Here is a 60,948-nt window from a genome sequence, read left to right as displayed (position 1 = left end):
ATAATGCCCCAGCTGGCAACTTGGCGTACATGGGAATCGATACCACTCTCGTTCACAAACTACAGCTCATACAGAACATTGCGGTTAGACTAATTTTCAACCTAAAGAAATATGACTCAATCTCAGCCTTCTTCAAACAACTGCACTGGCTACCCATCTCCTCGCGGATCCTCTTTAAAATATCTTGCATCACATAATCCACGGAAACTCAGCCGACCCCCCTTATCCAGCTATTCTCAATGACCTGGTCCACTTCTAGGAGAATCATAGACAGAATGCAACTAAGTCTGCCTTCTACAAAAAATCTCCACTACAGGCGAATGTTCCACTTTATGTTTACCTTCATGGGCATAAAAGTTTGGAACGTCATAACAGAAATGATCAGAAAAGATACCAATCGCACGTCATTCTGGAAAAGCTGAAAACCTTCTTATTCAACTGCTGAAATCAACTCGTCTCTCTCTCTCTGAATTGAACCCAACCTCATCTTATTCTGGATGTATCAGACTACCCGTCAACAGAGTCTTTACTCTCCCCTCTTTTTCCTCCCCTCAAACAAGACCTCTACTCTAAACTCCCCACCTGTCCCTTTAACCCTCTCTGTAAGTTGCCTAGAGCCTGATTAGGTATTGAGCAACACACAAATAGAAGTTTAGGTTAGATAAACCAGGATATTCAATGCTGGTGCCCGGGGACATGGTCCAACATTGAATATCCAGGAATAGCATCACCACTGGCTAAAAAAAAATGCACATCACCACTGACTGAATATTGACCTTTATGGGTACCACCAATAACTGACAGAGAAGCCAAGCTATAATTATTGCTTTGGGACAGTGGCATGCTCTTGTTCATCTGTAAAATCCATCCTTTGAAATCCCTTGACTGTGGCATCTAATGGTTTCATTTTATTATTATTCTTTCCGTACCAACTGAACGCTTGGATCTCTTCTCAATTCCAACCACCCCACCCCACTATCTTTCAAGTCAGAGCATACAGAGAGATGGGGGCAAGACTTTTGGGTGCTTCAATATGGGCACTGTCATATGGACACAGTCATTTTGGGTGCCTGTGACTTTTAGGCATTACCATTGGGCACTGGGGCTTTTAGCCACCCAAATGGTGACAACTAAAAGTCCTTTCCCTACTTCTTTTCTCCATGCACTACATTGACCTAAATTCAGGGGAGAGCAAGGCCCGCACCTGCTCACTGCTGTGGAGTCCTTGGAGCAGAAAGGAGAGCTGCAATAACTCAGCAACAGCTACATGAAGAGTCTGCATAGACTACAGCATAGAATGAGACCAAATAAAATGAATATTTTTTAAACTGAATAATAGTTTTGTATCCAAACACTAAAGAAGGGTCCATTATTCCAACCTGGTCTTGCTTCTCATTTTACTGAATATTTTTAGTGTTCTGTAAGAGGAAGCATATCTCGTGCCAAATTCATTCATATCCCAAGGTAAACTCTGTGTCAGCATTTTCTAAGTACTTGCTCAGCCAAAAGGGTTTCTGAAAGTAGTTTTTCTTTAACTGACTTCCCCTTCATAAAATCTGAGGCAAATGTGTGTTAGCCCTAGGAGGGCTTGACATTCTTAACATTAGTACAGTGAGTTTTCTTTGTTCCTTGAGTAGCAAAATATACCCCCTCTTTTACAAAGCTGTGCTAGTGGCTGCCATTGCAGTATCTGCCTTGAAGCCCATAGGGATTTAAAGGGCTTCGGGGCTTTTGCCTTATGACTTTGTAAAAGAGGGGGATAATAAAATAAAATAAACCCATCAAAGAAGGTTTTGAGAATCCTACATTGACTCATATGTATCCTATACCTGGGAACCTTGTATTAAATTTTCAGAGTTGGATCTAAGCTTGTGAAGGGGCATAATCAAAAGAAACAACTAAGTTTCATTTGGACATAGAGCGCTAGTCACCCAAAGTCAGCAGCACCAAAATGTCCATTCTCATAAAGTACGTCCAAATATATTTTTTTTTGTTTGGAAAATCGTCTCTGTAAGTCCAGGCGTTTGAATATCCAAACTACCAGTACGTCTATATTTATATCATATTCTCGTCCAAATATTCGTCCAAGTCCCAAACACCCAGAACAAGACCTTTTGAACGTGGGAGGGGCCAGCAATGTGATGGACTGGCCACCCAGACATAGGAAGAGAGCACAGGGCACTGCTGTGAACTTCACAAAAAAGATGCCACATAAACATCTCACCAGAACTCCCTTATGGTTAGCCCCCCAAAACCTACTATTCCCACCTGTCTAAAACCCTAATAGCCCTTATGGCTGCATGTGGCACCTATTTGACAATACAATAGGGTTGGGGAGGGGGGTTTGGTGGACTCACTTTTTTCACCATGAATGCAGTAGTTAGAGTGGGTTATGGGCCTGGGTCCTCCTCTCTATGGTTCATTAGCCCACCGCCCAGACTACTTAAGCTACCTCTGCATCTCTACTAGGCTTTTCTATGCCAGGTGTTGATGTTCTGGAAGCAGGTATGTACATTTTTATTTTTATTTGTATGGCGGTGTGGGGGGGGGGGGGTTAGTGATCACTGGGGAAGTGTGTGGAAGTCTTTGTGTCTGCAGTGGTTATCTGGTCACTTTGGATACCTTCTGGGCACTTAGACCTGTGTTTAGATTGCCTAAGACAAAAGGTATAAGTTCCATCTAGGCAGTCTCATCAATCTTTTGATTATCTCTGCAGTACGACTAAGTCTAGGTCAGCCCATATCCTGCCCTAACCACTCCTTCGAAAACACCCCTTTCAGCTCTGGGCGTACAGTGAGATTCAGAGACCTATAACAAACTTCATCCTCCTAGAAAACAATAAAACTCTATCCTTAACTAATCTAGAAATAAACTCGATCTCATACCCAATTCAACCTACACTAAAACTTCTGGGAGTAATAATTGACAGAGGCTGTACCATGCAACCACAAATCAACAAAGTAATAAAAGCATCGTTCGTGACCATGAGAAATCTAAGACAAATCCGAAAATTCTTCGACAGGAAACAATTCCTACTTTTGGTACAATCTCTTATCCTTGGACTACTGCAACATACTATACCTCCCACGCCCAGCGACCATGATAAAACAATTACAAACAATGCAAAATACAGCCCTGAGACTCGTCTACTCACTAAAAAAATATGACCATATCACAGAGGCTTACCATAACTCACACTGGCTTCCAATACAAGCAAAAGTACACTTCAAATTCTACTGCCTACTTTTCAAGGCTATTAACGGAGAAAGTCCAACCTATTGGAATAACCGACTAACTCAGTCCTCTTCAACCAGACACAGGAGAACCCACTCACTATTCACACACCCATCATTCAAAAATGTCAAATAAAAAAAAAATACATGACAACCTAATAGCCTCCAAAGCAGCTAAACTGGACAGACAAATCACCATTCTGTTATCATCAACCACAAACTACAAAACCTTCAAGAAAGATATTAAAACCATACTCTTCAAAAAATACATAAAACCCATCTAACACGACCAATCCCTACCCAATCCCCTCCAACCCTCTCTATACCCTTAATATCCCCCAATGCGCTTCTAACTACCCAACAAAGTCTAAAATGCTTCTAATTTACCCAACACTTATCACCTTAAGATCTCGACTTCTCTTTGGTAATTCTTATTACCCAACATCTTTCACCTAAGATCTCGACAACTCCTTGGTACTTCTTAAGTAAATATTATGACATCGCTTACGATCTCAACTTCTAATAATAAGTAAATATGACATCACCTTAAGATCTCGACTTCTCTTTGGTAATTCTTATTACATCTATCACCTAAGATCTCGACAACTTCTTGGTACTTCTTAAGTAAATATTATGACTTCGCTTATGCTATTCCTTCAAACTTGGTAACTTTGATTTAATCCACCTTGAACCGCAAGGCATTGGCAGAATAGAAATCACTAATGTAATGTAATATGTCTAAAAACCCGTTTCGACTGGCACTTGGACGACCTGGGTGGGTTTTTAGGCGTATTTTTCTTTCGATTATGAGCCCCATAGAGTCCTGCCTGCAGCAGCCAGCCATTTTTAATCCACTGACAGCCTCTGGGCAGAATTAAGCCCAGATATTTAATGCCAGGCTATGTCCAGCATGCATTCTGTCTGTGGGTCAGTGTGGTCATCCAAACATTAACCAGACAGTGGCCAATATTCAAACTGGCCTCCAGTTAGCTCAGCAGATAAACCAGTTCCGCCCCCGATTTGCTTGTCACTAACTGGGCAGTACTGCAGCAGTCAAAGATGATATTCAGTGACACTGCCTGGTTAAGTGTCTCTGATTATCGGTGGCTGGTCTCTGCAGCATAGTTTAAGTGGGTAGGAGTCTTTCCTGTCTCATACTGAATATCAACTCCATAATTTTCCTTTGAAATTTGCCTACAAGGTGTTTAGATGCAGCACACATCGGACTCTCAGGGCGTCTCTAAAACGCCAGTCGCCATTATGTTTTTTTCAATGAGTTGGGTGTTACTTTGCCTGAAAGGGAAGCTATTTATTCATTATGAATGCCCTTTTATCGAATCTGGAGTTTTTCTTTACAAAGAAAGTCTTTGCACGAGGATTAACTAAGTGTTTCTGCTCCTGAAGAAGTCCATGAAACGGAGACCCATCGAGTTGAGACAATTACTCGGGAGTTCGCTCAAATCCAGATAAGTTCTTTATTAATTTAGATTGAGCCAAGACTATTGGAGATATCGATTGTGATTTTGGGACTATTTTTTCCATCTCCCCATTTCATTTCATGTGATTGCAAATTGATTTATATGAACTTTTAAATATGAGAAAAAGAGACTTTGATAAATATTTTTTACTATGCAATTTTCATATTTATTTTTATTTTTTATCACTTTCAAAATTACACTTTTTGCATTTTAGCACTCGCACTTTGGGCTCCTTTTACAAGGGTGCGCTAGCATTTTTAGCGCACGCACCGGATTAGCGCGCACTACCTGAAAAACTACCACCTGCTCAAGAGGAGGCGGTAGCAGCTAGCGCACATGGCATTTTAGTGCGCGCTAAAACCGCTAGCGTGCCTTTGTAAAAGGAGCCCTTTATTTATATCAATTGATATCCTGTTGAGGAGTGGGGCCTTTTGGAGTCGCTCATCCCTATATTTTTCCCTCTCAGGGTTTATCACCTGCACCATTAATTATAGAAGAGACTAATGATGTATGCGGCAAAACTCATTTAGGTTTATTTTAAAACCTGGTGCTGGTCATCTATGAGTTTTTGTCCGGGGCCAGGAAAGGCTATCAATACTACAGGCTCATACTGAAGTGTCTCATATTTATTTACTTATATTGATTTTTTGAATCTTTCAGTAGTTTTCATTTTTATTAAGTTTTCATTTTTTTAAAAAATCAAGCAATACAACAACAAACCAACAACTACAAACAAGAGGAAATAGCAGTAACAGTCAGGTCGATCGAGTTATTCCTTCACGAAGACCCACAGAAACCACCCCCCCCCCCCACCAGAAAACCCATCCACCCTCCCACCCCCGCACTCCAGTGTCAAAAGTTCAATAAAGAACTTCTAGTTTTATGGGACAATCCTTCCCAAACGGGAGCCCATATTCTCCTAAATTTCCTCCACGGCCAAGGACCGCCCCTCCGAACATCCAGATATTCAAATTTCAATAAAGTAAACAATTCATTTCTCCACATAGTAAGGGTAGGTGCTTCAGCTTGGCGCCACAACAGAAGGATACATTTCCGGGCCAGTAAGGAGGCCTTTTGCAATAACGTTACCCTCTCTAGACAAGCCCAAATGAACCACCTGAGAAAAGAGCAGAATGTCCACCCTCGAAGGAATCTGCTTACGCAGAGCAGACTGCAGGTACAGTGCTACAAAAGACCAGAATGTTTGAATGCAGTCACAAGACTAAAACAAATGAAGCAAGCCTGCAGGGGTGGACTGGCACTTAGGACACCAAGTATGAGAGGCATAGCCAGAGACATAGACCTGAAATGGTGATACATGCAGCCGCAAAAGAAACTTGAAGTGCTGCTCCTGCAGCACAACAGAACGAGTCATCCGAGAAAGATGTTTCATAAGAAGACGAACTCTCCAGGTCCCGTAACCTGTTCAGACAGGGAGAGATCCTGGTTCCACACAGCTGCTACCACCTCAGGGTCCCAAGGTGTGGCGAAGCAGCCCAAACTGACTTGATGAAAAGATAAACTAATCTGAGTCCGGCGGGACAAGGTCAAGGTCTCACTCACTACATCTGCCCTGTCCTCGTTCAAAGTAGCAGCATCCAAAGAGCAGAGATAATGAGACACTTGGCGGTAGAAAAGCCAATCTCGGGCCTCCAAAAGACTCTCTGCCTGATTGTGTCAGTTTTTATTATCTTATTAAAAAAAAAAAAAAAAGGACATGAACTCTAAAAATCCTGAATATACTTTTAGCAGGATTTAGGACAACAATCTTCAGTCATGTCATTTTGCACAGGTAACATGATTGTGTCAGTTTTTATTATCTTATTTAAAAAAAAGGACACGAGTTCTAAAAACCTGAATATACTTTTAGCAGGATATAGGACAACAATCTTCAGTCATGTCATTTTGCACAGGTAACATTACTGTGTACGTGCCTATGCAAATTGTGCTCCCTCTGTACAAAGTCTACCTCTGGAACTGAAATCTGCAAAGTCATTCCATTAGTCAGCTGTTTATTTGTTTTTGCTTAGTATTTCATGCCTTTCTCTGGGTGTGAATCCTGCTGAGTCAGCACTGTAAATTTGTTTTAAGAAACTGGGGCCCCTTGAATGGGAGGATACAGAGTTATTCTGCAAGTTGGTAACTCAAAAGAAGTTTTTAAATATACATTTGAGATCCTGGACACTCTGTCCCTTATTAATTGAGTTTCAGAATTTTAGTCCTCCATTGTGATCAGAAAATAAATATAATTATTTATCTATTGAATGAATACACTACTTTCACCTGAATTGGTCACATTTAAACTCTTTGGGCCCAATATTAAAAGGATTTACCAGATGTTCCTAACTTTGGGGCACTTTTACTAAAACTGAGCGCACACTAAGGGCCAGTTCTGTATAGGATACCTACATTAGGCACTGCTAGGTGCCCCATTCAAGGATGCCTAGTGATGCCTAACTTTGGTGTCCACGCCCAACTTTTTTTTTTATTGGTTTAATTGGCATTGTAATTGACCACCAGTATACCTTATATTTACATGCATTACAAATTTATGATTAAATAATATTGTCTTTTTTTTTTCTGGGCCATAGTCTGCCCAGTACTGTCCTTCGGTTCTAACTACTGAAGATGTTGTCAGTGCTCACTCCAGGCTATCTAAACCTTCTTGTTTGTAGGATTCAGACTGTGAAAGTCTGCCCAGCACCATCCTCATGTTCCAAATTGCTGGGGTTCCCGTCAAAGCCCTCCCCTGCCCACCCTAAACCGAATTGCCATATATGGGGCACGGATCTTGCAAGTCTGCCCAGTACCAGCCTTAGTTCTTCAATTTTGAGTATTAACATTTTTGTCTCATTCCACTCGTGCTATGATTAATAACAGCCTCTTCACAGGTAAAATCCCCTCCTCTATGAAGTCAGGTTTTGTAAAACCTGTTCTGCAGAATCCCTCACTCAATTGCACAATTACCAATTAAAGACCTGTGTCTAATCTGGCCTTCTTTTCTAAATTGACTGAACCTGTCATCCTAGAATAGCTGACCAAGCACATTAATACAGCAAATGCTCTACACCCCCATCAGTCAGGCTTTTGTCAGGAACATTCTACAGGGACCATCATTACTTCCCTTCTTAATGATCTTCACACTTCCCTTGACAGAGGTAACTTTACTCACCTGTCTCTACCTTAGCACAGCTTTACAGCTTTCAATCTTGTTAGTCATTCCCTTCTTCTACACCAGGGGTGTCAGTCCCTCCTTGAGGGCTGCAATCCAGTCGGGTTTTCAGGATTTCCTCAATGAATATGCATGAGATCTATTAGCATACAATGAAAACAGTGCATGCAAATAGATCTCATGTATATTCATTGGGGAAATCCTGAAAACCCAACTGGATTGCAGCCCTCTAGGAGGGACTTTGACACCCTTGTTCTACACCGACTGGCCTCTCTTGGTATTTCTGGTCCAGTTTTACAGTGGTTTTCTTCATACCTGGTTGACCATTCTTTTTCTGTGGCCCTTTCCTGCTCATGTTCCTTTACCCTGCTCTTGAAGTGCAGTATTCCCCAAGGTTCTTTCCTCTTACCAATTTTATTCAGTATTTTTCTTAATCCTCTTGCCTCCTTAATTTAATCCACTTCCATTAAGTTATATATATATATATATATATATATATATATGTGTGTGTATTGTGACCGGGCCTGTCCCTGAGTAGATGGGAAACCAGGCTCAGACCACAGATAGATTTATTAATGCGCCTTTTATATGGCTGGATGAACAAAAACCCGGAGGTCGGATTTCTTAGGAACTGGAACCAGGTTTATTCAAGTTTTCAAAAAAAAAACATGTTGGAACATATAGCACGTTCTTCACATTTTCCTTCACTAAGCATAACAGGGGCTTCAGTCCTTGTGCCCTGCCTGGAGCTTCCCAGTCCATAAAAATAAAGCAGGTTAACATCCCAAACCTCCCAACAGAAATAAAGCAAAGGTTTGGCTTTCAAATTCTCCCACACAAAAATGTGTCCAGGGTTAATGACCGTAGCCAAGCCCACCCTGGGCTAACTCTCAGGAGCTTCTTACCCCTCCAAGTCCTCTAGAGCAGTGTTCTTCAACCTTTTTACACCCGTGGACCGGCAGAAATAAAAGAATTATTTTGTGGACCGGCAAACTACTAGGACTAAAATTTTAAAACCCCGTTTACGCCCCATCTCCGCGAGCTCGGTCCCCGCAAACCATCTGATTCCATCTGCACAAGCCGCAATTATGATTTTATATTGAACATATTTTATTAAAGTATAAAAAGAAACAATATTCTGAACAATTGTGATTTTATAAATACAAATATACAGAGCACGGACCAACAAAACCCCTGTCTCCCCTCCCCTTCACATATATCCCCTCTACTATCAAGAAAACTGAACAAGCCAAGTTATTATAGAATGCTACATAGAAATATCATGCTAACAGAATACTGCAGTCCCCAGTTATGTCTCTAGCAGGATATATAATTCAAATCTGATATATTCTAATGACAAAATAGAAATAAAATTATTTTTTTCTACCTTTTGTTGTCTCTGGTTTCTGCTTTCATCTTCTTTTCACTCTTTTCCTTCCAGCATCTGCCCGTTCCATCCAATGTCTGCCCTCTCCCCCTTCCATATGTATCTGACTTCTTTCTATGCCCCTCTTCCTTGTCCATCCTCCTCTCTCCTTTTTACATCATTCATTCCAGCTTCACTGCCTTCTTCATTTTTATCTCTCCTACACCAGATCTAGCATCTTTATCCCTCTCTCATTTCTCTGCTGACCCCCTTTCCAGCATCAATGTCTCTCTACTTTCTCATTCCTCTCCCCTTTCTCTCATCTGATCTCTCCATTCCACCCTGACCCCCTTCCCCTCCTGTAATCTCCCTGCCAGCTGTTTCCTTCCTTTTTTTCCTTCTCCCTTCCCTCCTCCCTCTATCCAACAGTAACTCTCTTCCCATCTCTTTCACTCCTCCCCTCCCAGCATCTCTCCTTCTTCTCCCTTCCCTCTATCCAACATTAACTCTCTTCCCATACCTTTCCCTCCTCCCCTCCCAGCAGCATCTCTCCTTCTAACTCCCTTCAAGTCCAGTAACAGCTCTTCCTTTTCCAGACCTTCCCAGCCTCCTACAGTGGCTTCCTCCCCTTCCAGCAGCTCTCGGTACTTGCCTGCAGGAAGTTTCCAGTAAATCACTTCCCTGGCAAATTGGAGAGCTGGTGGGAGGGGAGACAGCCACTGTGAAGGCTCTCCAGGATCTTGTTCGCACACGCTGACCATCTCCCTCCACCTGCACCTGAATCTGCAGCTCTCTCCGGTCTAATCGCAACTTCCCCGCGACCCTCTTCAGCAACTAGGCAGGGGTGGCGATCAAGACACGCTGCCGACGTCGGGACCTTCACTCTCTGAGTCCCGCCTATTTTGTTTCAACTTCCTGTTTCCGAACAGGCGAGACTCATAGAGGGAAGGCCCCGACGTTGGCAGCCTATCTTGATCGCCTGAGGCTGGGAGGAACATTAGTCGGGAGAAACCGCAGTCAGCAGGAAATTTAACTGCCGTCTTGATCTCGCCGGCCCTGCGCGGACCGGCAGAAATTTTCTGCGGACCGACACCGGTCCGCGGACCGGCGGTTGAAGAACTGTGCTCTAGAGGTAAGGCAACTAAACAGTTCTATCAATTACTTTTCAATTGGCAGCAGTGCCCTGAGCCTGCTTCAAACACTGCTAGTGTCCAGGGCTTCAATTAGCCTAGACTGGCTTATTGAGGAAAGGGGCAAGACATCTCTCATCTCATATTCCCCTAAGTCCATGTCTTCCCCGGGCTCACTCTCCCCAGGAAGGCTGTTCATTTCCCAGTCCATGGATCCATAACCCTGGCCGGTGCTCCACCCTGTGTCCTCGGGCTGCTTCTCCCAACCCCCGTCTTGCCTGGGTGTTAGCTCCTTGCCAACCGGTCCTTTCCACCGCCCCTCTCTTGGTGCACCCTCCCGGGGTTTGTACAGCCAGGCAAGGTCACGTCCAGGGCCTTCAATCTCCCACCTGCTGGGTTGTCTCCTGGATAGCAAACGGGGCTGAGGAACAGGAACTCCCTGCTGGTGGCTGGCTGATTGTGATTAGCACCACCTGAGCTCCCCAACTGATTTCCCCTTGTTGGTATTTGAGGCTTTCTGACTTGCATACCTCGAGTGTTAACCCCACCCCCTCCTGGGTTGGGTTTAGGTTTCAGAGAAGGAGGAAAGGAGTAATAGGGGGATGAATTTGGTTCAAGTACCCTCCCCCTCTGGCTCTTAGGCTGGGATATGACCGGGTTTTTCTCTTTCCTTCCTGGCTTTGCCGGCTCCATGCCAGGTTTTCTCGGGCCCAGGGCAGGGTGCATGCTGGGTTTCGTAATTCTTTTGGCTGGGACAGGGGCTTCCCTGTCACAATATCTATATCTAATATAATAAAACGCTAGGCCGCACATGCGCACTCCCATCGCGTGCGTCCATTTTCCGTGAGCTGTAGCGACCCGCAGATAGGAGTGCGCATGCGCTGCTTAGGGTTCCATTTTTCCGTCTGGCCTGCTCCCTGCTGCTCCTTGCCGTATTGTATTTTTTAGTTGAAAGACGCAGCGGTGGCTCCTCTCACGATCCCCGCTTGCGTCGGACTTCCGACACAGGTGGGGATCATGAGATGAGCCACCGCGGCGAGCAGGAAGCAGACAAGACCAGACCGAAGCTCCCAATTGAACTGCCAGTTGGCCGGCTCCCTTGCCAGAGTTATTTTTTCAATTTAAAGGTGCTGCCGCGGCTCCTGTCACCAGCCGCACCTGCTTCAGAAAACACTTCTAATGCAGGCGGGGATCGTTAGAGGATCCGCCGTGGCACCTTTAAACTGCAAAAATAACTCTGGCAAGGGAGTCGGCAAGATCACCACGGCAGCCGCTCCCCCCTCCCGCCCTCTCGGGCTACTCTCCGGAAGCAGGCAAGTGAAGCCCGGTACTTCCGGGTAGCTAAGGGGCAGAGCGCGGCGCGTGCCCAGGGTCCGGGTGAAGAAGCCGGTGCTGGAGCCGTTCGTGCACATTACCGCAGGTTAAAGTGCCCCGGGAAAGGCCTGAAAGTGACAGGGAGCAGCCACCCTCAACACAAACATGCCAGCAGAAATGGAACAGGGCTGGATTTTCAAGGTCTGCTTGACTTGAAGTATTTATTTCTCGATAATAATGTTCTCAGCTTTTTTGAAGTTCACAAATGTAACTATTACAGACTGCTTGGTGGGGGGGGAGGAAGGGAGGCCTACTGCTGGACAGGGGGAACAGGAAAATGTGCTGATGGACAGGGGGGAGATAAAACAAAGGGAGAAGGGCTGCTGCTGGATAAGGGGAGCAGTGAAGGGGTGGTGGTGGACACAGGGGAGATAAAAGGAAGGGAGAATGGACAGGGGGAGCATGCAAGGGGTGGTGGTGGACAGCCAAAAGAAAGACAAAAGGAAAGAAAGACAGAAATACAGAAAGCGGCTAAGGAGACAGAGAGAGAAATAAATAAAGACAGACACACATATATATTCTAGCACCCGTTAATATAACGGCCTATTCAGTGAGGGTCTGGGCATGGAGAGTGACAGAAAGAAAAAAGATAGAAAGAAAGAAATAAAGCGGGAGGGAGAAAGAAAGATAGAAGGAGAGAGACAGAAAGAAAAAAGATAAACGGGGCAGGGAGAGAGACAGAAAGAAAGGAAGAAAGAGACAGGGGGGCAGGAGAAAGACAGACAGACATCTATTCTAGCACCCGTTAATGTAACGGGCTTAAACACTAGTGTGTATATATATATATATATATATATATATATATATATATATATATAGGTATATGCTGATACCAGTGGCGTACCAAGTGGGGGGCGGTCCGCCCCGGGTGCCAAGCCCTGAGGGGGTGCTCCCGGTCCGGTCCAGTTCTCCCCCCCAGCGCCGGGTGTCGCGTTTGGAAACAGCCTGCAGCAAGATCGCGATGCTAGCGATCTTTGCCTGCTTCAGCTGTTTCCTCCGCCACGGTCCCGCCCCTCGTCTGATGTCAGAGGAGGGGGCAGGACCGCGGCGGAGGAAACAGCCGAAGCAAGCAAAGATCGCTGGCATCGCGCGATCTTGCTGCAGGCTGTTTCCCCAGGGAAATGAAGAGGCCGGGGGAATGAGCAGTGCTTCGTGGTGGGGCCGAGCGGTCCTTCGAGATAGTGGGGGGGGGGCAGCAGGCCTTCAGGGTGGGGCGGGCAGGCAGACCTTGTTGAGGGGAGGGGAGACAGGCCTTCAAGGGGGACAGGCAGGCCTTCGGGGGGGGGGACAGGCCTTCAAGGGGGACAGGCAGGCTGTCGGGGGGGGTGCAGGCCTTCAAGGGAGGGCACAGACCTTCAAGGGGGGGGACAGGCAGGCAGGCCTTCGAGGGGTGTGTAGGCCTTCGAGGGGGGTGTAGGCCTTCGGGGGTGGTGCAGGCCTTCAAGGGGGGGCAGGCCTTCGAGTGGGGTGTAGGCCTTCAGGGGGGGTGCAGGCCTTCAAGGGGGGCAGGCAGGCAGGCCTTCAAGGGGGGACAGGCCTTCAAGGGGAACAGGCAGGCAGGCCTTCAAGGGGGGGACAGGCCTTCGGGGGGGTGCAGGCCTTCAAGGGGGGGACAGGCCTTCAGGGGGGGCAGGCCTTCAAGGGGAGCAGGCAGGCAGGCCTTCAAGGGGGGGACAGGCCTTCAGGGGTGGAATGCAGACCTTTAAGGGGAGGACAGACCATCAGGGGAGGGGGGCCCTGGTGTAGAAGTACACGGATGGAAGGGGGAGGGGTTCAAAGAGATGTGCATATGCTGGACTTTGGGTGGGAAGAAATAATGGGTCTGAAAATAGAGGAGAGAGTGAGAGAGATGATGGACATGGGTTTTAGGGAGGGAAGGAACAGAAAGGGAGAGAAGTTGGACACAAGGGATGGTGTGGAGGGGGGAGGGATAGAGATACTGGTTAGGAGGGTAGTTGGGAAAAGAAAGGGAAAGTTGGTGGACCCTGGGGTGGTGGGGAAGGAGGGAGAGCTGCTGGATGAAAGGGTAGTTAAGAAAAGGTGGATCTGTGGAGGGAGACAAGAAAAGGAAAGATGCCAGACATCCGGGGGAGAGAAGGGAAACGGAAGGGGAGGACAGAGATGGCAGATGGATGGTTAGCACGGAGAAAGAAGAAAGAAGGAGACCCTGGCAAGCAAGTTATCAGAAGACAACCAGAGCCTTGGACCAACAAGATTTGAAAAATGACCAGACAACAAAAAGGTAGAAAAACTAATTTTATTTTCTGTTTTGTGATTACAATATGTCAGATTTGAAATGTGTATCCTGCCAGAGCTGGTGTTAGACCGCAAACGTGAGCTAGGAATTAACAGAGAGAGGAAAAGTCCTTTTTGTTTCTTTATTTTATTTACACCACAGCGCCAGTGTGGTTAGGAGAAGCCAAAGGGGGGTGAAAAAGCTATAAAATAAACCCACCAGGATGTTTGAAAAAAACACCCAATTGGGCAGGAAAATCGAATCGATAAACCAATTCAATAGGCTGAATCGAATCGAAATTTTTTTTCCTGAATCTGGCAGCACTAGTTTGTGCTACTGTCTTAGACTTTAGGACCTGGGATTGGGGAGAGATGGCATCCTCAGTACTTTATAATGCAAGTGAAATGAGGATTTGGTCAGATTTTTGAAGGGTCTGCACTCCGCAGAAGAAAAATATTGTATAGGCCGGGGACATGAGACAGCAGGAAATGGGAACTTTTCTTCCTTCTATTTTTGTGAATGGAAAGGCTGAAAATGTCAGAGAGTTCAGTTAAAATATGTGCTTTATAAGAAAATATAATAATGTGTTTTATAAAGTTTATAGCAATGCTGGCCTACCCGGTGAGGTGTTCCTAGTGGTAGTGGTGGCAGCGTGTCAATGTGTTGAGAGGAAGAGGTGATCTGGGAAATTCTGCTGAGTAAACTCCGGGCCCATTTCCATCCACCAGTTAGTCCACTCCACTCAACTGGTTCACACACTGAGTGGGTCTTTGGGTGTTGTTCCTGGGTAGTTGTTTTGGGATCTCTTCCAGTGGTTTGTCAGCATCTCCTTCTGGTCCAAGGAAGGAAACTTTATTAACCTTAGCACTGACCTACAGAATATGTTTGTAACAGCGCTGCTTGTGTGGCATTAGTCTATGTAGTGATCGAAAGAAAAAACCAGACCTTTGCACATTTTTGCACTATATGGTGGGTGTATGAGGAGATTCACATTTCCTGCACAGCTAAGTCCGTGTGAAGTTACCTTGTGCTGTATTTGACATCTAGCAAAGTCTCTGTTTGGAAGGAAAGATCTCAGCTTAAAAATGAAGTGGCCAGAAGTTATGGTAAAAGCAGATAGCGTAGCTGGTTTTAAGAAAGGTTTGGACAAATTCCTGGAGGAAAAGTCCATAGTCTGTTATTAAGACATGGGGGAAACATCTGCTTGCCCTGGATCGGTAGCATGGAATGTTGCTACTCTTTGGGTTTTGACCAGGTACTAGTGACCTGGATTGGCTTCCATGAGAATGGGTTACTGGGCATGATGGACCATTGGTCTGACCCAGTTAGGCTATTCTTATGTTATGTTCTCATCTGTAGGGGCCTTTGTTTTCACTTCTTATTTTAATGTATTTTTTTTCTGAGAACTTATCAGTGTTTTTTATAATGGGAACAAAAATGGAAGAGAATTAATGTGTGTGGAATGGGGGGGTAACTAATTTCTTCAGCTAAATAATTCAATCCACCTCAACCAGACATAGAAGAACTCACGCACTATTCACACACCCTCCAACCAAAAACGTCAAAAGAAAAAAACAGTTCGACAACCTCCTAGCCTTTCGAGCTGGAACACTCGACCCCCAACTCTACAACCTATTGACCTCGACCACAAACTACAAAACCTTCAAAAAAGAAATAAAAACCCTTCTATTCAAAAAACACATAAAACCGAACTAACACAATCAGAACTGTCCCAAGCATCACCTGCAACTACTCCATATGTACTTCTGATGTCATAACAATTCAGACATAATTTATGTTATGTTATGGTATGTTTGGAATAATGGTTACATATATGAGGTTCAATAAAAGAAAATTTTCACTGCCTGTTTCTATTATGACCATTTATTCAGTTTCATGGTTATTACAAAAAAAAATTTTTTACATGGGGGGGTGTCATAAAATTATGGGCCCCGGGTGCCACATACCCTAGGTACACCACTGGCTGATACCCTTTTGTTCTCCCCTCAGAACCCCTCCCATCTTCTCATCAATCATGCCTGAATCTAAATGATCCTGGCTCGCAACCAATCACCTTATCCTGTAATCGCTGCTTCCCAGGTTCCCAGCGTTCACATAGAAAAACGCTGCTTCCCAGCATGCACGGAAAAAATCGCTGCTTGCCTGCTATTAGCCTGAAAAAGTTATTTGTGGTTTCAATAGAAAAAAGGGTGGCTGTTACAAAAAACCGCAAATAACATATAAAAAGTTATTTTGTGGTTTTTCCGTATTCACAGCTATGTTCCCTCCGTAACCACCATGAATATGGAGGGAGGAGTGTAAATCTGTTCCTTTCTAGGTCACCAGCCAATCTTTTACTTCTCTTACCCCTTCGCTCCGTAATACCCCACTTCAGTTAATGTGGACTCTCAAATAGATAGGGGTTATCTTTGATCAGCAATTGTCTTTTGATCTCACTTACAGTCTGATCTTGCTTATATTCTCTGTCTCATTCATTCCCTCCACAGTTCTCTGGATGCTACCTATTGTGCAACCCTTCTATGCTCTCTAGTCTCTTCCCGCATTGACTACTGTAATATGGTGCTCTTCGGTATCCCAAATGTTCATTTAAAGCATCTCCCAGATTGTACAGAATGTTGTGATTGTTCTGCTTACTCATACCCACAGATCGGATCATCTCACCCCTCCTAGCTCACCATCGCTTGCTCCGAATCCCTTTTCATATACAATTTAAGATTCTCACCTTAGCCAATAATGTTTTTGTTTGTTGCTTTATTTTCTTTATAATCAACAACAACACACTCCTGATTTGCCAAACAAATCCTAAACTAGAAAAAACAAGGAAGGCAACCAAGTCACATCAAGGTCTGCGTGGGGGAAGCTCAAAGTGCCAAACTTGGCTCACAACTTACAAGCCAAATACAGTGTAACATGTCAAAAAGCATGTCACACTGTATAATGTTGTAGGGCGCTCTCAGTGTGAACCCTCAGTTATAGGAGCGCAGCTCCGACACTTCACTTCTGGGTCTTTCTGTTTTGTGGTTCTGATTGTGTTGAGTGCTGGCACAGCATGATTGGTTGGTTCGTGCATGATGTCACCTGTGGATCTGTTTTAGCCGGTGTGCTCTCCCTCCCGGGCACCCCACCCTCCAGCCGTCCTCTCTGCTCGTGTTCTGTTGGAGGCCAGGTTCCTGAAGAAGGGCTCCTCCCAAAACCAGCGCGGTTGAACCTTTCCTCCTGGCGCGGTTTTTCCGTTTGTGTGACAGTTTTGGATAAGTACTGCTTATTTTTGGATATGTTTTTCACTTTTTGGTATGGTTTTTGATTTTGTTTGTGATTTTGTGCGTGCTTTTTGAGGGGGTTTGGCTGGCAGGGTTTGTGTGGGGGTCGCTCAGGTTGTTTGTGTTGAGTTTCATTTACTCACTTTGATTGTTGATTGGTTTGATTTCTGCACACACAGGGCGCTCGATGATGGTGTGCGGGTGGAGGCTTATTGCCTTGACCCAGAAGTGAAGTGTCGGAGCTGCGCTCCTATAACTGAGGGTTCACACTGAGAGCGCCCTACAACATTATACAGTGTGACATGCTTTTTGACATGTTACACTGTATTTGGCTTGTAAGTTGTGAGCCAAGTTTGGCACTTTGAGCTTCCCCCACGCAGACCTTGATGTGACTGGTTGCCTTCCTTGTTTTTTCTTTTTTATTTTCTTTATAACCCGCCTTTTCCGAGGCGGCTCACAATATAAACATACATAATAAAAAAACATAAAATACATATAAAACAGACAAGGTAAGCGACCAGCACTATCGTAAATACAAATTTATTAATGCCTATATTTCATCTTGCAAAATAAATGCCTTTTCAGTAATTTCTTAAACGCCTCAAGATTGCTTTGCTTTCTAATGTGCAAAGGTAGCCAGTTCCATTCCTGAGGGCCCCTACGGAAAAACATACCCGTTTTACTAAGGTGCGCTAAGCGTTTTAGTGCGTCCTAAATATTAGCACACGCTAACTCGTCCATACACTAACATGCATGCGTTAGCATTTAGCGCATGGTTAGCGCACGCTAATATTTAGCACGCGCTAAAATGCTTAGCGCACCTTAGTAAAAAGAGCCCATAGTTGCACGTGAGGTATTCAATCTCAATTCCCTTACCGATGGCACAAACAAGTTGCCATGATGGACAGAGCGCAACTTGGATAAAGTGACATAAGCTTGAATAATACCCACCAAACTTTCAGGAGCCAAACCATTCAAGCACAGGTAGACCATCACAAGAAAGGGGACAAGTTTAGAACAAATGCTAGGAAGTTCTTTTTCACTCAGAGGGTGGTGGACACCTGGAATGCGCTTCCGGAGGTTGTGATAGGACAGAGTACACTAAGGGGTTTCAAAGAAGGATAAATTCCTGAAGGATACGGGGATTGAGGGATACAAATAGAGGTAGGGATAGGTTATGAAAGGGTACAGATAGAAGGATAAAGGGGATTAAAGGGTTTGGACAAGGATCACCTTACAGGTCATGGACCTGATGGGCCGCCGCGGGAGCGGACTGCTGGGCGCGATGGACCTTTTGGTCTGACCCAGCAGAGGCAACTTCTTATGTTTTTAAGAAGTCTAAAGTATGTACGGTCTTCCAACTTCAACCAGTATAACTTCACATAATATCCTGTGACATGTTCAGTCCTGTCCAAACGAAAAAAGGTTCTAACCACTGAGTTTTGAGCCACCTGTAACACGCCTCAATGCACTCAATGTTCTTTTTACTGGTGTTCCTTCATACCTCTCGGCCCTTGTTTTCTCTTTGTGTCCCTTCTGATCTCTCATTCAGCGCATAGTTCCCATTTGATCCTTCCCCATTCATCTTTCCCAACTAGACACATCACACTATTCTGCTTTTTTTCTACACTGCGCCCACACTGTGGAATGCTCTCCTTTTAGAACTTCGCAGTGAACAATCCCACTCTCATTTAACTGTGCCCTTTTAAAAATGCATTTGTTTAACCTGGACCTCCCATTTCTGCACCAGAATTGATTGGTCATTAGGGGTAGTTCCTGGTTCCTATTACTACCTTCTACCTCTTATCTATTTTCCTTTCTAGGCTCTGCTTTACTATTAAACTGCAACACATAGTATGATACTGCCCAAATAGTAAATCCAAAATATCCAAAGATATTTTTATTTGTTTACTTTTTCTTTTGTGTTTGGGAGAAAAAAATACCTTAGCTGGATAAGTATGTGGTTATAACCAACACATGGTTGATTACCCACTACATTCATTCAATCATCAGTCAAAAATACTTCCTTATATCTTTTATCGAAGCAATTTCTAATACAGTCTCTTCTTATACAATTGGTATTGGTGTTCTCAAGATGAATGCACAAGATTGACTTTATTGTGGATGCCTTTCCCCCAACGAAACACTGAGCGAAATGGAGGCTAGACAAAGAGAAAAGATTAAGATAAGTTCATCTTTATGATTAAGTAAGATGATGGGACCGCTCTTGTTCAATATCTATATAAATGACCTAGAGGCGGGAACTAAGTGTGAAGTCATTAAATTTGCAGATGACACCAAACTATATAGCAGGGCTCAAACCAAGGAAGACTGCGAGGATCTCCAAAAGGATCTAACGCAGCTGGAAAAGTGGGCCGAAAAGTGGCAGATGAGCTTCAACGTGGGGAAATGCAAGGTCATGCACGTGGGGAAAAAGAACCCGATGTTCACATACAAAATGGGGGGAACACCACTAGGGGTTAGTAACCTGGAGAGAGACCTGGGAGTGATGGTAGACGCAACACTGAAGGCATCGGCGCAATGCGCCACAGCCTCTAGGAAAGCAAACAGAATGCTGGGTATCATTAAGAAGGGTATTACGACCAGGACGAAGGAAGTCATCATGCCGCTGTATCGTGCAATGGTACGGCCGCATCTGGAGTACTGTGTCCAGTACTGGTCGCCGTACCTCAAGAAAGACATGGCGGTACTTGAGGGAGTACAAAGAAGAGCAACCAAACTGATAAAGGGAATGGAAAATCTCCCATATACCGACAGATTGAAGCAGTTGGGACTTTTCTCCCTGGAAAAGCGAAGACTTAGAGGAGACATGATAGAAACCTTCAAGATCCTGAAGGGCATAGAAAAAGTAGACAGGGACAGATTTTTCAAATTAAGGGGCACCACAAACACAAGGGGGCATTGGGAGAAATTGAAAGGGGACAGGTTTAGAACAAACGCTAGGAAGTTCTTTTTCACTCAGAGGGTGGTGGACACATGGAACGCGCTTCCAGAGGCTGTTGTAGACAAGAAAACATTAAATGGCTTCAAAGAAGGTTTGGATAGATTCCTAGAAGAAAAAGGGATTGGGGGGTATAGATAGGTATAGACCATTGCTCAGGCAATGGGCCTGATGGGCCGCCGCGGGAGCGGACCGCTGAGCAGGATGGACCTATGGTCTGCCTCAGCGGAGGCAACTTCTTATGTTCTTATGTTCTTATGTTTTGAACTGTATAAGAAGAGACTCTATAAAGTTCAAAGGGGATAGATTCCGTACAAACATAAGGAAATTTTTCACCCAGAGAGTGGTAGAAAACTGGAACGCTCTTCTTAAGTCTGTTATAGGGGAAAACACCCGCCAGAGTTTCAAGACAAAGTTGGACAAGTTCATGCTAAACTGGTGAGACTGGACTCATTTGGAGCACTGATCTTGACCTAGGGGCCACCACGAGAGCAGACTGCTGGGCAGGATGGACCACTGGTCTGACCCAGCAGCGGCAATTCTTATGTTCTTATTGGAAATTGTTTCAATTATAAGGGAGTTTTTTTGACTGATGATGGATTGGGTGGATTGGATAGTGTGTGTTTTTCCCATCTGGTTTTTTTTGTTTTGTTTTGTTTTAAATTTCTGCTTTAATATGACATTGTAGTTCCTTTTCAGTTCTAATTTGAGTCTGTAATTTTGTACACCACTTTAGTTTAATGAGACTTGATATACCGCCCTTCACACCAAACTACTCATGTAATAATTTTTTAAAATGTATCACCTAAAAAGAATTAAATACACAAGGCTGCTGCAAAGCGACAAAACTAGAATAAGAAAAAATGTCATTACAACGTGTCAGCTAACGCTATGACCTGTGAATAATAACCCTGAGGAAGCCGCTTTATGGTGGCGAAACGGGTTCCCGTTGGAACTTTTACTACGGGGCTTCAGCGGTGTTAGGTTGCATGCCGCTGTCTACTAACATCTAGTTGAACAGATAAGTGCTTGATTTAAGCTTCAACTGATGTCATTTGCAAGTTATTTTGCTTGTTCTTTACAGTCATATACTTATCTGCATTTTTGATTAGTGATTTTGCATAAGTTCTGTGTTTTGCTATTTTGCACAGTTCTGATATTTGCATTTTTGCACATTTGATAAGCGATTTTGCATAAGTTCTGTGATTTATTTGCACAGTTCTGATTCTATATTTGCTCAATTGCACTTTTTTGAAATGCTATTTTGTACAGTTCTGTGTTTTGCTATTTTTGCACAGTTCTGAAATTTAAGTAGAAAGAATATGTTTTTTTAATTAAAAAAACTAAATTAGAAGAAACAAAAATTAAATTAAATAGGTTTAATACATGTAAAAAATCTTGAGTAGTGTAAGGTACATATATTTATTAATGAGTGATAAAATAGGTCACGTTAGTATATGAAGGTTTTGGATCAATGAAAGATACCCACGCCACGATTTCCTATACGGATGATATTTATTATGATCCTTGGAGTAGCAATTCTGAGATTCTTTCCTTCATTAGTTTAATTAAACCATCATAATAGATGGCTTTTTAGTCAATTAACCCTTTGCTAGTGACCCCAGATAAATGTTTTGCTAGTGCACGAGTGGCTGTCTGTTTTTTGCTTTGTAACTCTTTAAGACATTGTAAGTGAAGATTTTTTGCCTGCGATAATTAGAGCAGCTTTCTTTTACTCTGTGTAAAGTGCTGTCATTTATGTTTTTGAGGCTTTTTTCTCCATGTTAATGTTGCGTTCTGGGGTCACTAGCAACAGGCCATTCACGAGACACGTTTTTTTATTTTAATTTTTTTAAATGGCCATGTGCTAATAACATTATAAAACAGCCATAAGTGAAATTAATAGAAAATAAGATTTTTTTTTTTTTTTTTTCAGTCATGATAAAAATGGCCTTACCATGAGGGAAAAACCATATAAGGACAATCTTTCCTGCAGCTTTGTAAAAAGACCCCTATGTTTGATATATTTCACAATCTTTCAGATCTCTTCAGTTTTAACTTCAGAATTACTACGAGTATTTTATGCCCATTTCCACATGATACAATGAGACTAAATATTTACTCAGACTAAATACAGTACTCAGACAGCAGAATGAATTAAGGTTTTTATTATACAATAATGACATATATAACATACATAAGCATTTAAAATTAATTTAAAAATCTTGATAATTACTTTACAATTTACAGCACACACGATTTCATTGGTGACAGCAAAGAGCCGCACACCAAACATCATTAATTACAGATCCAAGAGTTAAAAATCTTTTGCATGTTGTACAATGTACATGTGAAAAATAACAAATGCTAAAAAAAATCCAAAAATAGCAGAAACACATTTTCTACCCAGTCCACATGTTAATCTAAATCAAGGTATAATAAATTTGTTATATACATTTTTAGGAAATCTAGAAGCTTACAGAATATAAGCATAATGTAATGATGTATCTGAGGAGGCACAGATTATATTCTAAAAAAATCCACTATGGAATCTGTTTTGGAACATCTTTCTGTTTAAACATATCTTTCCAGCATAGTTAAAAAAATAGAATCTTCTGCTGTCCTTTATAAACTATGATATCTTATAAAATAATCCAAGTTTGATTCTGGGAAAATCAGTAATCAAATGCATTGGCCACTTCAGTGCAGTTATTGTCATTTGCATCAGATTTTGAGCTCAGGGCAATTATTCTAACTATTCAACTAATTATTCAATAAGAGGGAAGGTTTTATACTGCTACACGCTCTCCTATGCTGCTCTTCTGATATATTTTTAAATTTAATATTTCCCTTGTTTGCCTTTTTCCTTTCCCTCAGTAATCACTGCTTCTCTTTACAAATCAGTTGGCCATTGCAAGATGTTTACTGCTCTGCTGGTAAGTCTATGTTCTTTTCCAGTCTGCCACACAGCTCAGTCTTGCAAAATTCTAGAGTTAAGGCAAACTGCTGGTATTAAGAGACAGAAAATCTGCTCACAAGAGCACACAAAAAACATATTCAAGAGAGATTTTGGCTTTGTCCTGCAGATTTCCTTCAGTGCTTAAGTTTGGAAGGGAAAACCCTTGAAGCAACACTTAACAAGGGTCCCAAAAGCAATAATGGATCATAATCCAAACAGCTAAGCACCTAACTATAACAAGAGAAAATAGAAGTCATTTTAAGAAGCTTGCTTGGCATTTGCACATGTAAATAGTGATGTGTACATGTACTTAACGAAACTCAATTAGTGATTTTGGAAGAGGCGTGACTTCTGAAGTTCTACCTATTAATGATTTTCCTTTCTTCTACTCCTCTGTGATTAGATATCAAATCTCATTCTTCCATTCGTGCTTTCATAAAGTACTTTTACAATGATTACAATTCACACCAGCGGTGTGAATACTGCCCAAGAAGTCCCTGTAGTTCTAGGGAAAGAATGTCCAGTCAATAATGCGTCCTGACAACTGCAGGCAGAGTCGAGTGTGGCAAACACTGTACTTACCCTTCAGTGTCCTGTGCCATTTTCCATCCTATTTTTTTTTATTCAGTTAAATTACCTGATTCTCACCTCACCCCATCCTGGTAGCCAGAGGCATTCAAACAGATCATCTTCTGCCAGAGCCAAGCACCATAATATGAGCTGTGGCATCACATGAAGGATGGCTCTAAAACTAGTGCTCTTTTACACTCGTATGTGATTTAAAAAAAGTACCATGCTGTTAGTGCCTTAAGGGCATGCATAAGTCTATGCATTGTTCCCTCCAAGCAAAGTGGGAGTCCTCCAGCTACACTGCTGTCAATAAGGGATGGATGGTGCTTCAAAACTGTGTTGACAATCACTAGGGACAAGCGGGTTCCCTAGAGTCCTGCAGAGCTTGCCTATCCCTCGCTAATGAAAATGTAAGAGTGAAACGGCTCCCCCTCCCCCCTCCCACTGGCAGAACTGTAGGTAGAGGACTCCCACTCCACTTAGAGCAGGGGTCTCAAAGTCCCTCCTTGAGGGCCACAATCCAGTTGGGTTTTCAGGATTTCCCCAATGAATATGCATGAGATCTATGTGCATGCACTGCTTTAATGCATATTCATTGGGGAAATCCTGAAAACCCGACTGGATTGCGGCCCTTAAGGAGGGACTTTGAGATCCCTGGCTTAGAGGGAGCAGTGGTGCCATGATGCACAAATGCTAGGGGCGGATGTACACATGGCCAGAGCATGGGAGGGGCATGAGTGGGGCTCCAGCACATATCTGAGTTTTAGATGCCCCCAGTTATGCCAAGTCTATGGCTGATATAACTGAAGATGCCTAAATGTAAAGTGTGCAAAATGTCAGGTTATGCTAGCATTCTCTAAAAGAATCGAGGCGCCCAGGTGATGTTATAGACTAGGCACTCCCGTTGCAGCATCGGGCCACATACAAGACTTAGGGCTCCTTTTACGAAGGTGCGCTAAGCGTTTTAGCGCACGCACCGGATTAGCACGTGCTATAGTGCGTGCTAGCCGAAAATCTACTGCCTGCTCAACAGAAGGCGGTAGCGGCTAGCACGCAGGGCAATTTAATGCACCTTCGTAAAAGCAGCCCTTAATCCCTGCAGCAGGAGACAATGTGTTTAAGCACTTCTTCAGCTCCTGGGAAGAAACTGGTTAATTTTATGAAGACATAAAGTAGTATGGCAATACTGCTAAAGGTCAACATAGTGTTTGCCACACTCACCTCAGAGTGATCTTAAGGATTTGGAGGGATTTTCCTTATTTTTCACAGAACTTTGACGCATCAACTTGTTTGTATTTTATGGTTCTAGGGAACAAACATATTTTGTATTTTTGATCATTTGAACTGGTGAAGCTTACAGTAAATTTCGTGGAGTTTTTCTGACTCCCATGGGAATCTTTTTCCTCTGCAGTTAGTATATATTGATTGGGTTTGTTTTTTGTTTTTGTTTTTTCCAAATGTGTTATGTCTGGAATGTTAATAAAAATTATTTTTTGACACTAGCATTGAGATAATCCAGATCCGATGCTTGTTTGCTGATCCTGTAGTGCTGCTATGCTTCTATATTCGTAACTATTGGCAAGTGCCCAGCACAGGATTTGGAGGGTTTGGATTTTCCTCAATATGCTACTTAAGTGACGCTTCTGTGACTCTTCCCTTGTTCATTCTATACCAGATGAATATTTTGTGTAGAGAACCCCCCTCCCACCGTCTACGGGAGGCTCTCAGCAAAATTCATATTGGGGGCACCCCAGGCCAAACATGCCACTGCTCCATAAGTATTACATTCTTTTTCTCTTGAAACATAATCAAGCTATTATAGCCTTTGAAAAATGTGCTTCAAGCGGCTTACAAAAGTTATGATTCTACCAACTAATAGAAAATGTCAAGGCATTCCACAATGCTTTACATATTTGGCAAACAGTAATATTTTCATGGATTCCCCAATAAACAATAAACCATACTACGATGATTAAACATGTAACTATAAGATCAAACTCTAACAAGAATGGAATGGCTTAGAAACTTTTACCAAGCGATCCCAAAAGTGCATTTTTTTTGGCATAGGAACTGAATCTGCACCTGCAGGTTGAAATGACACTGCAAAAATGTCTTCAGCAAAGCTCATGAACCACCAGCAGCTTGGGATATTATTTTAAGAAAGCCATTTCTGGTGCTATAAGCCACATAAACATTACAAATGACTGTTTAATATACAAAAAGCATGGAGTTTTTCCATATTTGCTACTTCAGATATTTGACCAAGGCTGGTTTAGAAATCACTGCTAGAAATCACTTACTAACTCTTAGTAAATGCCCCTGTCTGAGATAACTGCACATGCAGCTGTTCCAATACATCAGACAGCAGGACAGATTGTGACAACAGTGTTGGCTCTTGAAGTAACCTTGCCAAATCCAACCACCTGATCCTTGATTTGAACTCAACCACAGAAATCTTATTGCGGGTGAAAAACCAGGCCTGGGTTTAGGCAAAGGCAACACAAGTAACTACCTAGGGTGCCAAATTTTGAAGGCGCCAAAGGCTAGGACTAAACAGGAGCCTGATTCTGCTTGCTTTAGGATCGTGTTGTATGATCTCCCTGCTACGCTCCCATCCTGCCTATGGTACCAATATCTCAAAACTCAGCCCTGGTGACAACTGTAGACTGAATATGCTTTATAATACTTTGTAACTTATTGCTTCTTAGGTGAGAGTATGTTGAATATCATGAAGTGCTAGATATAACTACTACAACATCTTCCGCTAAAGTGTGGAATGTTGGCACAGCATGCGTTAAAATACAAAGGTGTTTCTCTAGAGTCACAAACCAACATGGTTGCAAGAATGCTATACACTTCAGTGCTCATAAATAAATTACGTTAAGAATAACACTAAGAATGAAAAGTCCCTGGACTCCTCTGGGAGAGGATATTGCCTTCAGCGAAATCCTAATCTACAGATATCTGTTTTGATGCACGATGTATCTAGGTGTTTCGTCTTTTTTCCAAACAGAACTGAGTTCACTGCATGTGCTCTAGAGGTGGAATGTCTGCCTTAGAATAACTTCCAAAGCCATATACAGTAGCTAGGCAAAATACCAACACACACAGGTAAACTGGCTGTCTATAGTTTTCCTCCCTCAACATGGCTAAAAGCCCTAAAAGGTATTCTGTGGCTTGTCTTAAGCACGATCAGAAAACAGCGCATCCATCTCTGCTCTATGTAGAGGCTACCATTCTGAAACGATGGATTTCAGTGGAGTCAGAAATGGAAAACTGGGAGTAATCCATGACATCACAACAGAATGTGTGAAGACTACTGTGTTACTATAACACTATTCTCACCAACTGTGCAGGCTACTGTTTAGATGTATTAAAAAAATCTACTTTAGCTAGTTCATCTAATTTTCCAGCTTATCAGTAACGGGAAAGATACCTTGTATATCTGAGCACTGCATTTAAAGTACACAGATAACACCAACAGTTCACAAGAGCCATGTTCTGACATGCACAGAAGTCAGACAACTCCACAGTGAACAGCTATTATACTGCTAACAATGCAAAATACCTTCCAAATAATTAAGGTATGAACCATTATACAGGCAAGGTACAGGGTACAAGCCATCACACTACAGATAAGGTACAATGTATTAATACTGAAGAGAATGCATTCTGCTAAACACATCCAGCAATCATGGATCCCTACGATTAGCCATACGTATACAACTATTCCACACACTGATGAAAGGGGCACTTTTCTAACTGCTTGCCGACAGAACCCACACTGATAATATATATTCCTTTTCCTCTGCTGCTATGCCTGGGTGTTAAGTGTTGTGAGGACCATGAGTGACTTTGTAGCACCGACACTGAGAAAACTTCACTATGTCCAGAAAGGATCATCTGTATTGAACGGAGCACCTCCAGTTATTATGAAAAACTGGCTGCTACACTACTATGTATAACTTTTGACCTTTAGATGTTTTAATTACTTAAATATTAATGTGAACACTTCCCTCTCTTTCACCATGTTGAGGTATAGCATTCAACTGTGACTGTACAAACCTATAGAGAAACACCCACATTTAAACCTTTAAATGGTGTAAAATAGTTGAAACAATTAGATACCACATTTGCTTTATATATTCAACCAATCAAAGGGACATTAGCACCAAGGGTCCTTAAGCATTCGATGAGTCACAGTGTTGCGATTCACTTGCCACTGTTTTGGGATCTGAAGAACAACAGTTAAAGATTTGCTTGCCCAGGCTTCTGTAGGCGTACCGAAAGTACATCATGTGACCCAAGGCAACAAACAAGACAGAGATGAGCACTAGTAAGCCAAAAGACTCGGGGTTGGGGGCCAGGATGACCATGATAAAGTGAAGCAGGTCAAGGAGGTAATTCATGGAGTTCTGGACCCCACTTATAACGCCTCGTTCAGACTCAATGACGTTTTCTTGGATTAACTGTGTCACAGTTAAATCAAAAGACCAAAGACCTGTTAGGAGGGAGGAAAGAAGGAATGACATGGTTAATTTTAATTTCAACTTGGAAATCAGGCATGCTTAATGCTTTCCATTTTATTTTAGAACTGCTAGGGGGTTTCCATAAGCAATTTTGTGTTAAATCGGTATTATATTTCCGTCAGACCCATCGTTCTCATTTAGAGTGGAAGAAGAGATGTTAATTGCACAAATCTCCCACCATTGCCTTTCAAGTTAATTGAAGCAAAGTAAGAGCATAGTGAAGCATGAGCTTGATCTTTTTGTGCTCTGTTTGTACTAAGTAAAACAAAATTTACAATCGAGATATGGAGGTAATTCTCTACGATTGCACCTAAATATAGACACTAGAGCAGGGGAGGGCCACATGATTGTCAGTACTATTCCTGGCAGGCCTCAACATTATGTAATGTCAGAACCAGAAATGCACAGAGCTCCATAGACCATCTGTGATAAAAATCAATAAGTACAAGTTTAACTAACACAATGGAAACAAACTGCTAAAGTGGCTATTCTGAGAATATTTGTGAAATATAGCATTTAAAATCATCAAAACGCTGGTTAATGACATTTTCTGTATATACTTCCCATGGTCTTGTGTGCTGTATAAAACTCAATGGCAGGCCGCAGCTAGTCCACCCCTGCACTAAAGTAAGACTCAACAAATCCCAAGTGCCAGGTCGCTACGGTGCCTATAAATTCCACCGTGATGCCTGGGATTTTCTTGCCCCATAATATTTTATTCTCTTGTGCTGCCATTGAAAACAGGCTTCCTTCTTCACTGCTGCAATTTGGCTCACTGAAAACTTGAGTTACATGTAGCCTCACCAGGACTTGACACCATGGGGTTGGCTCAAACTTCCTGCACTGCATGGCTCATGCTTTTAGTGAGTCAAATTGAAGCAGCGAACTTGGAAACATGCTGTGTCTTTGCAGGAAGCAAGATGATGGGAATTAAATGACAGGTTCCAAGAGAGAGCTGGATGAAAGCTGGGGGAGGAGGATATGAAAGAGAGACTGGGTGAAAGCTGGGAGAGGGCTTGGGGAGAGTATAAGATAGCAGGGTGGAGACTTATGTCATGGTCATATGTGAAAGAAAGAGCAATTATCTCTTTGCTTCACCTATCCAAGTGGGTGATGTCACACAGCTGACTCCATGCTTCGAGAAGGAAGACTGCTAGTTTTTGGTAGGGATAAGAGTCTGACTTACTCAATTTTCAGTCAAAGAATGGGAAAAGAACCTTAGTAAATCCATGTCTAAAGGAGCTGCTGCTGATCTAAGAAGGGATTCCCTATCCCTCTAACTTCTCTGTGACCAACATGCAGTTGGGTGGAGGATGGAGGGGAAATGAAAGAGGTTTCTATCATTGGTTCCTAAGTTTTCGGCTATCTCTAGACTCAGTGAAAATCTGTCAAGGCCTGCACTAGAGGGTACCTGATTGGAGCAAATTCTATAAAGGAAAGTAGGCACCTACTTTCCTTTACAGAACAGTACAGGAACATATTAGATACATGGGCATAATTTAGGCATGAGCACATATGTCAGCCATAGAGCTCACGTAAGTGCTTGTGCCTAAACACCAGAAATACACACTTAACTTACAGCAGTCTGTAAGTTATGCATGTAAGTGTGAATCCTATCCATGCTCTGCCCATTTATCATATATGCGCTATGTAAGATATGTGCGTATTTATAGGATAGCACTTAGCAGTGGCAGACCGAGGGTGGTGGTGCCTCCTTCTCCATCCCCGCCCCCCCAAACCTTTAACTTCGCCAGCATGAGCATCTCCTCCAACTTCTGCCCGCGCTGGCCTTGGCTCTCTCTCTGATGTCACTTCCTGGTCCTGCAACCAGAAGTGACTTCAGAGGGAGAGCCGAGGCCTGTGTGAGCGAAGAATTGGAAGCACGGGGGAGGGAAGGTGCACATGCAGTAGGGGAGGGTTGGGGAAGGACTGGGGGGCAGAAAAGAGGAGAGGTGCTGGTGTCCCCACCAAGACTGCACCCAGGGTGGCCTGTCCCCTCGTTCTCCCCCCCCCCCTTACTATGCCACTGGCACTTAGGCAGAATTTTGGCTTTAAGTGCGTAGTTTACACACATAAGCACAGATGTGCCATTATTCTAATCATTTATGAGTGAAATTTGCACATAACAGTTACTGCCCGCTTTATAGAATTAGCCCATGATTTTATCATTATTGTGGGTTGTTGTGCACTGCTTCTCTGGAATATTTTAGACCCTGGTATTTTTGAGCTGTTGAGCACTGTTTTCTACTCTGATGGCCTTTCACGGTCTATTAAATAAAGGCTGGCTTCCCTATTTCCCTTAACACAACCAAACAGAAACTGACCCTACTCCACAGAATCAAAGAGCAACCAAAACCAAAAACACTGTGGAGAAGATGTCCATGATGCAGGCTTTATTGAAGATACAGTCATAAAATCCACATAATAAAATGTCTAGGACCCATAAGACGGGAACTGTGGACCCAACACGGTCTGTGTTTCGACAATCCTGTCTTCCTCAGGGGTCCCTAAGAGTCCTAAGTCAAAGAACATGGATCAGAGGCTGAGAACAGTCCTGCTCGAGAGCTCTGCGCGATAGAATAATGCTCTTATGGGTCCTAGATATTTTATTATGTGGATTTTATCACTGTATCTTCAATAAAGCCTGCATCTTGGACATCTTCTCCACAGTGTTTTTGGTTTTGGTTTCCCTACTTCCCTTAACAGACATTGAAACACTCAAAGTTGTCTGTAACTGTATCTTAAGTGGTCATGTTTAAATTGTGAATACAATGCAGGTTCACTAATAATAAATATTTTGCTATGTTAACAGTTTTAATTGCAAGACATAGAATTAATAAAAATATGCCCACTTGGCTAACCTAAACATTAGCCCCCCCCCCCTTTATCAAGCTGTGCTAGAGGTTTTTAGCGTGGGCTGGCGAGGTAAGTGCTCCAATGCTCACAGAAATTTTATGAGTGACAGAGAGTTTACCGTACTGGCCCACGCTAAAAACCTCTAGTGAAGCTTGATAAAAGGGGCCTTTGATAAGTTAAATTGACCTCCTCCACCAGTGCAGATTATAAACGCAAGACTCAAAGAAGAAAAATATTTAATAAAAAGTCATGTCTGGGGCGATTTGGGGTTTGGTGCACTTCCTACCAGCACAACAAAACCCTCCAGCCCCTACTGCGAGGCTGCACCTCCCTGACAGACTGAAGGAAGGAAAGAAAGAGGACTGCTGGATTCTGAGTGACCTCATATAAAGCCCCCCAACAGCACAGAAAAAAAACCTTTTGTGATTGGATGTATATGCATGTTAAGGTTACACAACTGAAAGAGGACAATCCAACTTCTGAGTCAGCCAGAATTAAGTGACTCTTAATACTGTAGATCTGATTGTGGATAAAGAAATGCACCCTATGAACCTTTTCATAATGTTTTTCAGTGCTGTTAAACAGTCACAGAACAAAAACGTGGCTGTTACTTAACTTTCAAAGGGCTAGATTCACTATACTTACCTAAGCGATCCGATCCGTGGCTGAGTCTTCCCAGGCAACCAATCCACAACGCGTCCTCATGCAAATTGTGGCAATTGGAGGCACGCCCTACACTAACCATATGGATCGCTGCAGAGCGATCCTGACGCATGCGCAGACCATCTTCTTTGCCTATAAATGGTTTGCGCATGCTCTCCACGGAAGGAAGGGGGGCTTAAATCAGAAAAAAAAACACTGCTTAATAGCTCTGCGCTCAGCTTTAAAATCTTGCTTATTTGTGAACAAAACACGCCATAGTGCAGCCCCGCTTTTAAACCACAGGTTTAAAAATACGGGTTCGCAGGGCAGCAGAGAACTTTTTGCACAAGGGAGATGTTTGATGATTTCAGGGCTGCAGGGCTGGGATTTCATGGCGGCAGAGAGCAGGACAGTCGGCAAGGACGTGAGCGACTGGTCTTCAGCAGTCGCTTCAGTTTGGATCGGCCAGCCCAATCGGTGTTCCTTCTTGAGTTTAGTGAATCGCTGCCTTCCTACTTTGCATGCCATTTCCCCTCATTTGCATGCTAGGATCGGGTGCGGATCGGATCGGGAGGAAGGTTAGTGAATTGGGTCAAGGTCGCAAACTGGTCGGGATACGATCGGTGGGCTTAGTGAATCTAGCCCAAAGTGGACAAATGCCACCCCTAAATCACAACGTAAACAGAATCAAAAGGTCTCACATTTATAAAGCAGTGTGAAGAAATTAAAGGGATATCCCTTTAAACCAGAAGAACTCAACGCAGTCCTCAGGACACACCTACCCAATCTGTTATTCAGGCTATCTCCAATGAATATGCATGAGATACATTTGCATAATAATGAAGGCATGCAAATCTCTTTCATGCATATTCACTGAAGATAGCCTGAAAACCAGACTGATTAGGTGTGTCCCAAGGTCTGGGTTGAGAACACCTACTTTAAACTGAAAGCTGAAAAGTTTTATTTATTTATTTAAAACTTGTTCCCGATCTAAAGCACTAAACCCCCTTTTATGAAACCACGTTAGGGTTTTTCTATCTCCAGGCGTGACGGTAAAAACTCCGACACAGCTTCATAAAAAGAGGGTAAACTGCTTAAAATAAAATAAATACATAATATGAAATTACACATAATAAACAAAACATGTTATCACAACTTAGCTAAAGAATTCTTTCTTTAAAATATTCATAACATTAAACAAATATCTCAAACTACATTTTACAACTGCACCTCTGATTCTTTCTAGACTATTAAACAGGGCATAGAAGTGTGTTACCTGCTCAGTGGCAGGCTAATCTGTTAAAGACATGCAGAAGGAGGACTATAAGATATTGTTATCTAAGTATACACACACTTAATTCTGTTTCACCTCATAGGCCAGGGGTCTCCAAAGTCCCTCCTCGAGGGCTGAATCCAGTCAGGTTTTCGGGATTTCCCCAATGAATATGCATGAGATCTATGTGCATGTACTGCTTTCAATGCATATTCACTGGGGAAATCCCGAAAACCTGACTGGATTCAGCCCTCCAGGAGGGACTTTGGAGACCCCTGTCATAGGCTATGAAATACTTCACAATTCAAGATGAACACTGCTTTACCCTATCAAGAAACTAACCGGATTTAATATCTGAACTGTATATGGGAAATAAACCTGTCTTGGGTGACTGATAGAAAAGGGGTCAGATAACATAATGGGCTACACATATCTTCTTACGCAAACACAATGCTTTAGCCGAGGTGGAAAGACAGCCGAGGTTAACGCCTGTGCCCTTGTCTATTAATCATTAGTCTTGGCTAGTTGCTTTGTCCTCTCTGCTGCACATATTCAGAGGCATGTTCAGGACCAATTTTGGCCTTCCACATGCTCTGCTTGTAGAAAAACATGAAATGCAGCAAGTTTACAACAGATATGGATAAGGGTTCTGCTCCTGGCATTTTTAATTGAGACAGTGGAGTCTCAACCTTTTAAGGAGGGTCATGATTGTTTCAGCTTACTCTTGTTTTTCTGGTTTAACTAGCTGAATGACAGCTCTGCCTCTAGGAAGAAGGGCACTTACCAACTCTAGCAGCGATGACTCCAGCAAATAGAAGACTAACGGAGATTATCGGCACAGACTCAGAAAGCTTCTCTATGTCACTAGCAGCAGAAGTAGACCCATTTGTCAAATTTTGCATTCCAGTTGTTGAGTAAACAGAAGCCACATCATGGGGAGAAACAGTTGGCAATGGCTCTCTTTCAAATAATCGGGCACTAATATCAGCAAATGGAGAAACGGTCAGATCCAAAGGACTTCCGGGCATGAAGACAGAAATGACGCATAAGAACAGACTGGCAAGTTGGGCCATTCCTGAGATGAAGCCTGTGCGAACCAGACCACACTTGCGACGGAGCCAGGTGAAGGCCACGGTTCCCAGGATTCCTGTAATAGCCGAAGCACCCATCAGAAAGCTTAGCACTGAACCACTCAGACCTTGAGTGTACGCATATCCAGTGGTGATGCAATCAAAGCCCAGGACAGTCATGTAGAGGAATGCCAAGCCCATGCCAGCCAGAAACACTGATTGATTGTAGTATGCAACCCATCCGTCTCGGAATGTGCGGAAAGGCTCAGCTACGTGATCACAACAGCTGGGCTCCTTCTGGACCTCTGCCATTGCTAAGGATTTCTCACTCATCAACTGGGAAGCCTCAGCAGGTTTATCCTTATTATTAAGATAGGATTCCAAGTCTGTTGATAAAAACAAATCATTTTAATATGCTTAAGCTACAAAAATTCTCAGAAAACATTTTCCATATATTCAGCAAGTCCAGGCAAACCCTTTCTAGTGAAAATGGAAGCATCTTTCTCTCTCATTCCATCAAACCACATTGTGGTAAGTCGTTAAAATGCCTACATTTTGTATCAACAGACCTAAGCTCAAAATTAATTTCCTGACTAGAAAAAAAATGTACATAATAATTAATGGTTTCAGATGTAACTTGCTTCCTTGGTGTTTCTGGTCCTGCAGAAAGACAGATGCTCTGCACTGCCCTCATTATTTGCACTATGATTCATGCTACAAGCAGTCCCTGGGTTAAGAACAAGTTATGTTTTTAAAGCTAGTCTTAAGTCAGATCTGTATGTAACTCAGAACTTGTAGATTTTAATATTCTTGCCGCTTACCTCTGCTCCCAGCTGACAAAAGGGCCAACTGTCCCACAGTGTTCCCTCTAAGGTACATCATTCACAATCACATACTTTTCTTAATGTTGCCATGCGTCATTCCTGAATCTGCTACAGAAGTGTAGTATTCTATGGCACTGGAAATACTGCTCAGTGAAATCAAATGAAGCTGCAACTATGTTCTTAAGTATGAGTTGTACTTAAGTCAGGTGTCTGTAACTCAGGGACTGCCTGTATTTACAACTATACTGTATATCTTAAGAATACAAGTTAGAAAATGCCAAAGCAGCCAACTTGTTCGCTTTAGACATGCCCAACAAATATTACAAACATGCACAGTCAATCAACACCGATAGGTTTTTAACAAAATTGAAACTCCATTTTAGATATTTGATAATAAAGGCCCTGCAGAAAGCATAATGGTGGTTGGGTTTACAACACATGGGTTATCCAAACTATAAAGAAGAACATGAAGAGTGAACTTCTCAACTACTAAATGACAAGCATTCTAGAAGTAACCCTCAGCCCTATACATGTAATTTAACTATAATTTCTTAGCAATCTTTATTATTTTCAATATTTTGTTTGCTCTTTTAAAGACCAAGATTTCAACATGTGTTTTCCTAAACCTAAAGTAGTTATCCCACTTTTCCTGAGTCTATATCACACCACCAAGGCCCTCATGATAATCCAAGGTTAGCCCATGACACCTGATCTACTTCAAAATATTGAGCTTGAATCATGACTATTTGTGCAATATTCTACGTAGCATCATGTAGGAAGTGAAAACACGATAACAGGGCATCAAAATTAGTGATCTGAGGTAGGTTTCTGGCATAATCAAATGTTTGTTTGTTTTTTCTTTTTTTAACAGAGTGTTTCAGTATTCATAATACCTTTCTGCATGTTCAGTTCTTTCAGTTCTTGCTCTTCTACCTTCTGACCAGCTTTGAAAGCGAGGGCTGGAGTCTTCTGGTAAACCTTCCAGAGCAGCAGATACTCCACACACATTGACAGCAGGTTCCAGCCAGCAATGAATCCACAGCCAATCACTGGAGAGCCAAAGGTCATTATCTGCCCAACAGCCATTGGTGCTAAAATGTTTGTCAGCTGATCAATTCTTCGCACTGTAGCATTCATATCTAGAAGGAAAAACCATTTCATGACAGAAATGAAATACTGTAAATGTTTAGCTCCCAAGGCTCTTACCCTATAAATATGTATTTTATTTATGTTATTTAAATATGGTATATTGTCTATATTCAAAAGTTGAACAGTTGATACACCATAATTTATTCAGAAGGTATAGTGCCTGATGGTATTATTTCTTATTTTACATTTAATCTCCCTTTGTAGTTATTTATGGTTCCTTTTTTGTTTTTATAATTTAGGGCTCCTTTTACAAAGTCGCATTAGGCTTTTTCATCACCGGCTGTGACAGTATTAGCTCCGACGCTCATAGAATTCCTATGAGTATCGAGGCCTAACAAAGCTTCATGAAAGGGGGGGGGGGGGTTAGTAATATAAGTTTGCTTTTGTTGTTTAGAATTTCTGCCTTTTAACCCCGAAGCAGGCATGTGCCAAAACATGGCCATGTTGGGTTTTAGTAGAATTCTAATTAAACTATTTGTTATGTATATATTTAATCTATATATGTGACATAAACCCTTTTATGTTTAGCAGATGGTCTTACTCCTTTATCTTAGCATATATTGTAGTGAAATGCAAAAATGTAAAATTTATATTTTCTTTATTACCAACATATAACCCCCCCCCCCTTTTTACAAAACCACAAAAGTGGTTTTTAGCACAGGCCGGCACGCTGAATGCGCTGCGCTGCTCCTGATGCTCACAGGAACTCTTTGAGTGTCGGGAGCAGCGCAGAGCATTCAGTGCGCCGACCTGTACTAAAAACCCCTATTGTGGTTTTGTAAAAGGGAGGGATAATTCCAGTACAAATGGGAGGTGGGGGGGGGGGGGAACCAGGCTCACAGCATTCTCCTTCAGATGCACTGATCATTGTACTCTATAATCTATAATACCCTTTAATACCACACCCAATTTTTTTTTCTTTGCCTACCTTTTATTTCAGGGACAAGAGTATTAGATAACAGCCTAGTCCCCTCACCCATAAGATTTTGATAAACTTGGCTATTTTCATTCCATTTATATTCTGCTTGTGACCAAAGCAGATTATATAAAAACCATACAAAATATAATAAAACAAATATACTGTATATAAAAGAGTAATCACAACAACATCTTCCACAAAATATATACAAAACACAGTATTATGTTGCCAAAAGCCATTTATTCAGGTAAATGACCTGTATGAAATTTGCCCACCCTCCCTGAGGATAAATATATGCACTAATGGTTCTTTGAGTCTGTGAGTGAAGCTGTTCCTTGCTGCCCTCTAGAAACTGCCACCCTAGTTTGCCTACTGTTTAGATCATCCCTGTTTTACTGTAGGAGACACAATCCTAAAACTGTCAGTAGGAGGAACTTGTCTTTCACATTAGCCCACTTATTTTTCTCAATTTGGGAATATGAGATTTTGTTTTATCAAGCATTTAGTTCACAAATAGTAATTTACGCTGGCTTTTACAAAGTTGGGGGTAGAGGTTTCTATCGCGGGCCAGCGAGGTAAATGCTCCCACACTCACAGAATTCCTATGAGCATTGGAGCATTTATCTTGCTGGCCTGCGGTAGAAATCTATACCGTGGCATTGTAAAAGGAGCTACTTAAAAAAAAGACTAAATGCTGCTCTATAGAAACAGATATTAGAAAATAGGTTTGGCACTGCTGCATAATCAAGGTGTTTAGCGGAACAGATATCTCTCAGAAAGTGAATTATCATAGAACAGATTTCCTAACATGCACTGAACTGTTAGGGCTCCTTTTACTAAGGTGCGCTAGCGTTTTTAGCGCACGCATGAAATTACCACTCACTGCACCGCGCGGTATGCTTCTAGAATAACGCCAGCTCAATGCTGGTGTTAAGGTCTAGCGTGCGCGGCAATTTAGTGAGCGCTATTCTGCGCATTAAGCCCTAACGCACCTTAGTAAAAGGAGCCCTTAGTGTACCTTATCATACATTAATGCACATTGGGGTCCTTTTACTAAGGCACGCTAACCGATTTAGCTAACCCATGGGCACTTTAACAATTAGTGCGCCCTAAATCGATTAACGCCCGCTAAATTGGCTAGCGCACCTTAGTAAAAGACCCCCATTATTTAACACATGACCCATTCTTGATAATGGGGCCTAATTACTAATACTGCCCGTTACATCCAATAAATCTAATCCTATGATGGGAAATAAAGTCCACAAGGTCCATCTAATATTCTAATCTATCCAATTTTCTTCCCTTGGCAATACCAAGAACCAGAGTTGATCTTTGACATTTCCTTTCCTTCTTTGCCACCAATGATCTTCTGCAGGGCCATTTTTAGGCTAGAACAAATGGTTCTACTGCACCTAAAGATTGGTTGACCGACACAGCAGTAGTGCAGATGGAGGACGAGTATGAGCTGGCTTTCTGGTGGGATAAGGATGAAGGAGACGGCAACCGCAGCCAGTTCTCGGTAACACCACACTATGGGCTCCTTTTACTAAGCCGCGTTAGGGCTTTAACGCACGGGATAGGGCGCGCTACTTTGCCGCACGCGCTAGACCTTAACGCCAGCATTGAGCTGGTATTAGTTCTAGAAGCATAGCACACGGTAATTTCCTGCGTGCACTAAAAACACTAGCGCACCTTAGTAAAAGGAGCCCTATGTGCAATTCTATGAAATGAAGTCTAAATGAAATGCTATGTAATTTGAAGGTGGGCACACACACATGGGCAGAGTCACGTGTAAATTATGACTACTATAATTCGTGCGAGTTTTTCAGCAGTCTAGATGCTTTTCTTCCTAAAGTGCGGCTGCTTCTCTTGTCCTGGTACTGGCTGTCTGCGTGAGAATAATCATGTAGGTCAGACAGCAGCAGGACTACAGCAGCCAGAGCTGATACAATCATTAGGCACAATTAGGCAGTCACCTAGGGCAGCAGCTTCACCTAGGGCGGCAGCATACAGCAGCTGTAGTTAAAGCAAAGCAATAGCCCAGACAGTGACAAAATCAGAAGAGTCATCTGCACATACTTTTATCTGTAAAAGGAGTTTAATTTTAAAAGTATGGTGTCCAATTATTTATTGGATTGTTGATCATGATTGTGGAGATAGGGACCTCAAAGTTAAGGGGTATGTGAAGCTGAAGGTTTGTCTAGGCCCAGACCCAGCTCCAGCCTACAGATGGCTCTGATTTTCTGTGCTTAGCTGATGCTTCCACCATCTCCACTGGGAGGTAGTCCATGCATCCACCACCCTCTTTCTGTTAAGGAACTTTTTCAAAGGTTATTCCCGAGTCTACTAGCTTTGAGTCTCATGTTATAACCTGGTTTTCTAGAACAGGGGTAGGCAATTCTGGCCCTCGAGAGCCCTAGACAGTCAGGTTTTCAGGATATCCGCAATAAATATGCATGAGATAGATTTGCATCTCAAAGAGGCAGTGTATGCAAATCCATCTCATACATATTCATTGTGGATATCCTGGAAACCTGACCTGCCTGTGGCTCTCAAGGACCGGAATTACCTACCCCTGTTCTAGAATGCTCATTCCACCCCCCAAAAAAAAATATTTGCTGCCTCCTCAACTGAGTTTCAGTCTATCACAAGCAAAACTCAAAAAGAAATGAGCAAAATATACATTTGTAAGTTTCTTTGCAGAGATGTGTTAAGTTAGTCTTCATAGGGCCCCTGTCAACTGCTGACCTTAACATAGGGCTCCTGTCAACTGCTGTCCTTAACATATGAACTCAGAATTTTTATGGCTACAAAGTCATATTTTAATTAAGATTTACAACAGTCATTACCTAGCAATTATAGCCTTGCAGCAGCAAGAACAAACATTTTAAATCTATTGTTCTTTAGTACTTCCTGGAGAACAGTAGAAGAATCTGCTGACTAGCTTTTTGTGGTGACTTGTAACCCACTAAAATGAGATCCTCAGCATGCAAAAGGATATTTGTACCTGCCAGTCTACTTCTGTCTTCTCCTGCAACCACAATGATCCAGTCTCTCTGAATGGTGATGGACATTGCAGTGCTCGCCAGGTTTGCAATGTTTGCAATTGTGATCACCAGAATGTAACAAACTGTCTAAAGAGTGAAGAGATAGTAAAGCATTATTTAAAGTAAAGCACTTTGTTTCATTTATGAGGGTCTTCTGAAAAGTTCTCAGCCCAACCAACAAAGTTGAGGCAGTCTTCATCATGGGCTATACACTTAGTCCAGCAATTTTCGTTCCGTATTTTTCTGACAGAACAAAAAAAAAGTGGAAAATCACTGGATTAAATGCATAGCCTTCGATAGAGACTGCCCCCAACTTTATTGGCTGGGCTGAGATCTTTACAGCGGCCCCTCGAATGCTAACTTGTGTCACATATTCATATTCCTATCATGCAATAACGTGGCACATTCTTCTTAATTTGACATCTTAACTCCAAGTTGTTTGTATTTTTAAAAAGTACAGAACATGTAAATTGTTCATAGACAATTCGCTGAAACCTTCCACCCAATGTGCAGCAGCAGCCAAAACAGCAAACAAGACGCTAGGAATTATTTAAAAAAAGCAAAAACAATAAGTCTAAGAATGTTATAATGTCTTGTTTCGCTTCATAGTGCAACCTCACCTTGAGTATTGTGTTCAATTCTGGTCACTGTATCTCAAAAAAAATATGGTGGAATTAGAAAAGGTTCAAAGAAGAGCGACCAAAATGATAAAGGGGATGGATCTCCTCTTGTATGAGGAAAGACTAAAGAGGTTAGGGCTATTCAGCTTGGAAAAGAGACGGCTGAGGGGAGATATGATTGAAGTCAACAAAATCCTGAGTAGTATAGAATGGGTACAAGCAAATTGATTTTTTTTTCTCAATCAAAAATTACAAAAACTATGGGACACTCGAAGTTAAATACTTTTTAAACCAATAGGAGGAAATATTTTTTTACTCGGAGAATACTTAAGCTCTGGAACGCATTGCCAGAGGATGTTATAACAGCGGTTAATGTAGATGGGTTTAAAAAAAATGTCTGGACAAGTTCCTGGAAGAAAAGTATATAGTCTGCTATTGAGACAGACATAGGGGAAGCCAATGCTTGTCCTGGGATTGGTAGCCTGGAATGTAACTACTATTTGGGTTTTTGCCAGGTATTTGTGACCTGGATTGGCCACTGTGGAAACAGGATACTGGTCTACTGGTCTGACCCAATATAGCTATTCTTATATTCTTGTATTAATCAGCAGCCAAAGCAAATTGTTCTTATATAATAGCCAAATCAGACCAAACAAATTAAAATTGATTAACCTTCCCACTAATTGTTGTCTGCTATTGAAAAAATTTAGAGCTGCAACCCAAGACACAAATCAGAGTAATACTTGGATGTTCAGAAATTTACATCAGAAAAAAAAGCTCATATAAGTTATGCTTTATTAGGCCCATGACACACCACAAGCTAACAAAAGAGACATGAAACCAAGGATTACCAAGATAGCCCTTGGCAAAATGTCTGCTCATCTCAAGCCTGCAGACCTGCCACTTTTTTAAAATCACATTTCTTACATCAGTCTTTTCATCTACACAGACTAGAAACTTATTGGAGCAGAATTCATTTCCCTCAGCACCTTTTGCTATTTTCATATAACAACCAAGAAAACCTCACATCTCGCAGTTTCCTTCAATTTAAGTTGCCCTACCTTTATTAATCTCACCTCTAACCCACCTGCTGAAGTTTTTTTGCAATCACAGGTTTTACCTTTAAGCCTCATCCTACATGTCTGGATTTCTTGTCAGTAACATTGATTAGATAGGGTAGTTTCCTGCTTTTATAAATCTAGCAATCTCTTTCTGCAGTCACACGTACTCTATTAACTGTTTCCCATTCAGATTTCTCAGAGGTCTCATTCTTTGCAACTTTATTCAAATAAGATTTTCTTTTCCTCAGTTAATCCCACCTCTAACCCATTCTGTCTAGGTCCATTTAATCATGGGTTCACTCAGCTCAAAAGCTCTCATGTGAGCTTCTGTGTGTCTTCTTAGTTTGCAATGAAACGACTGAGTTCCACGAGGCAGTAATTTTGTAACAATGAATCTATGTGAGAAGTCTAAGAAGGTGTCTATTTAAAGTCTATTTTATATAGGCAACATCAGCACCTTATGATTTTTAAAATAGGCTCCCAGAACCACACCAAAAGGCATGTAAGGCGTCTTTTACAGAATCAGAGCCCATGTGCTCTGATGGTTTAGGAAATCATTTTACTAAATAAAAGTAAGAATGTTGATGAAGACTGTGCTAGCCTTGGTACCCTGATTATCTGATTATGTTTACTCTGGCATCTGCTCTGAACAGTACAGACCGGTCAATAAATAAATAATGAAAAGCCGGCTTGAACTTACAAGAAGCCATCCATGGTACATCGATACAAGCTGTGCCTTGAATAGAAAAACCGCCATCAGGATAATGCCACACACGATGACAGAGGCATTCTGGACAATCAGTGAAGTCTGTGCCACTGGATCGGGATGAAAAAGAAGACATATAAAATACTGATTAGGTAGAAGAGCAAGCACACGTTTCTGTCACTGCAACAAAGTGAAGATTTCTGCTCCTTTTGCTTACCTTTGAGCCTTGAATTCTTATCCACCCAGTCTCCAATGATGGCCCCCAGAAGAAGAACAGATCCTGCAACCACCAGCCCATACACTGCGGTTAAGAGCAGGCTGTTCCCGTAGAGTTCCACCAGAAAAACCGACACTGCGAAGTGCCACATTCGATCACCCTGTAACCAGCAGCAGAAACATCTTGATTGTTTACATTTTGCTACAATGCATCAGTGATCAATTCTAATTGATTATTATCTCAGCAAACTAATTAAACCCCCCCTTTTACCAAGCCATGCTAGTGGCTGCCACGCAGCAACACCAGTAAAGCTCATTCATTCCCAATGGGCTTCGGTGCGATTACCGGGGGCTGCCGCAGTAATCAGCTTCGTAAAAGGGGACCTAAATTATATATACAAAGGTCACCATTACCAAGTGCTTAGTATACCAAGGTTGAAATAGCGTGTCCCACATGCCTTATCTAGGACTGTGGGCCTCGTACAACATTATGTCTTCCAGTATAACCACAATTTATAACCAATATGACTAGATTGCAAACCTCAGTTTTAGGGCCTGATTTACTAAGCCACACCCCCCCCCTCCCAAACAAACTGACAGGGCAAATTATTTTGAGTCTACTGTATACAAGAAGGAAGGCACCTAATTTCCTTCATAGAATATTAGTGTAGCAGGGCAAATAAATGCATATCTTTTAAAGATTAAAGGGATAGGACTTGATATGTTTATGGTTATTAAAAACTTTATATACCGCCTAACAGCCAAAAAAAGGACCCAAGCAGTTTACAATATATATTTCACATCAATTAAGAAAAGAACTCCATTCAAGAATAGAAAAGAAAAGAATTAAAAAGAAAAAGGTGGGTTTTTTCTAAAATTCATAAAATTGTACGACAATCAAAATTTCAATAATAAAAATGCAAACTGAAAATTTTCTTAACAAAAAAATCAATAGCTACATACAGATTGCAGTCCCAAATTCATTTCTTCAATTTGAAAAGGCCAATTGGAAAATATGTTTCATAGTTTCTTCGAATTTTGATTAAATGCTTCTCCAGAGGTACAAAGCGTTATACATAGCAATTTAAAATAGATAGGAGACGAACATATTAAATAATTAAACATAGACCAACAAAACAGACATACTTATGACATGAAAACACTGGGAGAAAAGGGAAGAACTACAATTTATATATGATTTATATATGATTCTTCTTTTCTCAAATGGTCAGTTACGTTCATTCTTGGTGCCTAAATGTTGGAGGCCTATTTACACAATACCTCCAGAATAGCAGAAGAACTTACACCCTCCCCCCTTTTTACAAAAGCCATGGTAGTGGCTGTTGCAAGGCAAATGCTCCGACACCCATTAAAACCCTATGGGCGTCAGAGCAATTACCACAGCAGCAACTGCTACCGCAGCTTTGTAAAAGAAGCCCTTGGTTGTAAGCTCTTCTAGGCAGAAATATGTTGATGTGGACAACTTGCCGCTACGTAAGTCAACACTCTGGACACGCAAAGAAAAATGGTTCATTTTAAGATCATTTTTGGAATGTTTTGGCCAATTTTTTCTGAAAATAATGCATGTAAAATTTAATTAAAACACAGAAAAATATTTTAATGCATATATATCAGAGTCAAATATAATTTCATAAACTGGTTTTGAGCCTAAAATGTTGTTTTGGGCCTATAAATAGTCTCATATAAAATTAGGTAATAAGGTCCAAGTTGTCAGGTATTTTTATAGTAAGCATGTTTCAGAGCAGGAGTTAGGGTGCAGCACATGGGGAGTCATGACTTAGGGCTCCTTTTACGAAGGCGCGTTAGGGCCTTAACGCGCGGAATAGCGCGCGCTAAAATGCCAAGTGCGCTAGCTGCTACCCCTCCTCTTGAGCAGGCAGTAGTTTTTCGGCTAGCGCGCGCTAATCCAGTACGTGCGCTAAAAATGCTAGCACACCTTTGTAAAAGGAGCCCTTAGGCACATGTTTTATAAAATATCTGTATAAACACATAGGGGCCGTTTATCAAACTGTCATAAAAAGCGGCCTCCTTATGCAGGTAACTTCCACATGCCAAGGCCATTTTTCCATATGGGTAAAATGACCGCTTTTTCTATTTTTTTAGAATTAACGATCAAGTGCTAATTTTCCCATTCACACATGACCATTAACATGTGAGTACTTAACGACACCTATTTTTTTATGTTAAAGGCTCACACACTAATCAGTTAGCACATGGCAATGCAGCTGTTCTAACCGATTAGCGCAGAACATCTTTATTCTTGTATGCCGCCCAACCGTAAGTTCCAGGCGGTTCACAACCAAGAACATGCATGCCTACTATGAACCCCAACCTGCCCCTAAGCTAAAAAATAAAATCAATTTTTTAGCATATGGGGAAGGTGTGCCCGAGCACCCTGCTGTAAGGTATTTTAAGCTGCAGTAAGTGGGTGTTAGCGCTTTACTGCAGATTCGTAAAAGGCCCCATAGAGTAGTGTTTTAGAAAGGATGTTCAAATTGGAATCGAGACATCCAGGTTGGGATGTTTCAAGTTCCACTAGGATATTAGAACAGGATCTCCTAACACAGAGCGTGCTGTAAAATATATAGAGAAATGGACGTTTATGCACTGGTTATGTGTGACGTGAAAATCTTTTTTTAGAAAAAATGTCTAAAATATCAATGGGCACATACGGCCCAATTCTATAAATTGTACCTAAAACTTGGGCGCTGAGTAGTGTAGTACTTAAGCGCGATTCTATAAAAGCTAGGTGCATTTTCTAGAATCGGGCCTAGTAGCTAAAGTGGGCTTAGGCATCCTAAACTTAGATGCACCCTATTTATCCCAGGCCTAAGTCCAAAAACAGACATCTACATGAAAAACATGGCCTTACGGTTCTGAGCTCCTCTTGTAAACTTACAAAGTGTTTCTCTGATTATAGTGTTCTCTTTTTGTTTTTGTTGAAATACACTATGGACAGAAGACTGACCTGAAACCTATTTCCTAACAAATGTAAAATGCAGTTTTTAGCTAGATAAGCCAGTACAATGAATGCTAAGGAAGTACATCTCTGTCTCTCCCAGGCTTTGGTTTCCTGAACTGATCAGTTTTGTTGCTGTGTTAGTCCATTTGATTGTATGGAAATAAAGGTTAAATAAAAACCAATATGAAGTGATATGTTATATTGCATTAGCTTACTACACCACGACCCCTATTTACTTTTGTGTTAAGATTTTGCAGTTAATGTGTGGAAAACAAAAAACAACCTCTTATCTATTTGGGGCAGTCTCATAATCTTTCCACACAGTTACTGTAGAAGAAATGTCTATACCATGCATAAAGCAACACAGTTAGCTGCCTCAATTTATGTGGCATTAATTGTGCTGCATTATGAGGGACCACTGAAAAGTTCTCAGCCCAACCAACAAAGTCGGGGTAGTCTCCTTCGAAGGCTATACACTTCGTCCAGCGATTTTCTACATTTTTTCATTCCACATTTTTCCAATGGAACAAAAAAAAGTGGGAAATCACTGGATTAAGTGTATAGTCCTCGATGAAGACTGCTCCAACTTTGTTGTTTGGGCTGAGAACTTTTCAGTGGCCTCGCAAATCTGCTGCATTAACAGTTAATGCATGGTAATTTAAAATTACATGTTAACTGAAAGGTGCCATCCCCTCATGTTTCATCCATTCTCCATGGAAACAAGAGAAAGTGGGACACGTAGATAACCAGGACTCAATACTGTCTTTAATTCACTGTTGAAAGGCACAATATTCATATGATGTTCACAAACATGCAAGATTCAGTCATGGAAAACTCAACAAGGCATGTTTATGAACATCATTTGAATATCAAACCTTTTAATAGTGAATTAAAGATAGTATTGAATCCGGTTATCTACGTGTCCCACTGTCTCTTGTTTTTCTGTTTGTTATCGATGTGGGACAGATTTCTCCTTTTTGTTTTTAGGGTCATCCATTCTCCATGCCATTTCACATCAGTTGTTAATGCAGAAATGATCACACATTAACAGCAAAGGTGCAGCCTAGGAGTTTGGCCTATATGTGAGTAGCTTTTGTAAGTGAACATTGCTTCTCCTCAGGTCAAACAAGTAAAGCTGGTCAAGAAATGTATGAAAACAGTCCCCTCAAAAAATCATGGAGTGCTCACTTAATTTTGTTGTTGCTTGAAAGGTTAAGCAATCATTCCCCATTTAACCAATCTACTGTACACATGATATTGTAAACTTACAAACTTTTATCATATCTCCTTTCAGTCATATTTTCTCCATGACAAAGAACCCTAAATTGCCTATCTTATTTATTGTTTTTGTCACTCTTCTCCAAATCTTTTCTAGTTTGGCCTTACAATTTTTGCGATGAGACAACCAGAACTGCACACAGTATTCAATGTGCAGTTGCATTAGGGAGCTATAGACATGCATAATAATATTCTGCTTCTTTCTCCATTTCTTTTTACATAACCCCTAGAATGTCAATGTAAGGGTAGATATTCAAAGCCACTTAAATGATCAAAAACAGCTTTTGGCCATTTCAATTGCTTGTCCAGGGCTAACTGGGCATATTTTGCAGCACTTAACCAGACAGTGCTGCTGAAAATGCCCAGTTAGGCCCTGATTCTATAAAAGATGTTTAAAGTTAGGCACTTAGATCAGCACGCCTAGCCAATCTAGACATCTAACTTAATTAAAAAAAGATTAATTGGCACCAATAACAAGCAATCAGCACTTTATAATGGGCTTAAATTAAAATTAATTGGGTGGTAGGCGCCTAACACAGTAGGAGCCTACCATTTTCGGGTAGGCGCCTGGCCATGGTTAGGGGTGGATCATAGGTGTGTTTTCCAAGTAGGCACTTAAAGTGGACTTAGGGACCAGTATTTAGGCCAAAAAAAGCCTTGGCAAAAATAAGGTGTGCTTAAGATTCAGATGCCTACTGCTGCCTAAGCCCACTTTAGGTGCTGCTAAGTGCAATTGTACAAATGATCGCTAACTTGAGATTGACAAGCGCTAGGCACTGCATTTGTTAAGTGCCCATGATTTAGGTGCTGTTTATAGAATAGGGGCCTTAGCACCTAAAGTGAAACTGCCTATTTTGGGGGCATTCCCTTGGCAGAGTTGGCAGTTAGCTGGTTAATTGCTGATATTGCATAATAATGGAGTCATTCAGAACAGGTTTCCATAATTTAGGTGCTGAGACACTGTGCGCCAAGCAACATGTGTAACTGCCATTACAGGGTAGAGTAAGTCAGTATTTACAAGCCAACGATTGGGTGTGGCTGATTATGCCATGTCAATGGCTGATGTAAATGATCGCTATTAACTTTTCCCTATCTTAATAAATTTTACATTACGCTGGTTCCAATCATAATTATTTTAGCAAAGTTTTGTATTATTCACCGTTATCATTTACGGCTATTGTAAACATAATGTAAATAAGTCATAAGTCTGTAAATTCAAATATTTTGTGTTCCTGGCTCTTTATTAGTCCATACAGACTTGTTTATCCACAATGGCAATGACATTTTTGCAATGTCACATCATTCGGGACACACGATAGGAAAAGGTTAAATGTTACAGTTATACACATAAATGAGAGTACACTTCCCCCTCCCCATTCGCGGTTTCTGCACTCGCGATTTCACATAATCGCGATTTTTTTCTGGGGAGGGGGAAAATAAAAATACCCATATTTTTTACCTCCCTGCCGCCTTCCCGGCCTTACCTGGTAGTTTAGCTGGCTTTCGGGGCAGGAGCAATCTTCCTACGCTCCTGCCCCGTGCAGATCGCCATGAGGAAATGGCTGTAGGGAGTTCCCGTCGTAGTCTCGAGAGACTACGGGAACTCACAGTTCTCTGAAGCAACTACTCTTTAATTCCTCTTGAAATGGCCAGATAACTCCTTTTGTAATCCGCTTTGAACCACAAGGTGATGGCGGAATAGAAATCACTAATGTGATGTAATTATCTCTTATTATTGGTTGTTAGAACCAATTAGCCCTTCATTTACCAATTAGCTTATGTACATAACTGCCATGCACACAATTTTGTATACTAAATGCCAAAATGTGAGTACAAAATTATAGAATTATGAGATAAGTTTATTGTCTCTGTATTACGAGGGGGTGCTGAAAAGTTCTCAGCCCATCCGAGAAAGAAATGACGTGGAGCCATGAAACTTACAAGCTATTCCACATATTCACCCCTAAATTCAACATACTTGGTACATCATGTCTGAAGTGTTTGTAACCCTTCCCCCAAAATAACTGTCTGGTCACTGAAATACTGTTCTGCTGCTACGATCACCTCCAAATCACTCAAAAATTGTCACACTTTCAAACTCCTTTTTAAGGCTCGGAAACAGAAAATAGTCAGATGGGGCAAAATCTGGTGAGTATGGGAGATGGTCTAGCAATAAAACTCCAACTGCATCAAAACATCCATTGTTTTGCCAACCTTGTGAGCAGGTGCATTGTCCTGCACAAAGAGAACTCCTTTTCTGCATTTCCCTCTCTTTTATTTTTTTCAATGCTTCCTTTAATTGGCGCATCATGTTACACTAGTATTCTGCATTAACTGTTCTTCCCCTTGAAAGATAGTCATTACAACACCTTCCTTGTGACTACAGCACTGGTGGGAGCGCGCATGGAGGGCATCGGTCAAAGACTTAGCAACTAAGTTTCAATGCCAAAAAATGTAAGGTCATGCACCTTGGCAGCAATAATCCATGCAGAACTTACACCCTAAATGGTAAGACCCTAGCAAGGACTGCAGCAGAACGAGACTTGGGAGTGATCATTAGTGAAGACATGAAGACCGCCAATCAAGTGGGGAAAGCTTCATCCAAGGCTAGACAAATCATGGGTTGTATCCGTAGAAGTTTCATCAGCCGTAAGCCCAAGATCATAATGCCGTTGTACAGATCCATGGTGAGACCTCATCTGGAATACTATGTACAATTCTGGAGGCCACATTACCAAAAAGATGTGCTGAGAGTTGAGTCGGTTCAGCGAATGGCCACCAGGATGGTCTCGGGACTCGAGGATCTTCCGTATGAGGAACGGCTTGGTAAGTTGCAGCTATACTCACTCAAGGAACGCAGAGAGAGGGGAGACATGATTGAGACGTTCAAATATGTCACGGGCCGTATCGAGGTGGAAGAAGACATCTTTGTTCTTATAGGACCCACGGCAACAAGAGGGCATCCGTTGAAAATCAGAGGTGGGAAATTTCATGGCGACACCAGAAAATATTTCTTCACCGAAAGGGTGGTTGATCACTGGAATAATCTTCCACTACAGGTAATTGAGGCCAGCAGCATGCCAGATTTTAAGAAAAAATGGGATAGGCATGTGGGATCTCTTCATGGAGGAAGTTAGGGGGTGGGCCATTAGAGTGGGCAGACTAGATGGGCCATGGCCCTTTTCTGCCGTCATTTTCTATGTTTCTATATTATTTCACAGGAAGGCAGAAGGTTTGTTTGTCTTGAATGATTCTCAGTGACCTCCTACTCCTTCCTTAGAAAATAGTGAAATAATCATAAAGTCAAGTACTAATGGCTGAAAGTAGATGGAAAGTACATGTATAAAAACATGACTGAACTTTCTTGGAGAAAAAAAAAAGTATATTAGTTGTTCAAACCTATATTTTAAATTGGATCAACACCCAGGCCCTTCCTCCCATCCTCTTCCTCTTCAGTACAATAAATATTGCTATACCTGTGGTTCCTCCTACCATATACTTGAATATAAACTGAGATTTTGAGGGCTTCTATTTATATTCGAGTCAACCCTTTTTCTCCCTCTCTTAGGGGGAAAAATACCTTGGTTTATATTAGGATTAGTTTATATTCGAGTATATACTGCACTTCTTTACAAAAAGGGTGGTAGATGTGTGGAATAGTCTCCCGGTGGAGCATGAGAGAGGCATGTGGGATTTCTTAGGTAGAGGATGAGATAGTAGATACTGTGGAGGGGCAGACTGGATGGGCCATTGGTCTTTATCTGCCATCATGTTTTTATTTTGATCTGTGCAAAGTGTTGAGATCTGCCCAGTGAAGTGCTACAAAATATATCCACATAAAGTAGCTATGTGACCTGGTGCCAGGAGGAAGATTTTAGGCCAGATTTGTATTTCCGATAGTCTCATCCTGAAGTATTCTAGTACCTGCAGAAATAGTAATCAAGGGTAGCAGCAGAGACTTAGGGTTACCATATGGCTCCAGAAAAAGGAGGACAGATTGAGACATTTGAGTTTTACTTCCACTGAAAGCAACTCTACTCAGAAGATCAAAAGGGCACAATTATGCAGGAAGAGCAAGTCCTAGGAAAGCTCCTGCCATGTTTATGGACTCGCACTTCCAATACCTTTCCAACATGGATTTATGTTCTCACTCTGGCAAATATGGTGTTGTAGTTGGACCTTTTATAGTGAATGAAATAAAACTTAAGGTTTTGATTTTTGTCATCACTAAAATTATGTACCTGTACACAAGGCTGGATTTAGGAACAGGCAATTAAGGCACATGCCAGGGTATCAAGTTTTAAAAACTATGATTCCCTGTCCTCACACTCCAGTCTCAGAGCAGAATGCACAAAGCGTTGGGCAACCCGGCAATGAAAATTGGGGTTGGGAGCGATTTCCTTTTGTCATTCTATGCTCAGCATAATAGCATGGAAATAGTATGCATGCTATTTTGTTCTGAGTAGCCCAGTAAAAAAGGGGAGTCTGGTGCCTGCTCAGAAGAACAGAAAAGCAAAATGGCTGGCACAGCTCCTCCCCCCCTCCCCCCCACACCCAGAGCCCTGATCAGATGAGCAGGCAGGGGAGAGCAGGGCTACCCAAAGCCTTAGAAGGATTTTTCTTAGTTTTCATCTCAGCATGAAATAAACCCTAGGTTGTAAAGAATTCTTCTTTGTTTTCGTCTCAGCTTGAAATAAAACAAACCTTAGCCTGTACTGAGCAGGGCTGCCAGCTCTGCTTCAGCCTTTTTTTAAGCTGCTGCTATATATGTGTTGTGTGAGTCTGTGTCCCACGCCTATGTTAGAAGCATTAAATACAATCATACAATACGGCAGCTCCAGAAATGCCATAAAAAATTTCCCGGTAGGAGGTAGGTGTTCCCTCCGCTTCTCTTTTGGGCATTACAAGGAGTGCTCATTTAAATACTAATGGGCTCCTTATAACGCTTTTGCATAGGGTTCATGGTGGTTGCTACCGTAATCAGTAGAAGTCCTGGAGATCCCTTTTGAACATAGGAAATGGAGCTTCCTGGCAATTAAGACTGGTTTTAACCACTCTTACTTGCAAGGAAAACTTTTCAGCATCTGGGTCTCAAAGGGCATTCCTAGGACACTCCAACCCCATCTTAACTACAGATGCCATAATCTTAATCTGTCCTGTTTGCATAGGAGCCAGCTCTGTGTCCAGGGAGGAGCAATTTCCATTGGATTCAGCACTCCCAATCATTTTGAAAAGTTGACTCATATGTACTACTTTTTATTAAGATCCTTAGACAAACGAACAACCCAGATAGGAGCTGAATGCAGTCTTGTAAAATCTTTACAGCTTCAGATATATCTTCTTATTCTGATTTGCTCATATCTCATTATAAAAATATTCACCTACTTTTTATATATTTTAACACTGCCACTAAAAACTCTAAAGGCTAGATTCACTAAGCAAACCGATCATGTACCGATCGGTTTGCGACCCCGACCCGATTCACTAACCTCGTCGCCGATCCGATTCCGATCAGTGCATGCAAATGAGGGTAAACGGCATGCAAAGTAGGAAGGACGCAATTCACTAAACTTTTCCAGGAACACCGACTGGGCTGGCCTATCCAAAAAGAAGTAACTGGTGGGGAACAGTCGCTCACGACCTTTCCTGCTCTCTGCCAACTTCTGCCTTTCTGCCCCGACTCGCCTGCCCTGCTCAGCCCGACTCTCCTGCCCTGTTCAGCCCTGACTCTCTTGCCCTGCTCAGCCCCGACTCACCTGCCCTTCCCCGCAGTGCGAGACTGTGGTTTTAACCCGTGGGTTTAAAGCGGATTAAAACCACGGGCTCGTGAAGTAAAAATAAACAGTCAGTTAAGAAAAAAAAAAGTAAAAGAGCTCTGCCGGGCACGAAGGGCCAGCATATGCGCAGACCATCTACAGTCAAGAAAGATGGTCTGCGCTTGCTCAAGGATTGCTCTCATGCGATCTGTGCAGTCGGTGGAGGAGCATGCCAATGATCGCCCCCATTTGCATGTAGGCCTTTAGTGAATTTGTCTGCCTGCCTGCAATCGCCCACGGATCGGACACAGATCTTCAAGTTAGTGAATCTAGCCATAAGTGATTAGAACAGTTTAAAGCTAGTCTTTTCCTGTTTTTAATTACCCTCTCTGAGCTTTCTGGGATTTGTAGTCTTGCCAGAATCTCAGATTCTTTAGAGACAGAGGTTACAAAACTGGAAATGGCTCAAAAATTCTCTAATGAGCTGGAACCATGGTAGACAGCTCTGAGTATAATCAAAATTGTCACAATGTATTATGGAGAATTTCAATTTAGAAGAAAGTAAGAGACCTTATTACTACTACTACTAATAATAATACTTAAAAAGAACAGAAAGCAAATGCTGCTTTTCTGCTCTCTGATATGTGTTAGAGTGTAATTTCTACAATAAGTATGATTTCACTCACCCAGGTGGACAGAGAATGGCCGAGGTAGAGAAGAAACTTGGCAGAAGTGACATAACTGGTACAAGATCCTGCAAGGGAAGTGGAGGAGGCATTTAAGGCTTGATATATTAAACAGCTTTTTTCATCTTATTTGGATGTATCCCAAGGCTAGTTGTAAAGAGGGTTGAATAAAATGTTCACCTAGACATAATTGGTCAAATGAGACTCAGTACGAGCTGTAAAGAAGCACAGAAACCAACATTTGATTGTATGCAAGCTTCCTAATAAGCAATGCAAGTGAAATATTGCAACTATATATGACCATTTCTGGGGAAAGGTGACTAAAGTCTCAGATCCAAAATGTTGAGCATGGCCAATATTTTATATCATGGGTCCATAAGCGTCTGAAAAGGTTACATTTGATTTTTTTTTTTTTAATTATTTTAATTATTATTATTTTTTTCAAAGCATCGTTTTTTTGTTTCTAGAGACCTTAGTCACCTTTTCCAGGAGCTGGTCACATATTTACAAAGTGCCTTACATATTTCACCACAGCCAGAGTTACCATATGGCTCCAGAAAAAGGAGGATGATTGAGACATCCGGGTTTTACTTCCATTGTGGAAGTAAAACCCAGATGTCTCAATCTGCCCTCCTTACTTCCATTGCTTTCAATGGAAGTAAAACCCAGATCTCAACCAGTCCTCCTTTCCTGCAGCCATATACTATTATTACTATTTATTATTTCTATAGTGCTACCAGAAGCACGCAGGGCTGTACATTAGACATGCAGGAGACGAACCCTGCTGGAAAGAGCTTACAATCTAATTATGACAGACACACAGGACAAAGGATGAATCAAAATATGCTGCTCATGAAGGGAATTATAAAGGGATGAAGAGGTAGAGAGGATAGGGGCTACAGAGGGAATGAGGTATAGTGTATTAGAAGTTGGAAGGTTAGGACCTAAACGCAGCGTCGAAAAAGTGGGCTTTGAGCCAATGGTAACCCCTTCACCATAGAAGACATGCAATACTACATAGCTGCACTATGATTTACGCGCTAGATTACATACCCCAGCATCCTGCCGCATTCTTTTGTTCGGCCGTCCTAACCATGGCGATATTGTTTCGCTGTTTCTTTCTCACCAAGCGACTGTTTAGCGCTAAATTGGGGGTATTCCCAAACTTTAGTAAACAAGCACAAAAAAGTGCGCCTCTTCTATTTTTTTTCTGCCTTTCCAAACTTAGCTAGCACTGTAGCTGAAGTTGGAAAGCGATAGCCTTATGCGAAATATACGGCTCCGGCGAGTTTTCAGGGAAATCCCGTTCCCTTCCCCAACGCACGGCCCCGAGATCAGCTGTCAGAGCACCGCGCTCTCCGTCCGCCGCCTCCCCGTCATTTATAGCTCAAGTCGGTGCACAAGTCAAAGGTTTTGCGCACTGGCCCTGCGCAGGATGGAGGGATCAGCCAATCCCCTGTGAGTGATTTGCATGCCCCGCCCCTTTCTCTGATGCCAGGGCTGGGGGTCCTCAGTGAGCTTTGCACACAGTGTCTGGTAATGCTGCTTTTCGGTGATTATGTTGTCCCCGATTATCTTTTTTTTATTATTATTCCTGAAGTTCAGGGATCCTTCTGTCTTTTATCAGCTCCAGAATATGTTAGATTAGAGACACGAGCTATATATGTTTGCAGTGTTTTCCATCTTGGCAAAATGTACATTAAGCAGCAGGATCCTGTCCATCTTGGCAAAAATGTATATTAGGCAGCAGGATCCTGTTTGTAGGTGAAAGGTGACCAGGATTTGTCGACAGCAGCACTTCAGTTTGGGTGACAATATTTACATGTAAGCACCGTTAAGCATCATTCGGGAGGGATAGTTCTATTTCAGTATTAGAATACAGAAGCCCCTCGAGTATTAGCTTTCCTGTCTCTTTATAGTGCACACTCAGCTTTTTTCTCCTTAGTGACCGAGCAAACTGGACACAGCCATTCAACACAAAGGACAGACAAAAACAGCAACAAAACGCATTTTAGGGGCGCTTTCCTGTTTGAATAGGCCGAGCACCAACCAAACAGAAGCATTATTACAAATATACAGCATCATACTATAACTGTTATGAATTTATCGTTCTTTCTGATTGTTTTTGCTGTACGTTCAAAAGCTTCCTGTTTCCTATGCTGCATACCTGAGGGAGGTATATTTATTAAAAGGCAGTTTGCCTCATAGACAGCAATATTACAAAGATTAATTTTAGGTACCGTAATTCAGTTAGAAGTTAAAACAAGTTACTTTAAAGATTCACCTTTCTGATGGAATTATAGTATATGGCATTCAATATTAACAGTACTGGTAACCTTGAAATAACAGGTAGGCATTTGTCTGCTTGATTTCATGTTAATATTTTAATAAAACGTTTTATAAAATTCACCATATTTTGGCATGTTTTTACCTTTCTGCAGGGAAGAAGTGTGTGCATTTGTGCTCTCTACACTATAAATTATCAATACATCTTATACACAGCCCGCAATTTCATTTTTTCTGATATTTGCATGCTCTGTTTCCTTGCACAGTCAGTTTTGTTCACACCCTCACATCATAGACTCATACTCCTGGTTTCTTTTCTTTGTTCTTGTCTGGTGTCTTTCTAATATGGAACTTATTTTTAATTTAATTTTAAGTTATGTGTAATAGAGAATGACACGGTGACAAAATTCATCACCGTTCCCGTCCCCGCGGATAACCGCAGAAAACCATCTTCATGTCATTCTTTAAGGAGAGAGGGAAGAATCAGAGTATAATTGGGCACAACCACTGACCCACAAGCTTTGCGTTGAAGAACCGAGATTGAAATAGACACTAGAAAATGACATGGGATTATTTCCCGCGGTTATCCGCGGGGATGGGAACGGTGATGAATTTTGTCACCGTGTCATTCTCTAATGTGTAACACAGTGGTTCAGTTTCATAATTCCCATAATCTAGGTGTATATCATCATCTTATAAGATTGTATAATTTCATCAAGGTATGTTTTTTATGGCTTTTATGTTTTATATCTTATTTGATATGACGATGGCAATTGTTTTTATTTGAGTTTGTCCTATTGTTAATTATCCACAATGTCTATTTATTATGTTTTCATTATTTGTTTATTTACTTTTTTATGCAAGTTTTGAAAATATTATTATTATATGGTTATATTATTATATGGTTATTATATAATATTATATTAAATGGGTTTTCTTTATTCGCATTTTATTATATATTGGGTTTTGGTTTTTTTTAAATTATTGTTGTTTATAGACCCCTGATGCAGGCAAGTTGGCCGAAACACATGCGTGTCGGGCCCTTTTGAGTCAATAAAGCTTTTAGCGACCTTGGTCATCTTCGCTGTGGTTTTCTGCATGTTACATCTTGTGAAGGCGCTCTCTTCTGTTTGCTGGGAGATCAGTTACTAACAGCTGGCAGGTGCTAATACTATTAAAATGTTAATTGTTAGTAAATTATACCTCTTAGGGGGTAATTTTATAAGACTTTTTCCATGTAAAGCCTGTTTAACATGTGGAAAAAAAGCTTTTATAAAATTGCACAACCACATAACCAACTAAAAAGTGCATCTATGGAAAGTTGTGCCTTCTTTTACATAATCTGTGAACAGATATTCCAAAGTGCAGAGTTTAGGAGGTGGAGTTACGATGCATGTGTTTTATTTATATTCTGAGTTATCTATACAAGAGGGGTGCTAAAAAGTTCTCAGCCCAACCAACCAGCTTTGTTATCTTATTTCATTAAGTGCCAATTTGCAGAAACAGAATTCCACGTTTTGACATTGTTTCAGATCATTGATTGAATCATGTTCATGTCTTTCTCTTGCTGGCTGGGCTGAGAACTTTTCACACCCCTTCATATATTCTAAGTGTATCACAATACTACAGATATAAAAATGATGACATACCAATCAGGCAAACAATATCAACATAATCAAACCTAATAAAATTTTACCCATGCTATAACATTCACTCTACTCCAAAACACTGTTTGAAAAAATAAGTCTTCAGCTCAGGTGTAAATGTGTGCATTGGTATTTCTGTACTGTTGGGGCTGAAGCTTGGAGCCTATTTTATAAAGGCACATAAGTGGTTATAAAATAAGTTTAAATTAGGCACCTTTTAGACTTCATCACAGGCGTCCTGTTATAAAATTAAGCTCTTAGTTAGTTTTGGGCGATTGACAGATATGCACAGATGCATCCAAAGTCTGTTTAAAAAGTAGATCTCATTAGATTTGCAAGGAACATATTGATTATGTTATGTTGTGTTACACAGGTTCTTCTATTCCGCCTTTACCTATTTAGTTCAATGACAGATTACAAAACAAGAAACCAGACCAATGTGTCTGAGAATTGCAATAAAAAGATTACACTCCCACTCAAACTCTATAAATAAATCATCATTTTGGAGCAAAAAAAGGTTTCACATTTTTTCTAAATCTACGATAGTACCCACACGAGCGCAAGCTGAATGGAAGTTGATTCCACAACTTCCCTAGCTAATTATCTTGATTATTTCCTGTCTTATGAGAAGTAAGGCTTAAGTTTTGGAAAACTCCATCTCCTTAGTTGCTCTCACCTTTGTGAACGCAAAGCAGGAAGCCGATTAACTCAGATGTCTCAATCCGTCCTCCCTTTTTTGGAGCCATATGGTAGCCCTAGATGTTGACTCAAAGCTTCATACCCAATCCCATGAATTCATTCAAGTCATTACTGAGCCTGTGACAATCTATTTTTGTTAATGCTGCCCACTATAGGCTGAATTATACCCAGATATTCAGCACCAAAACACACCCCAAAACTGGCACTGCACTGAATATGTGAATCCAGCTGCCAGGATTCTCTGGGCAATAGCTATATTCAGACCAATTCCTGGAAAACTGTAGTATCCTTGTACTGTACAAAATATTTTTTTGATTGTACTGTAAGTCACTTTGAACCTATAAATCTCAAATTAGTTTATATAACTGTCCAGATAAATTTAGGACCCAGGTGCCTGTGTTCCCTTTATAAAATAGGGGGGGGGGGGAAAATAGAGGGTGGACAGAACTCATAGTAGGTTGTTTTTTAAATAAAATTAAATAATATAGAAAAAGTATAGGAAACCTTTTGGATCTTATAACTACTACTACTACTACTAGTATGTGCCATTTCTATAGCACTGAAAGGCAGCGCTTTACATTTAACATTCAAAAGACGGTCCCTGCTCAGAACAGCTTACAATCTAATTTGGACAGACCGGCATGACATCTCAAGGTTGTGTAGATTCTGGTAGAAGGAATGATAAATGGGTATAGGTATCTGATAGTGAGTGGGAATTAAGAGATGTAAGCAGCTTCAAAAAAGTGGGCTTTTAGCGTGGATTTGAATACTGCTAGAGATGGAGCATGACGTATTGACTCTGGCAGCCTATTCCAGGCATATGGCTTGGCAAGAAAGAAGGGATAGAGGAGTTGGCAGTGAAGACGGGTACAGATAAGAGAGACTTTCCCAACAAACAGAGTTCACAGCGGGGTGGAGCATAGAGGGAGATAAGTGAAGAGAGATACTGAGGGACTACATAGAGCACGTGTAAGTTAGTAAGGGAAGTTTGAACTGTATTCAGAAATGGATGGGGAGCCAATGAAGTGACTTGAGGAGAGGAGTGATGTGAACATGGCAGCTCTCATGGAATATGAGTCATGCAGAAGCATTTTGAATGGATTAAAGGGGTGAGAGACAGATGCACGGGAGACCTGAGAGAAGTATGTTGCAGTAGTCTAAGCGTGAGATAATGAGAGTGTGGATAAGGGTTTTAATAGTGTGTTTGGAGAGGAGAGGTCGGATTTTGGTAATATTATAGAGGAGGATTTTCTGCTTATTTTCCAGTGACTAGACCTGATGCACAGTACTTTGACACTCAAAACAGAGTCATGTTGCCACTTTTACAGACATGGCATGTTCACTGATATATGAAGATCTCTGCTAGTACGATAAGTAAATTATATCCTTTAAGCAGATATATAGTACATTCTGAGCTAGATTCAGTAAGCACCGCTTAAAAATTAGCAGTGAAAAAAAATCAGTGCTCAACGCTGTTCTATAATGGACACTCAAAGATGAGTGACCATTATAGAACACTCATTATAGAGCACTCAAAGATGAGTGACAATCATAGAACACTATTGAGTACAAGGTCTTTGGTTCCTTGTTGCCTTTATAAAATAGACACAAATAGGCTCCTTTTTTGATATTTCACTTAGACGCCCTGTTATGAAATTCTCCCCTCTCCACTCACTTCTCAAAGCTTCCAATAGCATGGTGAACTAATACAAAATCTGGCATAAATAGAATGAACCAACGGTTAGTATACCTATCAATATCTAAGCATACGTTAGGCACCACTAAGTGCAATTCTATATAGTATGCCTAACCTTTATAGAATTGCACTTAAGTGTCACACTACTCGGCATATAAGCTTTAGGTGCCATTTATAGAATCAAGCCCATTAAGTGTACACTTACCTGCATAATTGCTAGCATGCTATACATATATACATGCAATTGGTGTATAAATCTAGGCACGTTATAGTCTGAGGGGGTTAGTGTCATACGGCTTAATATACAGTACGGGGGATAGTTGGCTATCTCATTCTGAATATCCAAGTCTCCAGATTGGCCAGTGACTGGCTATGTCACGCAACATAGACACTCACCACCAATATGCAGCAGCTCACCAGCTAAGTATGGCGGCCAAAGGCAACTGCTTAAAAGGAAGGTATATCTTTGGATAGTCACTGAATATTGGCTTAGCCAGTTGTGTCCCAGCCAGCCATAATAGACTCACACCAACCTCTCTTCTCTCATACTTATATAATTCCACTGGAGTTCCGTTCCTTCCCTAACCATGTAAACCGTGTCGAGCTCCATCTGCGGAGATGATGCGGTATATAAACCCAAGATTTAGATTAGATTAGATTAGATTAGTGGCTGGATATGGCGCTGATATTGAATTTCCGGTATCACTGTAGGCGATCATTGGTGATCTCCCATGATCTGAATGAGCCTGATACATTCCAACCCTTCAATCTTGTATTTGAGGTACCTGGCATTTGCATATAAGAACTTAATAACTAAGCCATTTTAAAATCAGTGGTTAACATGGAGAGTAAGACTCAATTTGGTACTCAAGTTAGTAGAACTTCAGTCAGGCTTTCGCCCTCTTATTTTACAAAAACTGTCCTTACTAAAGTCTCCAATGACCTGCTCCTGGCCAAATCCAAAGGCCTCTACTGCAGCCTCATCCTTCTTCAACTATCTGCAGCTTTTGACATGGTAGATCACTGCCTTCTCCTTGCTTGGGTTGCAGGGCTCTGTTATCTCATGGCTTTCTTCCTATCTTTCCCATTGCAGTTTTAGCATATGCTCTGGTGGATCTTCCTCCACCGCCATCCCGCTATTGTCTCACCACCATCTAAAACTAAACATGGCCAAGATTGAGCTCCTTATCTTTCCTCCTAAATCCACCTCTTCTCTCCCTCCCATTCTCTATTTCTGTGGACAAT

At 41.6% G+C, this 60,948-nt stretch overlaps 1 protein-coding gene across 1 annotated transcript; it reads right to left on the bottom strand.

Annotated features, from left to right (window-relative positions):
* Nucleotides 1-22,384: 22,384 nt before the first annotated feature.
* LOC117360736 (solute carrier family 40 member 1-like) lies at nt 22,385-54,746 on the bottom strand. The gene is made up of 8 exons (XM_033945017.1): nt 54,430-54,746; nt 53,377-53,444; nt 42,675-42,834; nt 42,452-42,567; nt 40,031-40,157; nt 35,849-36,094; nt 33,846-34,517; nt 22,385-28,262 (listed from the first exon to the last, which is right to left on the bottom strand). The coding sequence occupies exons 1-8, from the start codon at nt 54,470-54,472 to the stop codon at nt 27,943-27,945; spliced, it is 1,752 nt and encodes a 583-aa protein (XP_033800908.1). The 5' UTR covers nt 54,473-54,746; the 3' UTR covers nt 22,385-27,942.
* Between the last annotated feature and the right edge of the window lie 6,202 nt (nt 54,747-60,948).

The sequence above is a fragment of the Geotrypetes seraphini genome, chromosome 5 (assembly GCF_902459505.1).
Source record: "Geotrypetes seraphini chromosome 5, aGeoSer1.1, whole genome shotgun sequence".
NCBI classification, from domain to species: Eukaryota; Metazoa; Chordata; class Amphibia; order Gymnophiona; family Dermophiidae; genus Geotrypetes; species Geotrypetes seraphini.
This window is presented reverse-complemented; position numbering and strand designations above follow the sequence as displayed.

Excerpts from the sequence above, each read along its gene's own strand:
- LOC117360736 (XM_033945017.1), bottom strand. The coding sequence starts at position 54,472 with ATGGTTAGGACGGCCGAACAAAAGAATGCGGCAGGATGCTGGG. Across the intron at positions 34,518-35,848 it reads AGAACTGAACATGCAGAAAG|ACTTGGAATCCTATCTTAAT; the intron begins GTATTATGAATA and ends TTTTATCAACAG. Across the intron at positions 28,263-33,845 it reads AGTCATCGCTGCTAGAGTTG|GTCTTTGGTCTTTTGATTTA; the intron begins GTAAGTGCCCTT and ends CCCTCCTAACAG.